Source organism: Leucopleurus acutus (assembly GCF_964270905.1).
Source record: "Leucopleurus acutus genome assembly, chromosome: 10".
Taxonomy (NCBI): domain Eukaryota; kingdom Metazoa; phylum Chordata; class Mammalia; order Artiodactyla; family Delphinidae; genus Leucopleurus; species Leucopleurus acutus.
The window spans coordinates 70,896,434-70,968,037 of NC_139153.1; the positions used below are offsets into that span (position 1 = coordinate 70,896,434).

At 50.7% G+C, this 71,604-nt stretch overlaps 1 protein-coding gene across 1 annotated transcript; it reads right to left on the reverse strand.

The window, feature by feature from the left end:
- Window positions 1-16,195: 16,195 nt before the first annotated feature.
- LRFN2 (leucine rich repeat and fibronectin type III domain containing 2) lies at window positions 16,196-52,571 on the reverse strand (the record flags this gene model as incomplete). The annotated part of the gene is made up of 2 exons (XM_082847621.1): window positions 51,160-52,571; window positions 16,196-17,165 (listed from the first exon to the last, which is right to left on the reverse strand). Exons 1-2 carry the CDS (start codon window positions 52,557-52,559, stop codon window positions 16,196-16,198), a joined length of 2,370 nt encoding a protein of 789 aa, XP_082703747.1. The 5' UTR covers window positions 52,560-52,571.
- Between the last annotated feature and the right edge of the window lie 19,033 nt (window positions 52,572-71,604).

Genomic DNA, 71,604 nt, shown 5'->3' on the forward strand with positions numbered 1-71,604 from the left:
ATGACATCCGCAAAAATTGTGCAGTAGGAACAAACTCCAAAAGTTTGTTCTCCACAAAAGCAATAAATAAACTGGCAAAAACTGTGAGAATCAACTTTTTTCAGAACTCTGGAATCGAATCAAAATTTACCACAAGCAGAGAAATGATTAATTGATTAAGAAAAAAAAAAACAGATGAGTCTAGATAAGAGAGCTTTGTGACATTTTAACTTACCCTGATACCATCTCCCACTTCCCAGCTTGCAGTGGCATGAAGACAACAGCTGGCATTCCTAGTATGTACCTGGAACCAGAGGGAGCAGAACAGACTTTATTCTCAAACAAATGTAGTTTTTTTCTGATCTGTCTGGTGGCTCCTTGAAGAACCCTCTCAAATGGCTTGCTTTACTTCACCTCACTCAGAACATTCCCAGGGTGGAAGCAGCTACCCGGGGAAAATTTGTTCAAAACATTTAAAGGCAAATGTATTAGCTTTTGCTTCCTGAGACCGGGAATAACGGTTGGGGAAAACAATAGACTAACCTAAAAGTTTGGGAGGAAAGGCTGGGAAATGAGATGATTTGGGGAATAAGGATTTTGAAATGCAGTCACATATTTCTGGGAATCTAGAAGGCCATGCACCTATTCAGGGCTGGGCGTATGCTAAGAAAAGACCTGAGAAGGCCCTAGGTTCTTACCTCTGGCTGAATCCAGGCTCTGTAGGAGCAGGGAGTGAAGGCTTAGGGGGAGTTGTAGTCTGCTTAGCTGAGTGCTGGAATGCATGTCCCAACACACACACACATACACACGCACATGCACACACAGAGTCCATCTGCAAAGACTTGAGGAATTTTTTCTTTTAGTTCTAAGAGCATAAGGAAACTTCTCTTGAACCACTAACTGAGCATTAATCTAACAGAACAGACTTTAATGACCACACATAACAAAGGATACAAACTTTCCAAAACTAGTTCAGAAAAGTCAAAGAACAAGGGACACGCAAATCAAAACCACAGTGAGATGCCATTCACACCTACTAAGATGGCTATAATTTTTTTTTAATAAAAGTAAAAAGTGTTGATGAAGGTGTAGAGAAACTGGAACTCTCATATATTGCTGGTAAGAATGCAAAATGGTACATCAATTCCATGTTGGCAGTTCCTCAAAAAGTTAACTATAGACTTATCATATGACCCAGCAGTTCCACTCCTAGATATATATCCGAGAGAGAACTGAAAACAGATACTCAAACAAAAAAACACGTGTACACAAATGTTTATAGCAGAATTATTCATAACCGAAAGGTGGAAACAATCCAAATGTCCACCAACATGAATGGATAAAGAAAATATGGTATATATGTGCAGTGGAATATTATTTAGCCTTAAAAAGAATGAAGTACTGATACGTGCTACAACATCGATAAACCCTGAAAACATTAGGCTATAAGAAGCCAGACACAAAAGGTTATATACTGTGTGATTCCACTTACATAGAACGTCTAGAATAGGCAAGTCATCAAAGCAGAAACCTGATTAGTGGTTGCCAGAGGCAAAGGGGAGGGGAGAATGGGGATTAACTGCTTAATGTGTATGGGACTCCCCGGGTTGTAGGAATGGTGTGTGACAAAATGTTCTGGAATACTGGTAATGGTTGCACAACGTTGTGAAGCCAACTGAATCGTACTTTTAAAAACGGTTAAAGTGATAAACTTTATGTTATGTGAATTCTATTTCAATTTTTTTTTTTAATGGGATCTCAGTTCCCCCACCACGGATTGAACTCCGGCCTCTGCAGTGAAAGCTCCAAATCCTAACCACTAGACCACCAGGGAACTCCCTATTTCCATATTTAAAGAAGTAATATGGGATGCTCAAATACAATGATGGATTTTGAACTTTTCAGGACTGACTCTTTCAAAATAAGTGCCCAGTGAATATTCACACATGGGCCTCCTCCAACTGGCCTCTAAGACATCTTCTTATTCTCATTGGTCAGGGGCATCCTCATCTGCTCAGCAACCCTCTCCCATTGGCTGGATCCTTCAACCCTCTCCCATTGGCTGGATCCTCGATGCCAAGGCTCTGAGTGAGAACCCGGGTCCCCCAGGTTCTGTGGCAGGGACACAAGGAAGCATGGGATAATGGTAAACCGTCCTAGAAGGGTCTGGGTCCCCAAGGGCTGGCTGAGACTGGGTAAAGCTTCCTCTATAGTGAGAGGCCTTTGGTTGGTGGGAAAAGGTCAGAAGGTGTCATTAGGGGGCTCTGAATTGCAGCTCAGCCCCTAACTCCTATGAGGCCTCAAGCTATTCACACCTCTCCTATAGCTCCTATAGCTGGACGGTGCTTTTCTCTGAGGTAAAATGGAAGTGAGGACTCTGGGATCACAGGCATCACATTATCAATGTGGTTTGATGTTCTGCTAAATATAAAGCGAGGGCCACTGCCCTCAGAGGCCAGACTGCAGCCTATCTACATTCTGGACGGTCTACGGGCTCCCATCCCCTCCCACACCCCCAACTCCTACTCACAGTGCTTGGCCCATCCAAGACTCAGAGGTTCCCTAGAAGCCCCCAAACTCCACGGAGTCCAGGCGGCCTCTCCCCCTACTCCTGCCTTGGGACTGCTGGTGTAGGACCAGTCGAAGGCTCTGAAACGTTCTAGAAGGCGCGAGGCCATCCTCCGCTTCCCCCTTACACACCGCAGGGGTGGGCAGAGGGAGGAGGGCCTCTGATTGGAGGAGGCTTGGTGGGAGGGTGGCTTGATGGGCGTGGCCAACGGCTGGAGGAGAGGCAGTTGAGAGCAGTTAATTTCGGGAAGCGCCCTGCGCATTTTTCCTGAGGTGGCGCTGACTTAGTTGAGGAACAGGCTTTTGGGGATTCCCCCCTCCAGGAAGATCAGAACTGCTATAAGGACGCAGGAAAACCCTTGAGGCCCAGGACGTGGAGAACGGGGCACACTCTCCCTCAACCCAGGTTGGTCGCAGAAGTTGCGGCCGGAGGGTCCCCTGGGCCCACAGCCCTGCCGTCCTTGGGGCCTGGTGCTCCTGTCCCGCCAGGAGATGGGCGGTGGTTGGCAGGGCCCCGAAGCCCCTCCCAAGCCCCCTCCCCCTGGCCTCTGGCCTCACCAGAACGTTTCTCTGCTCTTTTCTCCCTTTACCTCTTATTGCCTCTCTCATGGAGGAAGGATTCCAGTCTCCCATCCCAAGGAGGAGAGCCACCTGAATGCCATGAAAGACACTGGGACTCCGGGGACAAGTACGTGCCTGGCAGTGACCTCCCAGCCCATTCCTGTGTGCCCTGCTCTGCCGGCTTCTACCAGGCCTCTCCTTCCGGGTCTGAGGGTATTTTTCCTGGCTTCTTAGTCTCATTCCTCAACTCCCTTTCTGCTGTGATTTGTGAAGGGTTGGGGTGGACAAACTGGAGACCTGGGGGGTCAGGGGTCTCAGTTTCGAGTCCAAAGACGTCCCTCTAAGCTCTGGGTGATCATGGGAAATACGCTAACCCCTTCATGGGTATGTGCTCTCACATGGAAAGTGACAAAATCATAATGCTAATTCCGAGTCTTGGTGAGAATGGGAGTGATTTATGTGAATGTCTTTTGAAAATGGATGTGCCACAAATTACTTATTGTGATTTTAACTCTGTTCTTCCCACTCCCCGCCACCCAGCTGCTGCCTTTCTAGGTACCGAGTTTCTTCTGATTGCCTTTTTACTTCCACAGGATGGGTCAATCAAGCCATAACAAAGAGCATGGAGGCAGCCCTTTTGTCCACCCCGCCATCTTCTAGGAACTGGGAAGCACCCTTCAGGAGTCTCCGCTCCAGTGGACCTTCCCAGGCTCCTTCCTTCCCAGCCTTTGCTGTGGCATTAGCCATCTGGAAAAGGAGCTGCTAGTAGGACCCTGACTTTTGTTCCCGGCGCCACTCCCACCCCTTCCCCTCCTGATATCCAGTACTCTACCTTCAGGGAGGAGACGTGAATTTCAGGCAGCAGGAAAAAAACCGAGCCTTCAGGGTTATGGTTCCCTCTGAGGCCAAGGTTCCCATGACCGTCAGGAGAGAGGGCTGGGCTGGGCCCCTTCCCTTCCTCACTCTTCTTTTCCCTTTTTGTCCAAGAGCTCCGCTCTGACCCCAAGGCTTTTCCATTTACCATCAACATGGAAACTTGACTCTTCACACAAGTATATTCTTCCTCGTTTGTGCATTACGTTGTTCCTCAAAACTGCCCTTCCACGCAGGAGGCCTGTAGGGCTCAAGGGGCCTGGTCAGTCAGCTAGGCCCCCCTTTAGGGCCTCTCAAACCACAGGTCGAGTGGAAAAGTTTAATAAAGGCTGCATGTCCTTCTTGACCACTGGCTTGTGGTCAGTGTGCTGATTTGGAAGTGAAGACTCAGGGATCCTTTCTATCCTTCCCACCCAAACCAGGTGGATGGTGTTTGTGCCGCTGGGAAATGCAAAGAGGGGCAGGTGGGAGGGCTGTTCAAGTGGGCACCCCTGGCCCTCCCACCTCCCTTTTGAGTAAAGCTCGTCACTGTCTCCTCTCGGGACCTGGCCCCAGCTGGTTTACAGACACCTGGCAGAGTGCGCCGAGCATTTGCGTCGTAATAGGGCAGGAACTGAAGGAACAAATTTATCCACCAGAATGTCAGGTCACGGGGAAGGTTGTAGGAGCAGGTAAACAGTGATTCACACTGAGGTCCTGGAATTTGATTAGTTACTATTTTTATAACTTTGTTCTTTTAGTCCTTGATTGAGGATAAAGGGGGAATTGGAACAAATCACAGGTGGGAGGGCATGGAGGGGGTTGCGTCCTCACTAGAGTGGGAACAGGGGAGTGCAGGTATGCGTCATCGGCCTGTGCTGTGTACCTGAGAGGTGTGGGCAACTTTCCTGGATCCCACAGTGGGGAGTGCAAGTCCCAGAACACAAAACATCGGCTTCTTGGGGCCTCAGAGTTTGCCCGGTGCCCCTGCCCCTCTCCCCTACCTGTTTTCCCTGTGTGCCATGGAGACCAGAGCTGATTTGGCAAGAGCACAGACATCCCTAAGACTCCCCAGCTGGGGCCCTGGTTCTGTTCTCTTCTACCCCAGTGGTGACCACAGAATATTCTGGGAGTTGTCTTCTGTTATGACTCTGGGGGCCTTCTAAGGAGCAGTAATGGTGGAGTCTGTACAAACCTGGAGCTCACTGACACACAGGGCACGTGTTCTTCATCTATTCTCTTCCTTGGTGGACTTCGGAATTAAAGGTATAGACCCATTTATAATCATGATACCACCTGGCAGGGATATTGGTGCATGGAGGAGGGCTTATTTGGAGACCTCTGATCTCTCCAGCCCTCAGACTCTGGGCCTGATATGCGTATAATAATCACTAATGTCCTGGAATTTATGACAGTGTTATCATTGATCCGTGTCATTACTCATCATGAATTGGTGATTTCTCGAATCCTATGCGTTATTTGTACTTCATAGAGCTCTGTGATTTACAAACACAAAAATCGTTGGAGGTAGAGAGGTACTATGCTATTTTACAGATGAGGATACTGAAACGGGAAAAAGACCCAACTCCCTTGAGCGAGGGGGTATGCGGTGCACTTGCCTTGTTGTTGCTATATGACTCCTCCCCTGTCTCCAACCCTCACACTTTGGAAAGCGAAAACAAAAAAGAACAGGCATCTGGGGATTATTTAACACTCAGTTTGTCAGGACAAAGTTTAAGGACTCTTAGGAGGCACTGGGACAGGCACAGAGAAGTCACTAGATATTTGCTCAGTCCATTTCTCCATGTCTTCTGCTTTTCAATGTTACATTTGTTCTTAACTCTCATGGCTCACCTTCCAGAGAATTTGCTGAAATTCTAATGTCCTTTGCTGTTCCATAGGTTACTCTGGGGCAACTCCAGTTTTCGAGTGATTACCTAGCCCTCCCCCTAACTAGTTGTATGGCCTGGCAGCAAGTCATTAACACCTGTCTGCGTGTCTGCTTTCTCGGTGAGAAAATGGGTGATGTAACCCATTTATGAGGTGCTTACTACACTGTTTGCTAAATAAGACTAGTTCCCTCTCTCCTGCTTGGACAGTCCTTGGTATTCTGTCAAGAGCTTGCCTATTTATGGTGTATCACAACCAAAAGGAAAGAGTCCCAAGTCCTCCCTCCCGTAGCTGGTTCAAGACCAACCCAGATACCATAAAACTTTCAGAAAGACTTCCATCCTTCTGTGCAACAGCCCCCCCGCCCCCACCCAGAGACTGGGTGTGACAGGTCAGTGCACCTGGAACAATCTGAAAGGCCTGGGGCTCACTGCCTTCCATCATTCTCCACTCATTTAGTCTCCAGCCATCCCCTCGTGGAGACCTGGAAGGGACAAGCGGACTTGATGGTGGGGCCGTGCCCCGAAGCCTACAGTATTCATGGAGAAGCCAGCCCTTCCTTCCTTCACTGGGCCTCAAAATGCAGGTGTAGACATAGCCACGATTTTCCAATGTGCTTCTCTCTTCCTACACGGGGTCAAGAGTCTTTGCCGGACTAGTTCCTTTGAGGAATTAGAGCCTCAGAGCATACAGCACAGTCACTCGAATCCTGAAAACGACCTCAACTCCCGGATAGCCTTCTGGCTTCACTAGGTAGAGGGCCCTCCAGGACACTCCATGTGGAGCCCGAGCCCTGTCCTCTGCTCCTTCCCCCTTTTCTAGATGCAGACGGCACATGGGCTGGATCCACACCTCGGACCTGCACAGCTGTGTCCTCCCAACAGCTCTTCTGGTCCTGCCCCTCATCCCTGCCCTACTCGACCTTGCCTGGACCCGTCTCATGCCCCTTCCTTTTTGCTTAGCCCCCAGTGGACGATGGTGTCTAACCCCTGTCCCAGCTGGACTGGCCCTGGAGGGCTGAGAGAGCCTCATGTCCACAGAGGATCCCTGGCAGAGCTGCCTTCTCAGCCCTATCTCTCAACTTTCCAGGGTCCTATAGCCTTTGTCTGCCTCTCCAAGACCTGCTTGTGGGGCTGCTTTCTTTCCTACCTCTGGCTGCCTTCCTACCTATTGTGGCAGCCAGCACTGTAACGGCTGAGTGTCAGTGGTGTGGCATGAAGAGAACTCCAGTTGTGGGGTCAGAAGATACAAAGTTTGAGACCCACTTCTGCTTTATAAGCTCTATAAGAACTTGGGGGAAAATGGACAACTTTCATCCTCAATTTGGAAAATCTATAAAGTGGGGAAAGCAGTAATGTGTAAATTGGAGTCTTTAGGTAAGGAATGGAAGGAATGATAATCCGTGTGAAGGAATTTATTTGTAATAGTGAGATGCCGTACAGTCTAACTCTGCTGCTGAGTGTATCTTAAATGTCTCCAGTTATGTTTCATCCCTCACGATTCTGCAGACACGTTGGAGGTAGGGAAGGAAACTTGGTTGACCACCCCTGGAACTGGATACTCTTGCCTGGGCCCACTCCGTCTTGTTCTTTACTCCAAACCGAAGATGGAGGGGTTCAGGCAAGAGGATCTTGCTTTTTCACGCCTGGCGCAAAGCCGCGCTTTCCAGAAATCTTAGGGAGGTGGAAGGCCCTAGAGCTCAAGAGAAAAGTCCCAGCCTCTGCTTCCCTAACAAGTCAGGGCTGAACTAAGCTACAGCTGTTTGCAGGATTCCTCAGAAGGTAGAATCTCATCAGAACGCTTAAAAGTGTGAAGATCAAGAATTTGGTCCCTTGAGTGCTGCTGAGGCCCTCCCCACCTCCTCCCAGACCTCTGGGGTGACCCACAGTTGTCTCCATTTACTCTCGACATGGAAGCCAAGCTCTTGGTGTGGGGGGGTCACCTAATCCCCAGCATCGTGTCCTGCTGCCCTTCCTGAAGCACCTGTGCACCATCAGCTCTCCCAAGGGGCCTGTCCAGCTATGCACACTCCAGCCAGCCCCCTCTGACCTCCAGATGGAGTGAAATATTTCTCTAACGTTCTTTCTTCATTCAAGTTGGGACTAATGTGCTGCTTCAGAAGTAAAATCCCAACTGGGAGCCAATCTTAATCTTCCCTCCTCAGGCAGGTGGATGTCGTTTGTGCTACAGGAGACCTGGATGTTAAGGAGAGGCTGCCTGGGGTCATCCCATCACCCCTCGGAAAGTGCTCACCGCCTGACTCAGGTGGGGACCCTCTGGCCCACTCTACATCCTTGAACAGAGCCGGCCTCTCCCTGGATGGCTTACCTGGCACCTGGCAGAGTCTTCCCATGGGTATTTACATTGTAGAAGGGAAAAAGTCTTTTAACCCAAAGGAATAAAGAAAAGCCAATGGGAGATTTTTAGTGGCAGCATTTGTGTCATTCCAGAGCCCTGGCTGTTAGATTTTCGTCACTATGCCAGATGTGAGACAAGGGTGAAGTGTGAGCAGGGATAGGGGAACCGAGGAGTGAGGGAACCCAGGGGAGAGGTCTGGAATCTTCCGGGTCCTTCCAGCTGCTGGGACAGTGGATCTCAGAACACAAAGGAGTATCGGGCTGCAGAGGCTACCATGTGCTTTCTGCCCCTTTCCTCCCTCCCTCCTTTTCTCAATGTCATGACCAGCGTTGACTCAACAGGGGAACAGCCCCTCCGCAGATGTTCCCAGGCAGGGCCCTGGCTCTGTACCTTGTTTCCTACCTACCTGTGGTTTGGCCACAGCAGTCTCTGAAAGCTGCTTTCTCTCTGGGCTCTGGATTTCACGTGAAGGCAGGAATAATGGTTCTGCAAGGGCCCACCAGGAATACGGAAACATAACCATCCGGCACTGATCTGATTGGAGTACAGGGAGCCACAGCCTGCCTGGGTAAATTCTGAAATTCCTCCTGCACGATCTTGCCTGTAGTAAGATTAATAACAGTTTTCATGGATATTGAACAGGGGATTCTAATACCCACTGAGGGAGGCTAGAGTGGATGACCTCTAATAGCTCTGTGAGTCCTGGGATTCGGTGAACTTGAGATACCTATTATCACTGATATGCTGTAATTTATAATAATGTTTTCAATGATGCATACCATTAATAATAATGACTTTTATCACTCCGCCTTTTCCAACCTGATGTGTGATCTATATAACTAAATGGTAACTCCTCAGGCGTACTTACTGAAGTTGATGCTTACCATCGATACTTTACAGGAAAGGAAGCTCAGGCCAAGAAATAGGCTCTGAACCCAGCTCCTCCCACTGGATGGCCCCTCCCCACCAGGAGCAACTGCACCTGCCTTGGGCTACTCAGGACCCTCCAGTTCTTTGCAACTTCCCCTCCTGCCCTCCTCCAGGCCTGCTTTGTTGTCTCATCCCCCCTCCCACCCACCTCAGAAGCTCCTGGGCAGCTAGAATTGTCTCCTTCTGTCCCTGCTTGTCCAGTACAGGATTCCAGTCCTGGCTGGGCCTGTCTGACCCAAAGCCGGTCACTTCGCCATGCTGGTCCCTTTGGAGATTAAAATCTAGTGAATTCTTCCAGCCAGAGGCGCCACATGGGCTTCTGGCCAATCCATCCACCCATCTGTCTCCTCCTGGATAGTGGGTTCTTCAGAGCTATAGGTTATCTTAAAACGAGTGAAAACAGGCCATCTTTGTAAAACCAGAGATCTAGAAACCAGCTAATGTCCCTGCCCCTCGGAAGTGTGTAAGGCCCTCCAGTGCATGCCCAGTGTCCTTCACTTTTTTTTTTTTTTTTTTTTTTTTGCGGTACACGGGCCTCTCACTGTTGTGGCCTCTCCCGTTGCGGAGCACAGGCTCCGGAAGCGCAGCCTCAGCGGCCATGACTCACGGGCCCAGCCGCTCCGCGGCATGTGGGATCCTCCCGGACCAGGGCACGAACCCGTGTCCCGTGCATCGGCAGGCGGACTCCCAACCACTGCGCCACCAGGGAAGCCCTGTCCTTCACTTTTATTTTGATTTCTCTTGATACCGGGCACAGTGCAGGGCACACAGTAGGTCAGCAAATGCATGCTGAAAACATACAGCAATGATTTCTCCAACTCTCTCACTTTCTCTGCTGGACTGTTTTCTCAAATTCAAGGTTTATATACCAGGACTCAGGCCTTTGACCTGAAACCCAGCAAGCTCTGCATTTCTAATGGTCTGTGCAGTTCTGTTAGTAACTTCAGTGTAAATCAATTTATTGAGTGTTTACCCAGCTCTGCCACTCACTAGCTGTGTGACCTTGGGCAAGTTATTTACCCCCTCTCTACCTTAGCTTCCCCAGTGGGGATGATAATATACCCACTTGATTGAATTGTTTTGATGATAAAGTGAAATGATCTATAGCAAGCTCTTAGAATAGTGCATGGCACATAGGAAACTCAATGAACAGCTGTTATCAATTTAATTTTGCAGTTCAACATCCACTCGGAAAATGCCAACCTTGTGTCAACCTAATGAAGGGATAAGAACCTTCTCATAATTAGTCAGGGTAGGTAAGGCAACAAGGCCATCCTTGGTAGACAGACAGAATCATATCCTTGAGAGATTCCCCAAAAGAATGTGTGGGAAAAAGTATGACAGAGAACCCAGGAGGGGAACCTTCAAGATTACTGGATGTAAATGAGGGCTTAATTCTCTTCTTCTTGGTAATATTCCTTCTCAAATGGTGAGCAAGATACTTGCTTGTTACCAGGACATGCCAAGGCAGTGACTGAGGGGACAGGTGTGGGGCTCTGAGGTTTTGTCTCATGAGAAAGTGGGAATGGTCTCAGGAAGGTCAGCTGACAGAGGTAACCACGGTTTGGGGAACAGGGGACATCTGGAGATAGCACTGGCCGTTCAAAGGAAAGAAAACTCACCCTTGCAAAACATATAAATGCTGGAGTCCTTGCTGGGTGTGCCAGGGAGCACCAATGAACACATGTTACAGAGGAGGTGGCAGAAGAAGAGGGGGTATGACAATCAGCACCTAAGCAGATGGGCAGCCCGGACGGAGGGGCCCAGGGCTGCGGGAGGCTGGTCAGTAGGCTGACTGGCTGTGGACCAGATGGGCTTGGGGATCCCATGGAGATGGGTGTAATGCCAGATTCACCCCCTCATCAGTAGGGAACCAAGTGGGTAACTGTGGGAGACACTGACATCTCAGAAAGGGGCTGGATGGTGAGATCTTCCTTGCTGCAGCCCCAGAGAGACTCCAGCACAAAATGGTGGAGAGAATGCTGGCTCTGAGTCACTTGGACTACATTTGACTGTTGGCTAAAGGGATCAGTTATCCCAACAAAAACAAGAAAATAACCAGACAAGAGCCTGCAATCTGGGCCCATTTCCCCGGAGTCAGCGAGCAGAAGAAAGATGCCAAACGTCCCAAATGAGGACATGGCTGTTGCACCTGTGGGACGATGCTAAATGGCCAGGATGGGGACCACAGGATAGCTGCAGAGGCAAAGCTCAGCTCCCCTCCTTGGTCTCTTGGGAAGCATATCAATTTCCCTCTGCCAGAGGCTGCAGGGAAGGGAAGCCTGCGAGCCTTGTAAACATTCACTGGCTGTGAGTTGGGGGACCTGGAATAAGATAATGCAATAAGCTGAGAAAATAAGGTCTTTGGTTTAAAGGCTGAAAGCACAAGTAGATATTTTTAAACGGAGAAGGGGGCAGTGTTCCTCTGAGATGTTTGCAGAGCAACCTGGATGGGTCTGATTCTATTACGCAAAAGTAGAAGCCTCAGGTGTTTACCTGTGAGAAGCTTTCTTGTCACAACGAACTTTTCCTGCTGCCAACTGCATCACACAGAACGTCGCTGGGTTTGGGATCTGGGTGTGCTGTATAAAATTGTGTGTTCAGGTTTTGACTGCTGCCTGCCAACAGTCTTTTTTTTTGAATAAGTGTGTCTAATTTACTAGCAACCGTTTGCAAACCCCCATGGCTGCAAGAACAGAGGAAACCCCACCCAGTTTGCTGAAGCCCTGAGACCTTTACTGCAGACACACTGAGAACAGAGAACAGAAGACACGGAAGTACTCAGGCTGTACTTATGAAAAGTCTATACCCACAGACTCCGGGAGAAAAGTTACTACCCATTTGGGAAGGGGGACATCTGAGACAGTGACCTTCCTCTTACCTGGTTAGAAATGATATCCCTTATAAAAAAAAAAAAAAAGCGAGTCTAAGTTATTTTGGAATTTCAATGCTGTAATCATGGCAAAATGAAAAAAATCTACTTTGAGGGGAATCTGAGGGATGTGTCATCATCAAGAACTTGGGGAGAGGGGGTCGAACACTTGCCAGAAACTCAGTAATTCAGCCAGGCTCAGAGTGTATCAGCTACCTCTCTTCTGTGAGAGATCAGAGAGCTAAAGGCTTCTCTCTGTCAGGAAAGAGGATCTGGGTAGGCAAGCATCTCTCCTGATAGGGACAAAAGTTTTGAATTAGGAAGAGGCGAGAAGATGGGTTTGGGCATTAGAGTGAGCTGGTGTGAGGTTTTCTGTCTTAAGGGTACAAAGTTATAGGTTTTCAGGGCAGAGGGGGCCAGATGAGGCTGGAGGTTGGAAAGCTATTAAACAAGGGACCTCTAGCGGTCACCAGGCCAGGAGAAGGGATGATCAGGGGAATTTTCCTGGGATGGGAATGTGTTACAAGCCAAAAAAAAGGGCCAGAAAGGCTCGTGCAGGGTCAGAAGAAACCACTTAACCAAGGGGCCCTTGCCTGGAGTCAACACTCTGAGAATTTTAGCAGACCTTTGGGCCAAACCCAGGGTTTCCAGATCAGGCTATAAATTTGAGTACTTCAGTCACTGTAAAATATAGTCTGTAACGAATGAGTTGAAGAGAGGAAGAAAGGACAGGGGAGGCCGTGTGATGTCACGTGAAGAGCTAAGGCTTGCAGCCATGTGTGACCTTGGGCAAGTCACTTAACCCCTCCGAGCCTCAGCCCCTTCATTTGTAAAACTGGCATAATAATAGTTACCTTGAGAGGCTGCAGTGAGGATTCAGCGAGACATGCGTGTGAAGCAGCAACACAGGACCTGGAACCATTAGCTTCCTTCCCCGTCCAGAAGCTGTGCTTGCAAGTCAGTGGTTGTGTGTAGAGCTGCACTGTACCAGCCCCATGCAGCTCTCAAGCACTTTAAAGGCAGCTAGTCTGAACTGAGATATGCCATGTGAAACACACATCAGATTCCCAACACTTTGCACAAAAAAAAGAGTAAAATATCTTATTAATCATTTTATAGTGATTATACGTTGAAATGAAAATATTTTTATATATTGGGTTAAATAAACTATATTGTTAAATTAATTTCACCTGTTTCTTTATACTTGATTTAATGGGCTACTAGAAAATTTAAAATTACAGTGAGGTTCACACTTTATTCCTCTTGGACAGTGCTGACCTAGACACTAGAGGAAGATAGGGCCAGGAAGCTGTGTTCCAGAAGCTCATTTGTTTCTCTACCGTGGGTCTGTGCTTTAGTTTGTTGTCCTGGTTCCCCGGTAAAAGAACCTTTTGAAAAAATGCCACCTTGGGCTCAAAGTGGGTGGAAGGTACTCGGGCTCCCCTAGTGGCTACGTGCGGTAGTGGCCATCCAGGGAAAAGGAGGCAGGGCTGGAAGGCGACAGGATGGAGGGATCAGGTTGTAGCCGGGGATGGACTATTCCTTCTCAGCCTGGAGCTTAATTCCAGACCCTCTACTGACCTTTACTCCAGGAGGCCGGCCCCATTCTCTCTTATTTCAGAAGGCTCCCATCTTATACGTGAACTTGGCAGGAAGCAGGCTCTCACTAGGCGGTACCAAACACAGGTGTAAGGGAAGATGCCACCTCAAAGCCACCTTCAGAAAACCACAGCGTTTCCAGAGAAATAAACAACAGACATTCACAGACACAGGAATGTCCTTTTTTCGCTCTCTCCCAAGAAGTGTGATCCGTTGTTGTTTTTAAAACTGTACATTTTACTGTACATTTTTTTTTAGCAAAAGAGAAGATTGGCATTTGTATTCTGCCCACAGGGATGTCACTTTCCAAAACTCCAAGTCAGAAACCTGACAAACACAAGCGTGAGTACATACCATGTCACGACAGAGCTCGTAGCCGCTGATGAGGACAGAGAGTTGATTCCCCCCCTTCCGATGTCCACCACTTTCCCTCTGGGCATCTGAACCCAAAGGCAAAAAGAGAGGTGGTATTTGGGGTCACTTCCTCAATGGCTACATTTAGAAAGGCTTAGTGAGAAGTGCAGAGGGAAAAAAGAGTGGAGGAAAACGGGTCCGAGAAAGAGGGAGGATGGGAGGAAGCATGTGATCTGGCACCAGGGCTGAAGGTCAGCTTGTGGTCTCAGGAAGAGACTGGCCTGGCCTGTTAATGGCCTGGTCTGTTTAATGTCCTGGTCAGGACCAGAAAGGGACTGGGGGAGGCAGAGAGGCACCAGAAGAAAAAGAATGAAGACAGGAGAGTAGAGGGAAGGTGAGGAGAGAAAGGAGGACGGGGAGGAAGGACGAAGGCATGGGATTTGGAGGCTCCTGGGAGGAGCCAGAAGGCAGTCCTGCATAGACAGCTCCCCGCCCTCTCCCTGTGTGTTCTGGGCGGGGTTGGGGGCCACGAGCTCAGCTCCAGGTCTGAGCCCATTAGAACGTTTCAGCCCCCAATGGACTCACCTGTATGCTTCGTAGGCTGTGTAGTGAGCAAGTGGCAGAAGGAGGGAGAACAAGAGACAGAGGCTAGAGATCTATGGCAGATGCTCGGGAGAGGGAAGAATGAGGTGCAGAGAGGTAGTGCGTTGACAACGAGGAGAGACCTGGAACAGACAGGGACCAGGAGAGACAGAGATGCGGGGAAAGACCTTCAGATGCTTCCAAAGCCTCTTCTCCCCCGCCACGTCTCGTCTGCCCCCTCTGGCCACTGTCTGGGAACATAGGGGTCAATTCCTAGATGGAAAGGAGCCCGTGTGTCCCTCCCATCGCCATCCTGACATTTCCATGACGGATCCTCCTCATGGAAGGCATCCCCCGTGTCCCCGTGTCCCACCCTGAGCCACCTTCTTCAGGAACAAACAAGGGACAGACTTTGGACATAGAAACACCCTAGCTACAGTGAAGACAGGGTAATGGATTTCAAGCACCACCCCCGGGAGGTAAGTGGCCTTGGGCCCTGCCCTGACTTGGTCACTAATGCACTATGTGACCTTGGGCAAGTCCTTTAGACCCTTGGGGGACGGGAAGAGAGGGTTAAGGATGAGATGATCGCAAACACCTCTTCAAGCTTCAGAACCCTACAATTCATTTAGTCATGAAGGTCCTTAGTCCTTCGAGCTGGAAGGGAATTGGAGACTTGGTATGATCGCATTCATTTACGAATTAGGAGCCTGAGGTCCAAAGAGAGAAAGGGTCTTGCCCACTGTGTTTAGCTGGTTATTCGGTGGTGGCTCTGGAACCCAAACTCAGAGCTTTGGACCCCGTGTCCAGTGCTCCTCTGCCACCCCACTCTGCTCTCCTTAATTAAGAGAAGCCCTCTTGCCCCCCCCATGTCCATGGGGACTCCCTGTGCCAGCTTCCCCCAAAAGCAGCAAAAATCCCAAAGCAACTCCAAAAGTTAACATCCCTTATGTCCTTGTGTCTCATAAAAACCCTTCTCCCTCTCCCGCACGTAGAGTCCCGGAAGTTACCCTTCTAGTTTAAGCTGATGTGATGGGTGTTTGAGAAGCAAAGGAAGCTGAGCCAGGGATGGGGGAGGTCACTTATCCCTCCCAAGTGTGGGGACTCTTGGGAATAATGAGGCGTCTGGGCAGGGGACTCCAGTCTTCCCCCAAACAAATGTGCAGCCCAAATCATTCCCTGCTCTTCTCAATTGGCAATGATCGCCCACCACCAGGGCTGCTTTCGTGTGTAGAGTAAACTCTCCGTTATCCGTGTCACTGAAGAGAAGGAGTCGGGGAAGTGGAAGAAATAAATTAAGAAATAAAAACAACACCGGAACCATCAGCAATGCAAAGCCGCTTGCTTATAGGCTACATTTGTGATTAGAAAGGCAGGAGCCCCGCCTTTCCAAACACTCAGGGCTTAGTCTGACATTTGAGCCATCGAGTCTGCTTTCCCTGAGCACAGCCTGATGGGCGGTGGGGGACGGGCCTGGGAAGGTGGTGTGTGTGGTGTGGTGGGGAGGGGAGGCCGTTGACAGGGAGACAAAACTGTCCCTGGATGTAAACATCACCATGGAAACGCCACAAAGACTTGTGGGTAAAGATGCTTTCCTCTTCTCTCACCCTGACAGGGTGGGAGGGAGGATGCCCACCCGCCCACCCAGGCCTACACCGTGCTCTCCATCACCCACTCGGAGCTGCCAAAAGTTCCCCGGGCCCCCGCCAGGTCACTCTCCTCAAAGGGCAAGAGCATGCCGTTGACAGAGAGACTGCGTTTTGTCCAGATGTTCGAGACCCTCCGAGGGGGGCTGTAGCCACCAGGGGCGACCCCTCCCGCAGCCGCAGCTGCAAAGTCCCCCATGTCGAAGGAGTGGCTGCGTTTGGCCTTGCCCTCCAGGGGCAAAGGGAGCAGGCTCCTGGCCCGGGCCGCAGGCGGCCCCAGCAGTGGCTCTCGGTCCGAGGGGTGGCCCCTGGCCGATGTCCCAGACCCTCTCCCGCCTGGAGTCCTGGAGTCCAGCAGCTCCTCCTTTCTCTGACTTTTGAGGTCCAAGGAGGCGAAGGCCCCCATCAGGCGATCAAGGTTGGGCTTGGGGCGGGGGGCGGGGGGTGGGAGCCTCCAGGGGCCCCGTCCCAGCCCTGCAGCCTCCCCGAAGCCCAGGGAACTGGAGGAAGAGGAGTCGCTGCCTCGGGCCAGGCCAGCGCTGAAGTCCACGAGCTCGTGGCCCACCACCACCTTGGGTGGCCCGGGTGCAGGGGCCCCGCTGGGTGCGCTGCCCAGCGCGGGGGGCTGGGCCCCATTGGTCTGCGAGTGCATGTTGCTGACGGTGGCCGCCGGCTTCCCGGCGCCCTCCTGGTTGCAGACCTTGTAGCGCACCATGAGGATGACGATGAAGACCAGCAGCGTGGCCACGATGATGCCACCGATGACGAGGATCATGGTGCCGCCCAGGATCTGGCTGTGCATGGACTGGCACTGTGGGTAGTCGGCCTTGGTGAAGAACTGGGCACAGCCCACGATGTTGGTGGCCGTGAGCGTGGTGGCCGTGTCATCCCACATGGCCAGCACGCACAGGTCGTAGCCAGTCCCTGACACCAGGTTGTTGACCACGAAGGCCTTGTTGGAGGCTGGGATCATCCTGTGGGGGGGGGGGGGGTGGGCATAGAGGGGGAGGGATGGTGAGGGACAGTAGGGTGACGGGGGGACAGAGGAGAAGTAGAAAAAAGAGAGAGGGTGACAGAGACAGGAGAGATGGAGAGGGAGAGGGAGCCACAGATGCAAGGACACAGAATGAGGCAGAGCAGAAGAGGGTGACAGGTGGAGAGACAGGAAAAGGGAGAGACGGGGAGACAGAGGGGAGGGGGAGGAGGGGGACCCAGGTGAGAGAACAGAGACAGGTTGGGGTGGAAAGGGAAACGAGAGAGAAAGATTCCGGGGTGGAGGGTGGAAGTGCCAGAAGCAGGTACACAGAGAAAGACACCGGCGATCAGTTGCAGGGAACAACCCAGAAGATGTGGAAATAAAAGAAGGGAATGAGATGGGGGATAGTTGATGGTAGAGACAGTGGAAATTGGTTAGCGATGGAGGTTCAGGGAAGAAAGGGGAGAGATTCAGCAGAGAGGAGAGAGGAAGCACACGGGGAGGGGCAGAGGGAGGGACAGGAGAGGCAGAGAGATTAAAGGTGTGAAGAAGCAAAAACTGAACAAAAGGGACTCCCCACCTCCCCACTTCTGCCTTGTCTGCTGCAAATGGTCCCTGGGTCTCTGGACAGTGGGGTTGAGAGTAAGGTCGGCCCTGGCCCCTCGGCACCCTCCCAGAGGCTGGGTCCACCCCTTGTCTGTCCTGCGAGATTCCTCAGCACTGACAGCCTTGTTCTGAGCCTGGAGCTGTACTGAGTCACAGACAAGGTCCTGCCCTCAGGGACCAACTCCATCCTCATCTCCACATGGCTTTCTCGTGCCTTGGGAGGGAGAACACTCGCTGGTGCAGACTGGGGTCTAAGCAGAAGAAAACTGGAGGTGGAAAGAGGGGGTGTTGCGTGGAGGGGAAGGGCACGGTGCAATGTTGAAGAATGGTGGACAACTGTTTCTCAGAAGGGGGGGGCCGGGTCCTCCATTACTGCCATAGCAGGCCAGGCGCATCCAAAGACACCTGGGAAAGGGTATCACTGGTTGGGGAGGCCTTGACTGGTCTCTCACCTTAAGGGAGGGTCTGAGGGGGCAGCAGTCTCCCCTCACTGGGGCCCATCCACCATAGCCTGGGCCCCTTCTGCCTGGACCTTCAGGAAGCGTGGATGCAAACTGTGACCTCTAAGGCCTTTGTGCAAGTATCATGCCTTCTGGTGGGGGGCCCTAGAAATGACACCTGTCTCACCCCATAAACACTCCTGCAGAAATACCTCGGCCTGAAGGTGCCACATCTCTCTCTGCAGCCTTCCCCATCTCCCTCCACTCTCAAAGAGCCCTCCTTTTCCTGTCCCCTACTAATCCAGGGCTCCATCTATACTTGTCAACCCCTCACACCTAGAGCCAGGCAGCTTAATTGAGATCTCAAATATGAAATACTGGAGCCTGAACACTTCCACCTGGGAACCGCGCACGGAGGCTGGGACTGACAGGCAGGTATTGACAACCCGTCAGTGGGCAACCCTGGAGGCTGCTGCCTCCCTGCTCACTCTTGGCCCACAGAGCTGCTGGGGAAGCCACATGGAAGAAATTGAGTACTCTGCCCCCATCCCCATCCCCAACCCATAGCTACAGTGCATGGGGCAGAAGAGGCGGGTGGAGGAGGTCGGAGCCCAGATCCAGCATGCGTCCTGCAAGCCAGCCCTTTAGGTCTATCTATCTCACCTGGGCATCATGGTAATGCTGTGTCCTCATGTCACAAAGGAGGAATGGCCAAGGCTCAGAGAGGCTGAGTGATTTGCCTCAGGTCACACAGCTGGGACTGCCAAGATGAGGCAGTTGGGGCTTTAACACTAGCTTCTAGATCCACAGTCTGGTCTTATGCTTTTCCACAAACTCAGACGTTTTTCTTCATCTCAGTGAAAACTGCACCCCCCGCCCCGGGCCTGTGGTAGGTCAGCCACCCCCTTCCCTGGAGCAATATTCAGAGCCCACTGAGGCTCAGTTCTGCTGGGCCAACTGCTGTGCAGAGCCCAGGGCTACACGGGCCCACTTCCTCCCCCCTCAGGGAAGTGATGTGAGTTGGAGGGGCAGGAGCTGTGCACACCCAGAACGGTGACAATAGTAGAGCAAACACTTAATGGCAAGTGTGTGCCAGGCTCTGTTTTTGGTGTCCTACTTCTATCAACTCACTTAGCCCTACGGCAACTCTCTGAAGCAGCCACTGTCGTGACCCTTGTTCTGCAGAGGTATTAAGCAGATGTAACATGGCAGAGCCGGCATTCAATCCCAGGCAGTCTGGCTCCCGTCCACTCTGACCCACCTGGTTCCGCCACCTCTCTGGGTCGTGAGCGATGGAAGAGCATATCCATGGAGGAGGGGATGGGCTGGCTGCTTTATTGTACACTTGGTATATGACAAGGGTTTCCACATTCAATATTGCATTTAAACTTCACCACAATTCCAGGACACAGGAGACGGACTCTGAGCCCAGAAATCATCTCAGTGTTTAGCCATCTTATCCTGGGAAGCAGACCCCACTACTACTACTACTAACAGTTTAACACTAGCAAACAAATCTACAGCTGATTTCTACAGCTGATAACAGAGGTTTAAGAAGAAATCACACGGGAGCATACTGGTTATTCTGCTATTGGCTCTCAGGTCTGTCTTCCCTTTCACCTGCCCTCCCACGGACAACAAGGAACTACATTTCCCAGGCGCCCTTGCCTGTTCCCAGGCTCCTTTGCCTCCCAGATAGAGCTGGCCACTGGAGGCCCCAGAGGAAGACTGGAGGGTGGGAGGAGGGGAGAAGCCAGGTATTTGTACCTTTTTCTGCTTTAAGTGGTGTCTCCCTCTCAGCTCCTGAGCCTCCTCTGTGATCCCAGCTCCAGGGGCTCTACCTCCTGCCAGAGAGACCTGGATCTTAGGCTCTGATGAAACCATCTTCTCCATTACCTCCATCCTTGGGCGGGGTGGGTGGTGGCAGTGGCTTCCTGCTGTAGCTGATCTCTGTGATGCTGACCCCTCAACAATCCCATCACCTGTAACCCAACCCCAGTACTGCATTCCCTCTTCTATCCAGCGTGTTCTTTGTTTTATTTTCTCCTTACAGAATCCTAGGTGACACAAGGACATATAATTTACACAAGAAGGAAAAACTTATTTTTTCCTTGCACTTTGGGAAAAAACTATCATTACTTGATGTCAGCAGTAGCACATCTTACCTAGTAGAACCCCAGCTGGAGGAAGCCCTTTGCCAGCTTCTCGGAATCATTCATCACTCCCCAAATCTACCACCTGACGCCTTTGCGTAGCGCAGCCCCTCGTCCTAGAAACCACTTATCTTTCTCCACATGGTGACCTCATCCTTCGAGGCCTGACTCAACGTCACCTCTGACCCAACCTCTGCTCTCTGCTCCCACAGCCCCCCGCCTTCCTCTGCTAGAGGCCCTTCTCAGTGGATGCCTGTGTCTCCCCGGAAGAAATGGGCCGTGTCTTCACCTTTGTATCTCTGTTGCCAGTCATCATATCTGGCCTCGCGTCTCTGCTGAGTAAATATTTACCCTATAGTTGAGCAGTGAATGAAAGACTGCTTTGTTAAGTACTAAGGCCTGTACAAATGTCAGGGATTCTTAGTTAAATATGACAGCTGGTGACCCTTAGACACTGCCTGGTCCTGAGGATGTCTCGGGAGAGGCGTTTTCTACATCTTTGAAGTACACCCCTGATGATCTTGATGGACTTGCATGTAGATATGTGTTGGGGTGTGTGAGTGCAGATGAATGTGTGTGCATGTGTGAGAAACGATGTGTCGGGGGCATGTCTATCATTTGAGAGCCGGCTGCATGGGTATTTGTGAACATGTGTGTGTGTGTGTGTGTGTGTGTGTGTGTGTGTGTAGGTGTTCACTTATATATAGTACACAAAGGTTCTAGTTCCAGACAATGTTGGTCACTGCTTTGTCCCTCTTCCACCCAGCCCCCCGGAGGCTCCACATGTCCCCTAACACTTCTGAGGGGACATCCCATGTAACCTCTCCCAGAGACACTTGCAGACCAGGTTTGCTCTTTCCTAACTGCTGCCATTAAAGCTACTATTTGGGGCATCTGGGAACGGAGATGGGAGAGGTTCTTAGAGTCTCCCCCTGAGCCTCAGGGCAAAGCCTATGAGCTGACCACCAAAGTCTACTGTCCCCCTTTCGTGGGCTCAGTCCAGACCACATTCCCCGGCCAACTGTGCACTTAGTGGGGTCCAGGTGGCGAGTTCTGGCCAATGGAATATGGTGGCAGCAGTGTGTGCACCTCTGCGCCAGGCCTTACAAGAGGGGGAGTACTTGCCCAACTCTCCTTCCCCTCTGCTGGCTGGAGCCTGGGTGCAGTGACCAGCCTTGGCCAGGCAGATGACAACAAGGCCCACCCGAGGGATGCTGGAGACCGGGTGCCTGAGTCTCCACACGAGGAAGGCCTCCTGATGAAGCCGGTAAACCGCCCTGGACTCTCAGGAGAGCGAGAAATCAAATTCTGCCGTGTTTGAGCCTTTATGCATTTGCATCCATTTGCTGTGGTTGTTGGCCTCTCCTAGCTAATCCAGGCCCCTGCAGATACGATGAGGTGAACTTGAGGAGTCTGTTATGTGTAGGCGTGACAGAGAAAAAGAGGGCGTGAGTGTGTGTGTGGGTGACTGAAGAGGTGCGTGTGTCTTTGTGTAAGAGGGAGAAGTCGGTGCTGGTGTCTACACAAGAAATGCGATTCTTGCCTTCCTGGACTTGTCAGCAAACGCCACCTCTTTTACCTCCAGCCTCCATCCCCCTCAGCTCCCAGCATCACCACTTTTAGGTGCTCTCCTCCTCCCCTCCCCCATCGATGAGGCACCGGCTGCCTGCTGAGCCCCAGCACTAATTTGGAGACACCATGTCAAGCTGCCCTCACTCCACTTCCCTGGCTCTGCACCCTCATTACTGGCTCTTCACAGAATCACCAGCCTGCCAACCTCTCTGGCCGGCCATGACATCTCAGGGCACATGAAAGGGACTCATTAAACCAAGGCAAGCACCCTGGCTCCCCAGCCTCTGCCTCTAGCTGCCAGCCCCAAAGGAGCCTGTTTGCTTTCCTGCACAACTGCAAGGGAGCAGAGGAGACATGGCTGGTTCTATCTAGCGTACGATTCATTGAGTAGGTACTATAAGCCTGGCACTTGACAGGCTGGGTCTCTGATTCTGCACACTGACTCTGTGAGGTAGGAATAGTTATCCCCACACTACAGATGAAGAAACTGAGGCTCAGGCAGATTGGTCACCTGCTCAAGGTCACACAGCTGGAAGGCGGCTGAGCCAGCGTTGTTAGCCAGGGCTGCCAGGCCACCAAGCATGGTCTTCCCTGTACTGTGTTACCGTGAACTGAATTGAGCAGAATCAGGTGGTAGCAGGAAGCAAGTCTCAGAGTCAGGGTAACTATCTGACAGCAATTAAAAACCAAAAACAGAAACATATATTACTACAAAGGCAGCTAACATTTATTGAACACACTATATTTCAAGCAGTGTTCTGAGTACTCTACCTGTATTAACTAATTTAATCCTCACAGCAACTCTATGAGGGAGGTACTATTATTATCCCCATTTTACAGAAGAAGAAATCAAGGCTCAGAGAAGTTAAGTGATTTGCCCAAGGTCTCATGAAGAGAATGTTTGTGCCTAGCCAAGATTTGAAGCCAGCACTGTCACATTATTTCAATAAATGCTCTTGATAACCCTGGGAAGTACCTTTCGGAATTATGCTCCCCATTTGAGAGACAGGTATGAACTGAATTACCCCCTATAGCTAATTAGGGGTAGAGATGAGAGTCTCATGAGGGTTGTTTTGCTACTTCTGAATGCTCATGGGAAGTCTGAAGGAAGTGAGGGAGCTATGTGGATGTCTGTGGGCAGTTTTCCCACAGAGGGAGCTGCCAGTGCAATGGCCCTGAGGCAGGAGCCATGAGGAGGCCGGTGTGACAGAAAAAGAGTGAGGGAAAGGGAGAGTGGTAGCAAATGAGGTCACCAAGGTAGTAGCCAGGAGCCAGGTTCTAGAGGCCTTGCAATCACATTGTGTCTTGTGTGCCAGCGCTGAGGATTTGCTGGGTGCCAGTTTTGAGAAGGATTCTGAGGCTGTGCTCAAACTCAGTGGGACACAGTGCTATGGGTCTGGAAGAATCTGTTTTATATTTGTTGCTTCTCGTCTCAGGATCAGAGAGCCATTAGAGAGGAGTACTGGAAATACGGGTACAAGTGGTAGAAGCCCCTCTTCTGGTTTCGGTGCCGGACGCTGGCCTTCCCTGAATGCGCGGCCCTGAGTGATAACAGGGGAAGGCGCAGGGCTGCTCTTTAGAGCAGGATCACCATAGAGCTGGCGTGACTCAGTGAGGGCTCCGAGAATCAGGAGCCTCTCGTTAACTTCTGAGACAGGCCAGGGGCCGGGGGCCAGGCTCTGTCGCTGCCCCACTGCCTGTGCCCCTGCTGAGAACATGGGGCTCCCCTGGCTGCCCTGAGACACTCTGTCTTATTGGCAATGGCTTTGCCCCATCAGCAAGTAAAGGAGGCACATTCAACATGACTGAGATTCTGAGGCAGGGAACCCCAATATCCATTCCCACAGCCCTCAGAACAGCAGGCAGGTGGGGATCAAAACTCTTGGTTGCGTTGGCCTCTGGATGAACTCTCTTGCTCCCCCCACCTCTCCTCTACAAGCAGCCAGAGGGATCCTGTTAAAACCCAGATCAGACCAAGTCCTTCCTCTGCTCAATGCCCCCAGTGAGGCCTGTCCCACGTAGTCAAAGTCCTGACATGGCCCCCAGACCCCTTGTGACCTGCCTCTCACCCCTCCGAGTTCCTCTCCTCCTACTTACCCTGCTCACTCTGCACCAGTCACCTGGCCTCCCTGCTGTTCCTCAGGGTGTTGCCAAGGGTGCTCCTGCCACAGGGCCTTTGCACTGCCTGTTGCCCTTGCCTGGATGCTCTTTCTCCAGATGTCCATATGCTCTCTGCCTCACCTCTTTCAATTCTGCTCCAACGTCACCTCCTCTGACTGTCCCGTTTAACATTGAGGGCTTCCCCCATCTTTACCTTGAGCCCCCAGCCCCTTACTCTGCTCCATCTTTTCCCATTACACTTTTATTGCCTGACAGACACTAACATTTGCTTATTTACTAGGCCTCCTGTTAATTCTCTCTCTCTCTCCTTCCACTCCTAAGAGCAGGCTTTTTTGTCTGCTTTGTTCCCTGATGTTTCCCCAGCCTCTAGAACAACACTCGGCACATAGTAGGCCCTCAAAAACATTCTGTAGGGCAGGTGAATGAAATGAATGTTCCGTACCGGCACTGTCCAATACGGTAGCCATACGTGGCCTTTTAAACTGAACTTCAAACTAATTAAATTTAAATGAAATTAAAAACTCAGTTCCTCAGTCACGTTAGGCACACTTCAAGGGCTCAGTAGTCACATGTGGCCAGCGGCTGCCACACTGGACAGCACAGCTCGGGGGCAGCCCACCGTCTCCGAGTTCTACTAGCCAGGGCTCTTGTTATGCCCTCTGGCAGGTGGTAGGAATCCTGCCATTTCCTATGTGAGTCCTGGCGCCCCAAACAGATGGGCCAGGCCGGGGAGGCTTGTCCAGCTCCAGGACAGCTCCCGCACCAGGACAATTGGTCTTGAAGGCTTCAGTCCGGGCCTCTGCTCTCTCTGTCTCCCCAGGCGTTCTCTCCACGACGCTGGACAGCTTCATCCCTTCTTTTTGGTTCTTCCAGCTTCCCTTGACTCCTGGGACCTCCAAGTTCAGTGGGGTCTCTCTGGGGCTCCCCCAGGCCTGACTCAAGCTCGTCTGCCCCCCAGGAGTGCTCTGACTCTCCACCTCCCCCTCAGCCTGTGGCCCAGCCCCTTCCCAAGACTCTGTCCTGTGGCAGTACCACCTCCCTTTACCCACGGTCCACAGGCTGGGCCAGCCCTGGGCCAAGTGGAGACTTTGGGCCCCTCTGGTCCTCCACTGCTATACCCTGTTCCTGCTTTTCCACTTCGCATCTACTAGTTACCCTTGTACTTCTGTTGTGTAAGTCTCTATTAAGAAAACTCCCTGATAAATCCAGTCACCATGATGAATGTCACCCCTCTCAGGAACAGTGACCATTAGAAAGAGAGGCGGCAGAGGGCAGTGGTGAGGAGCACAGAGTCTCGAGCTAGACTGCTGGGGTCAAACGCTGGTTCTGCCTCTTCCTAGCAGTAATCACTTACTGTGGGCCATTCCTTTACCTGTCTGTGCCGTAGTTTCCTAGAAATATCCTATTTCTGGAAAAAATGGGGCATTTATAATCTCTGCTCTATAGGGTTATTATGAGGTTTGAATGAGTCATGACTCATAAGGAACCCGGGTCAGTGTCTGGCCCACAGTAAACTCCACTGGAGGGTTTGTTATATAAAGGGGGGGTGAAGCTGAACTAAAAGTAATGTATCTCTGATAGTGGAAATCCAGGCCTCGAGGGTTTGTGGCTGGCAAATCTCATGCAAGCTAGACCCTGGGAGATGTGTGCAGCTCCTGGATCCTGGCTGGGCTGATAGGAGACATCGTGGCTTCGACATTCACAGCAGCAGGACATGTTCGCCACTGCGTGTGGCTCCAAAAGTCTTTTTCAGAAGAAATGTGGTGACAATGTTAGTCCAGCCCTGGCTGAGTGAATGAAGGGATTACTGGAAATTCAACCAAAGTGAGCCAAGCCCCAGCAGGCTGCCTCTTCACTCATCTCCCCAGAGTAAGTTCCATCCTGTTCCGTGGTGCTCCTTCACCAATGGGATAAAGCCGAGAGTGAGAGTGCGAGCCTGGGACTGGACCACCAGGGTTCAAAGCCCAGTGCCATCGCTTACCGGCTGTGTGACCTTGGGCAAGCCACCTAACCTCTCTGTAATGGGGGAAAGATGACAGGGCCTCCCTCACAGAGTTGCTCTGAGGACGAAATGAGTCAGTGCCTGTAATTTAAACCATGCCTGGTCCATCGCGAGCTTAGCATATGTAGTGATTCTGACTGAGGGAGTCATCTGGCCCCAACAAGGATGGAGATGAATCCCACAGCATGAGGTTAGATTAAATGTGGGCTAGTGAGGCAGGTACACAGCCCAGCTCAGGGGCCAGCCAGCTGAGCTCTGGCGGTCTGTCTCTTCTGCTGGCCTCAGCCTGCCCTCCAGCCTAGCACTTCTCTGGCTGACCCACCAAGATGATGCCGGCTCTTTCTAGTTCCCCCTGTGCCATCTCCACTCACAGACCACAGGAAAGCCGGGTTGAGGGGGCCCATCGACCCCCTGGCTGTCAGCGCTCCACTCACACACTTCCAGGGACACGCCAGGCAGCCCCCCATCCCCCAGCTTCGCGCATCTCTGAGCTGCTCAGAATCCCTGCTCACGTTGCTATGGTCTGACGGCTGCTGCTTGGTCCCACCGGCCCCAACTCAACCCCACAGAGACACCTGGGACAAGGTGTTTCTTTCTTGAACACATTTCAGCGCTTCCCAAATTGTGCACCAGCTCCCTCACGACCCCCCCCCCCGCCTTGAGTTTCCACTTCTCCAGAGTGAACATTTCCATTCCTTCCCACCATCTTTTCGGGACACGCTCTCCAGCTTGCCTCGCAGCTGCTCCTCACTGATCACACGCCAATCTGTCTTTGGCCCTCCTCTGAGTGTATGGGGGCGGTGGGCAGGGTCTGAACCGGAGAACAGAGTCACGTTCCCCCAACCAGACGTCCTGCTTCTCCTGAGGCCCCCCACCCAAGACAACACGGAACTTTCTGGAAGCTGCATCGCCTCGGTGGCTCACACTGAGCAGGTGGCTGATGGAAACACCCTGTGATTTCCCCAGAGCTGCAGTTAAGCCACGTTGCTCCCATTCTGTCCCCTAAAGTAACGTTTCTACCATCATAGGCTGAGCCGACCCAGGCGAGGTCCCCTCCCCTCATCAGGCCTTTTTCTCTCTCTGTATATCTTTATCTCTCTCTCTGTTTCTCCTCATCCAAGTTTCTATGGATGTGGAACTTTTTCCTGCATCTAATTGTCCTTAGCTCCCAACCGCCAAGGATTGGGTGGGCACATCACAGGAAAAAAAAAAAAAAAAAATGTGGGCTCTGGGATCCGACCGAAATCTCTCTTCGAAGGCTGGTTCTGCCCCTGACCAACGGTGTGACTCGGGGTCAGTTTTTCCTCTCTCTGAACCCAATTTGCTCATGTATGAAATGGGACTAGCGGTCCCAACCTCCTGTGCTGAATGCGAGACATTAAGTGTGCTGGGGAAAACATGACTGCCCTCTCCTCTCCCTTCCCAGGGCCGTTCAGTACTCCTGTGACGACGACGATGGCCACGATCGTTGCCATTTATCTCCTCAAGGATCTGAGAAAACCTTGCTCAATAACAATTCATCACTTACAGAAGAAATGCAGAAGGTGTCAGACCAATTATACCTCGTTGTAAACACGGGAGTGAACAAAATGAAGATTCCCCACCAGCCGCCTCCAAACGCACTAGAACCACCGTCAGACGCCAAATCAGTACCAGCCAGTGATGTACCTGATCAGACAACCCTGCCCGCTTAGCAGATCCATAATTTCCCAGGGGCACCACGCAGGGCAGAGTCACCTGTGGCACCGACTCCTTAAAACTGCTATGATGGTGCTCACTTCAGCTGCACATATACTCAAATTGGAATGATGTGGAAGAGATTAGTATGGTCCTTGCACAAGGATGACATGCAAATGCGTGAAGCATTCCATATTTTTATGAAATTCTGACCCACGTTACAGCTTGGATGAATGTTGAGGACATTATGCTAAGTGAAATAAGCCGGAAGCAAAAGGACAAATATTGTGTGTTTCCCCTTATATGAGGTACCAGGGTGGTCAAATTCATTGACTGAAAGTAGAAGAGTGTTTGCCACGGGGAGGAGGAAATGAGGAGTTAGTATCGGAGAGGTACAGAGTTTCAGTCTGCGATGATGAAAGAGTTGTGAAGATGGACGGTGGTGACGGTTGCACACAAATGTGAATATACTTATGGCCCCTGCACTGTACACTTAAAAATGGTTAAAATGGTAAATTTTATGTTATGTCTATTTTAGCACGGCAACAAAGTGGCCAAAAAGATGCTATCACACAGCAAATGCTGCCAGGTGGGCAGGAAGAGGAGAGTTTGTTGGTGTCATTTGTCACTTCAGTGTGGCTGATACACACTCAGGTGCAGTCACCCCCGGCAGGGACCTTGTGGTTCTGTTGTTGCCAGGCTTGGTTGGCCCAGTCAGGTCTGGGGAGGGCACAGGGTGGGGCAGAGTGGCCCCCTGGCCATCCGCTTGCTCTTTTATATCTGTCCTGTTGTTGGAGAACAAGGCAGCTTCAGAGCAGAACTTGGCACACACCAAACGCACACAAAGAGGTTGCAGAAGATAAAGCATGGTGGTTCCCAGCATCCGCTGTGCTGTCAGCTGGATCTGGGTTCAAGTCTCACTCTGCCACTGACTGACTAGTTGTGTGACCTGAGGCAGATTATCTAGCCCTCTCTGTTTTAGTTACATAGAATGCTAGTACCTACTTTGCAGGAATAGTGTCAGGATTAAATGAGGTAAAGTGTGTCAAACATTTGGCATGACTCCTGGCAATAAATCAGGGAACAGCAAACACAAGGTTTTGTTTGAATGACAATGGTGACGTCAGTGATGACCCTTGATAGAAAAACTCAAGATGAAATGAAGTCCTCAGTCATCTCATGGATGGGTTTTGGGGCCCTGCCTTTTCCCCCAGTTCTAATCCCCTCCCTCTGTCAGATCAGAAGCTCCTTGAAGAAGGCAACTTTATCACCCCCCAGGTAAGTTTGTACTATGGTGTAAAAAGCTTACTGACTGCGCAATGTAGGTAAGTCACTTCATATCTCTGAGCCTCACACAGTTTTCTTGCCTGCAAAATGGGTTAATAGTATTGACCCTATGGCATCTTGTGAAACTTAAATACAGTGATATTTGTTCAGTACTGAGTACAGTGCATAGGCTATATTTGTTCAATAAAAAGCGGCCATCAGTAGAAACGAACACAACATTTTAAGTCGACTATACGCCAATAAAAATTTTTTAAAAATAGCAGTAATCAGTATTACCTTTAGTAACTTGGCAATAAGTGATTCTCTGTGCTGTTTCTTAAATAAACCTCAGAATTTATTGAAAAACAAAAGCAGCCATGATGACACTTGGATTAGGTGTCTGAAGATCAAGTTCAAATCCTAGCCCTGAGAGCTGCTAGCTGAGGGATCTTGAACCAGGAGATTGTTGGGAAAACCTACCAAGCTCCCTGGTTGCACTTAGTAAAGTGCTCACAAAGCTGAGGTGTCATTTTTTATAATGGGGACCCTCAGAACCCCTGCATGAATGAGTGACTGAGAAACTGACAGGCACCTCCCTGAGGGCTTCTCCAAGCTGCAAGCCTGGAGGCTGGACTCCACGACTAAGAGGCCTGCCCGACTTCCAGCTCGCTAAGCTGCAGCTCCGGAGTGCCTGCTGCCTCACCCCGAGGAGAGACGCCCTTTCCAGCTGGTGGTCTGGAGGAGCCCGCTTAGCACTTCTCCAGCCTGTGTTTCTGCTGATCCGGCCCTAGACACCTCCGCCTCTAACAAGCAGGCTGGCTGGGATGGGACGAATCAGGTCAGGAGAGAAACAACCTCTGAAGTGAGACTTCATTGGGCAGTGGGGAGGTCACTGTCCAGTCAAGTGGATGGAGGAGCAGAGCTGTCCCCACCCACCAAATAGTCTCAAGTTCAGCTGGATGGACAAGGCTCTAACCTTGACTCTCTCATGGAATTGCTGTGTGACCTTGGGCAAGTCACTTTCCTCCTCTGTGCTTCAATGTCCAATTCTGACATTCTAGAATTCCACAAGAATATCACCAGGAGAGGGGTGACAGGAGCAAGGGAGAGGCAGGAGGAAGGAAGGCAAGGCACAGTCATCAAAGAGCTGTGGGAGTTCGGGCACCAGGTCCCCAATTCTGAGCACATGTGGGATTTGGCAACAGAGTGACCGGGGTTCTGGGCTTAAATCCTGACTCATAACTTATGGGCTGCATAATCTTTACCCCAGTACTTAACTGCCCAGAACTTCAGTCTTTTTTGTAAAAGCAGTCTGCCAACCTAATTTGCAGAGTCATATGAGGATTAGAAGTAAAGTATGGAAAGCACTGGCATACGATATATACTCAATAGACCATATATGTATCTAGTGAATGCTTACCTACTTTATCATCTATCATCTATCTATCATCTGTCCATATCTATCTATCTATCTATCTATCTATCCATCTATCTATCGTCATAGTTTTTATAGAGAATGCTAACACCATCCAACCCACCCATCTCCCAGAAGGACCTCTGGCAGTGGCGAAGGTGAACTGTCTGGGGGGAATGGTGGGTTGCCTGGGGGTTGGCCCTTTGTGCTGAGTGGGAAGGTAAGCTTCACTGTGGAATTCCTTCATTTGTCATGAGTTTCCAGGTGAGGCTGGCCTGGCCTAGAGGTGCATCACCCTGGTTTTAACTGGGAATAACTCAAAGCAGTATTGTTGCCCTCCCCCTGCCCCTCCCCTCCGCAAGCCTGGGGCAGCAGCTCCTGTGGGGACAATGAGCCCCTAAATGTGCTTCAAGGCCCCTGGAGGATGGCCCTGTGGGTGTGTGATCTTAGTATGGAAGTAATCACGCGAGCAAATCTAATGTGAGTAAATCACAGACTTCCATCTGTAACTTTCTGGTGGTCTCCCCAGCACTGTATATTGGGGTGCATGGGTCTGAGGCTCCAGAAATTGGTTTGCTTTCCTCCCTCTTCTGGTGCAGGCTGGGAGGGGTGTCGCTGGGCTGCAGAGGGGGCAAAAGGCGGGTGAGCGGCCTGCCCCTCTCCCACCCACACAGGCGGGATGGAGGCTGGAGCCCGGCGGGGGAGCTGTGTGTGTGTCCGCTGACTGGTGTGTATGTGTGTAGGTGTGTTGTGTGTGTGTGTGTGTGTGTGTGTGTGTGTCTACTGACCAGACTAGAAGCATCATTGGTGTGTGAGTAGATGAGAGGAGGGTGTTGGCTTGAGGCTGTGAGCCTCTGTGAGCATTTAAAGGAGGTGAGCATTTGAATGAGTCAGAGCCTGGAGAAAACACCCTCCAGGGGCCCGCAAGGCTCCTCGTGGTCTGGCCCCACTACCTCCCTGCCCCGTCTCCTGGACTCTGCCCCTAGCTCTCTCCCGCTGCTGCGGCCACCCTGGCCCCCGTTGCTCCTCAGACATGCTCCAGCCTTGAGGCCTCGCCCTGGCTGGTCCCTCTGCCTGAAATGCCCTTCCCGCAGACCTGTTTGGCTCACCTCCTTCAAGTCTCGGTCCTGACTCACCTTCTCAGTGAGGCCCGCCGGGCCACCCTATTTAATATTGCAATTTGCCCACCCCCTGGGTAAGACAGAGCTCCTTACCCTGCTCTGCAGGTTCCTTTTTGCGTAACACTGATATTCTCCCCTCACCTCTATAATTTGCCCATATATCATGCTTGTTGCCTGTTTCCCGCACGAGGACGAGGATCTCCAGGCGTTCTGTTCACTGATGCGTCCCGAGCACCCAGAACAGTAGCATTTATTTGACGGCATATTTGCCTCTAGTTTCTCATCTGTAACACGGGGACAATAAGAGAAGCTATCCACTTCAGAGAGTTGTTGGGCAGATTAAACGAATGAATACCTAAGAGCACCGAGAACAGTGCTCGGCACACAGCGCAATACATGTTGGCTGTTGCTGTCACACTCCATCACTGCTTGGGAGGTGGGATTGAGTGAGTGATCCGTGTGAGGGATCCAGCACACCAGCCGTCACCCAGGGGTGAAGGTGCTTCCTAAACGCTTCTCGCTGCACTCTCACCCCACCCCTTAAAAATTCCCAGGAAGGAAAATTCCCTGACCTCTTCCAGTCATGGAGCCCATATTTTTGGGCCCTCTTTGGGTTAGGAAGTTAGTTATCAGTAAATTTACTATCTGTTCGGGTTTTGTTGTTGTTGTTTGTTTTTTAACAAAGGAAGAAGCAAGCAAGAACCCAGCCTGCCCCACCCTGGGCTGCATAGCTCCCAGGTCCTATAGGTAGTTAATAGCATGTGACTAACAAGCACATCCTTTGTTGGGTGTGATAGCAGCTTGGACTACGCGGCACCTGAGCCCAGGAGTCGGGTGCCCAGATTCTTCTCCCAGCTCTGCAACGCCCGATAGGCTGGATGACTGGGGCACGTCCCAACCCCAATCTGAGTCTCTGCTCTTCCCTGGTAAGGCGTTGGGATTAGACCATTGCTAAGGTCTTTCCAGACTCATCTGTTCATCCGATTTTTATGGAGCACCTGTTATGTGCCAGCGCTGCTAGAGGGGATACAGCAGTGAGCAGAGGACACAAGTCCTTGTCCCGTGAAGTTGACGTTCTGGGCGGGGGGAGGGTGAACAGTAAACGATTAACACAATTGGTAAATCATGTACTATGTTAGAAAGTGGAGTGTGCTATGGGCAAAAGAAAAAGCATAGCAGATTAAGAGAAGGTGAAAGGGTTTGGGCGTGGGGAGGGCAGACTCAGCTCCATGTGGGCTGGTCAGGGATAATCTCCTTTAGTGGTGACATTTGAGGTGAAGGACATCTTACATTCCAGGAACCTACGAATCTCTGTGATTCTCTACTCCGTTTGGGGTCCCCTGGAGGCCCCATCTCTTATTTTCTCTCCTTCTCTGAGCACACCGAGCCCCAGCTTGCCCAGTGGGTGACGGGGCCAGAAGACAGGTCAGCCCAGTCCCCAGCGGTGGTGAGTGATCTATCACCGTCTTTATTCACATTCCAATATTTCACGGCTCCCGTGGCTCTGATGGAATCAATATGATCTTTTATTCTTCACCTCGCTTAAGGCTCAAGGTCAACGGCCCAGCTGCGATCTATCAGCTGCTCCCTCCACTGGCTGTCTGTGAGCCAGGGAGCCCCATGGCTGCCAGAGATTCATGGTGCCACCTCCGAGCCCCACGCTCCGCCTGCCCCTAGGCACTGGGCCTGGGCCTTGCCTGGCTGAGGGAGCAGCAGCCACGGTGGCTCTGGGGACCATGGCTTATTGAGGGCAGAGACCAAGCCATAATTCTCCCCCCTCTCCCCTGAGCACTGCCCATCACTAAGGTTGAACCCATGACCCGGGTTTCATTTCAGTCCTGGGAGGAGGCAGCCACGGGAAGGCCAAGCAGCCACGGTTCAAAGGGCAAGTCATACATTAAAACGCCAAGGGCACGGCCATCAGTCTTCTCAGCATGGAGAAGGGACGAAAAGGCATCGGCCTGCCTGCCTCAGATGGAACCCTCCAGGCCCTTCCGGCAGCCGAGGCCCCCTGCTTTCAGAGAAGCCTCGTTTTGCTTCAGACACCACCAGCACTCCTGGAAGTTCTTCCACTTGTCTGACGGAAACCCATCCCTGCAGCACCCGCCTCTTTCCTCTCGTTTCCTCCTTATGTGTGGGTGGTGGGTGGGATGGGATGGTCTGGTTCATACTTCCCCTGCTTCCTCATGGTAGTCTGAGTGACATGGGCTGCTGGTCTGGGTTCGCTAATAGATTAGGTGGCTGGGAAGGGGCGGCTAGACAGTCTAGAAAGGAAACGCAGTCACTGGCCTGTATTTTGAACACACCACCTGTGACCCTAAGATACCACCTTGCTCCTCTCCATCCTAACTCATGTCCTGGGAGGAAAAGGAGGGGTCAGGAGCTCTCTGGAGCACACCCAACCTGGGTTTGAATTCTGGCTCTGCCACTTCCAAGCTGGGAGAACTTGGGCAGCTTACTTACCCTCTCTGATCCCAGAGATTCCTACCCTGCAAAGCACCCGTAGTAGTCCCAGCTGTCTCCCAGGGGTGGTGCACATGCTCGATGCAGGGTGGGGGGCTGGGGGGGAAGCACAGAGGAAGCACTCAAATGCTAAATGTGTATTAGCAAGGCCTCGAGGTGCAGACGCTAGAGCCAGCCCACCTGGGTTCAAATCCCAGGTGGGACACCTTGGGTAAGCTTCTTAACCTCTTCGGACCTCCGTTTTCTCATCAGGATAATAACGTCTCATGGGGATGTTGCAAGAATTAAATGGGCCAATAAATGGAAAGCACTTAGAAGAGCACCTGGCACGTAATCACTTCTCAGAAAGGTCGGCTCCTATTATCATCACCATGACTGGAGGAGAAACCATCTGCGATCACTTGGCACTTTTGACCTAAGCCCCATCAACTGGTTTTGGGATTTATAATCCACCAACCTCCAACCAAGCTTATAAAGGGCCTTGCAACATAAAAACATATATAAAACAGACGAGTAAATTTTTAAATGCTTTATGGCAGATCATGAGCCGGCAAGAAGGCTTGAACTAGAGGACCCCAGGATGTTTGCTGTGATGTCCAAACAGTAACCTCACTTACAACCCCCGCATACCCACCAGGTTGCCACACAGTGCTGGGCCATCTTGGAAGAGCCTCGGGAGGAGGGGGCGTGATGGCCTCAGAACATGTGAGGGGAGTGGCTTTGTTAGGGCCACCCTTTCAGTGTGGGACTTGGACCAGAGGAGGCCAGTGGGGCTGAGGCAGCCTTCAGATGAGGGGCACCCCCGGCCCATGAGGAACTGCCCCAGTCCACTTTGCTCTGGTCAGGCCACATCCAGCATACTGCCCACTGCTGGATCCCACACACGCAGAGGGGTGGCACAACCTGGTACACATCTGAGGCAAGAGACCAGGAGATGTGCCACAGGACACACCCCAGGTCCCTTCCTGCTCCAGGGACAGACATGACAGCCCTTTACCTGTAATCCCTCCCACGTCTCTTCACTGATCGCCCTCCTACTTGACCTTCTGGGTCACCTCCAGGAAGCCTTCCCTGACTGCCCCAGGCTCTCACAGGTTCACACAGCTTATCACAGCTGTAGTATCTGAATCAGTGACTACACAAGTACCTAGTCCTTTACTGCCTGTCTCCCCGGGAAATGTGAGCTGCAGGAGGGCAGGGGTGTCCCATTCTCAGCTGTCTTCCCCGTGAGTGGCCCAGACCCAGCATCATAAATACCTCTTGAATGACTAAAAGTAAAAGGCGAAAATGGACGGTGGCAGGGAGGGAAGATGTTGCATCTGAAAAAAATAGCACTAGGTGAACCATGAGAATTATCTGCAAAAATTAAATAGACATATTATGGAAGAAGAATGAGTTTTATTCCTGATGAGAATGAAGACAGAATCTACGGCTAGGGGGTAGAGGGAGATGGAGTTTGGGGCCTGTAAAAAAAACTTCTTAGCTTAAAGGCACCCAGCAGTGTTCTGGCCTCTTGAATAAAAAAGAGGGCAGGTTCCTGGGTCTGGAAGTTATCCCCACGTGGGGCCAGTCAGCATCCCAAGGAGGTGGTAGGCGTGGGGGTGGTCAGTAGGAAGGGTGGTGGGCATCATAAGGATTCATGAACAAAGGAGAGAGCTGGCCTGGATGACTTTGAACTGCCCCCTTTTCACACTGGACTTTTTTCAGTCTATGAGAGTAGCAAGAACTAGGCCCATTTTAAAGATAGAACAACAGAGTCACAAGAGAGTTTCAACAAATGAACAGCTGAATTGGTCCCCAGACCTTGGCTTTTCCTCCCTCTCCCTGAGCTCTCCCAAGCCCTCGGCAATGTGTCCACACAAGGGAACTAGGCTTTGAGGATGCCTGATGACCCCTTCCTGACCCCCTCTCCCTCCTCCTGTTAAAGCCTCCACTGTGCCCTCCATCATGTCTGCATCCTCTGTTGGCCAGTCCCAGAGGAAACCACTTGAGTGTCTCCCATGGCAAATGCAAAGAAACACATCTCTAATGGTGGGATTTCAGATCTTCTGATCTTTTGTGAAGGCAGTATTTTTGGATGGGATTCTATTCCTAGGCCCACTCTAGGCAGGACGAGGGAGACTGGAGTTTGGGTCTGGACCTGGGCAATCCTTTCCCGACCTCAGGGAGGTAGGCTCCACCCACTCACTTCTTCTGCAGGACAGAAGCTTCTTTCCAGCCCCCCTACCTGAGGGCAAGGACTGCTGAACACCAGCCTAGCCAACCTGAGAATTTTCAAAGCCTCCCTGTTCCACGCAGACCTTCTTTAGATCGATAGTCAAAGCTTGGCGGAAAAGCAGCCTTGGGAACCAGCCCTTGGCACTGGCTCATAGACGGTGGCATTCTGACGGGTGGTAAAAATATCTCTCTGGTGTTCAGTGCCAGCTGCTGCCACCATCTCAGCTTTTAAGATCCTGTCTCCATGCCCAGGACCTCAGCAACCTCCGCACCTGTCCACACACACACCCCAGGAGACAGAACACAGGTCACCCAGCCCCTGACCACTGGCCACCCTCACACCCACAAATGCCACCCCAATTGTTGCAGCCAGGCACCAGCAAAAAAGGCCCTTAAGAGCCACCAGAGAGGGAGATGTATTCTCAGAAATACTGCAGCACATTCCTAATGAGCTAATTAAACAAGAACATAAATAATTACTCCCTATCAGAGTGAGAGGACTTGGGGGGAGGGGGGGTGATGACTGAGGAGCTGGGACAGTGATGGGTGAGCTGTGATGCTCTGGAGGGGGAGATGGGAAACTCCTGTCCACTGTGGCTGTGGGTTGGGCCTCAGGGAGGTTCCCGGGCCAGGGAGATGGAGCCCCAAGGAGTCTGCCAGAAACATCATCACAAAATGCTGCTTTGTTCCCTACCTGAGTGTTTCCTGCTCACTCACGTGCCCACGCCCTGACCTCCCTCCACCGTCATAACAAGCCCAAACGGGAGATTTTGGTGGAAGGGGTCGTTCCCCCCATTTTATGGATGTTGACATTAAGGATCAGGAGGGTCTCAAGACATTGCTAAGACCCCTGAAACCATCCTCTACCTGGTCTCCCTGCTTCCACCCCTGCCCCGATAGTCTCTTTTCCACTCAGCTGTCAGAACTTTCTTTCTTATTAGTCACATCATGCCACTCTCCAGTGTTCAACCACCCAATGGCTCCCATCCCATTCCAGATAAAGTCCAAGGCCTTGCCATGGCCTACGAGGCCCTACATGGTGCAGCCCCATCCAGTTCTCTAACCTCATTCACTGTCACCCTTCCTCCAGACTCGCTGGAGTCTTGCTGCGTCTCCAGCGTCCTACCCTAAGGGCCTTCGCACTTGCTGCTTCCCCTGCATGGCTCTTCCTCTCACTCCATTCAGGTCTCTGTTCCAAGTTCACTCTTTAGAGAGGCCACCTCTGACCACCCATGTAAAACAGCGGCTCCCCAGTCTCTGTCTCCTTACACTACTTATTTTTCTTCCTAGTGCACATTTAAATTTTTTCATCCCTCTCCTCCATAAGAATGGAAGCTCCTTGTAGAAAGCACTTTACCTATCTTGTTCTAACCCTATGGTCTTGACGAGATTCTACCCCAAAGCAGACACAAAGTAAGTATTTACTGATTGAATAAATAAAAGTCTGGATACCAAAAGTGTGGATACCAAAAGTCTGGATACCAAAAGTGTGGTTTGTGCCTAGACTATCCAGTTCCAAATCCAGAGTTTCTCCACCACAGGTCATTTCTCCCCTCAGAACTTGACCATGGTTCCCCACTGCCAACAGGAGAAATCTTGAAGTCAGGAACAGAGCACTGGCTACAAACTCCAGCTCTGCCACCTCCAAGCTGGGGGACCTTGTAAGTCATGTCACCTCCCTATGGCTCAAAGTCTTCAACTGTCAAATGGCAATATCATACCTCACAGGGTTAATGTACCAAATAAGAGAATAACTTACACAGCACATCTTTAAAACCATACCTAGAATGTAGTAAGGGCTCAGTAAATATAGCTATTGTGTGTGACACTCAAGGCCACCCTCTGTCTGCCCTCTTCCATCCTCTCTGAACAAACGTCTTATTATTTCCCTAGACCAGAGGGTCTCAAAGAGTGGCCCCCAGATGGACAGCTCAGCATCACTGCGAGAACGCATTAGAACTGCAGATTCTCCGACCCCACTCCAGACCAAATGAGTCAGAAGCTCAGGGGGGCTGGGCCCTGTATCAGCGTGCTAACAAGTCTGCCAGGTGCTTCTGATGCGTGCTCAAGTCTGAGAACCACTGCACTAGAGACAGCCTTTTCACCAGGTAAGCCAGGTGTGGTAGACTGAGCTGTTGGACCTGGTTCTTCACTTCTCTTTAATAAGATAAAACCTCCACAGCCTTGCCGTGGCCTGACAGTGGGTGATATGCAGGCCCTGCTTGGCCTTGTAACTTGCTTTGGCCCATGGGATTTAGCAGATGTAATGCCAGCAGAGACTTGACATTTACTTCTTCACCTGCCCACTTGCATTTCTGCTATCACCATGAGAAGAACATACTCTGGGTGGCCACTACACCCTACCTGGGCTCCAGAACGAGATCACAAAGATCTAAACCAGACCCAGAGCCTGGAGCCCAGCCCAGCTGAGACCAGGTGAACTCCAACTAACCTGCAGACCCACAAGTAAGAAGATTCAATAGGTTGTATGTCACGTAGATTTTGAACTTGTTTGTCACGCAGCACTATTGTGGTGACACTGACTAATATACTGGGGCTCTCAGGGGTCCTTGACCAGGCCTGATCATTCCTGCCTCGGCCCCTTTATTGCTTCCACCTAAAACAGCTAACCCCTCCCCTCTTCCTTCCAAATCCCACCTACTCCCCCGGACACAGCTTATACCTCACTCCACCTGCTCCCAGAAGCTCTGCCCCATCCAGCCACAGAATACACCCCTCCCAACCCAGGCATGTGAATGCACTTCCATTAGCTCATGAAAAAGCTCAAGTGTATCAAGTTCACCAAGCAAATTCATTTACATTTTCACCTTTTGGGTGGCTAATTACTAAGCTGAAATGCCCCTTAACTTAGTATCATCACTAACTAATTACCTGGTTAGAAGGTTAAGGGTCTTATAGTTCTGTGTGATGTTTAATTTCTGAACAAGTACCTTCCTGACGATGCAACAGTAGTTAGTTCCCACCCACAGCATCAGCCCTGCAGCCACAGCACAAGTGGGAGCCCGTCTTTGGAGCCCACCCCAGCTAGAAATAGCTCTCCTTTGTAAATAGTTAATGAGCTTGTTCATGCGTGTTGCATGTCTCCATTGCCCTGCTTTCACCTTGGGCTGGCATATCAGAGTCTGGTTTTGTCTGATTCTGTGGGCTCACCACCCCCCACCACCTCTGAGGCTCTGAAGATGATGGGCATTAATCTGACTTCATGTTTGGAACCCTTCTGTCACCTACGGGGTGCCCACTCTTGTCACACACACACATGCCGGACCACAGGCCTAATTGGCAAGGACTCAGACATCCCTCTTGGCTTCTCTCTCTGTCTCAGTGTCTCTAGAGATGAGCAAAGAGCACTCACAGAGTGGCAGAAAATCAGCCCAGATCACCTTCCTTCCCAGGCTGGCCTCAGCTAAACTACACACTGGCTACTGGCTCCCGGGATTCTGTGGGCAGGTGCCAGGAGATGTGGATGACACAGACGCTTTCACCCGTATGGCTCTGTGGCAGTTGCACTCCTGCCCAACATCCATCCTCTTCTTCTAACTCCCCTGCAGAGCCCTGATTTTATTTGGGAAAGCAACATGCCTGAGCAAATGACCAGCTTTCTCGGGCTCTGACGTGGTCTGAGGAAATACAATGAGATGGAAGCAGGAGTCATCGGGTGGGACTTCTGGGGGACTCTTTAAAGGGGCTGACTCATCCAGAAGGTTGGTACCTGTCTTAGTTGGGCTTTCCCGGGAGCAGACTCTAAGATGAAGATTTGAGTGCCAGTAGTTTATTTGGGAGGTGGGCCCAGGATTCTCTGGAATGGGGAAGAAAGGCCAAACAGGCTGTTTCGCTAAGCAACTTACCCTTGCGAGCAGTCTGGGCTCAGTCCTACTGGGACCCTCTGGGAGACAGCACAGAACATACCTCAGCTGTCCTTCTTCTTTCCCCCTGGGGGAGGAAGCTGGGGTATTGATCCTCCAACTCCCTCTGGCATAGGGTGGGGCTGCTCCTGGGGACGCCAACTCTCCTGCACTTCAGCTGCCCTCCCTGTGGGCTGGGCACACCTGAGGAAGTCCCAGAGGGAAGGGTCAGTGAGCCACATGTTGAAGGCTGCAACTGACCTAAGAAGGAGCTTCAGTCCCTGAGGTCCATGGAACTCCCATACCAGCCCTGAGCTATATCCCTCTGGAATTCCATTACATGACAGAAACAAACCCCCAATTTTGTCAAACCACTACAGTCAGATCTTTGCTACGAGAAGCACTTCACACTATCTGAAGATGCTCTTCACGTCTTACATCTTTTATCATTTCACAACATCCTTGTGAGTTATTATCACCCCATTCCGCAGATGAGAAGCTTGAGGCTCAGAGAAGGAAAGGGAGGGGGATAAGAGACCACGTCTGGAGCCCTGGATTCGATCCTCCTGGTATTAATCACTAAGCCTCAGCTGGGGGGTAAGAAAAATGACTCCAGCAACTAAAATGCACAGGATGCTTTTGTTTCCTAAATGTTTCACATACTTTATCTCTTTGGAGATAACCCCATTTGAAGGGGTTTGTATTTCAATGTTATAGACGAAGCAAAGTCTCAGAGTGGTGAGATGACCAGGGCAAGGTAGAGCTGGATGGGAAGCCAGGTCTCCTGACTTCTTCCCTCACCAGAAGTTCAGAGACCAAACCCCAGCTGTGGGATTTACAGCGGCTCTGCCCACCAGTACGGCCTGTTCCCTAGGTACAACGGCCCAATGCTGAACACACATCAGAGTCACCGGGGGAGCTTTAACAACACGGATGCCTGGGCCCCACCCCAAGCTGACTCAGGATCCCTTGGAGAGAGGATACAGCTCCCCATGGATTCCGGTGCACAGCTAGGCTTGGGGAACACTGGGGTGGTGGGAAACCTCAGGCTCCAGGTCAGAATGCCTGGGTTTCACACTTCCCCCACCCACAGTTCTCCAGGAGCTGTTACGAGGCTGAAAGGAGCTGGCTGCTGTGAACGTGTTTGGGGGAAATTCTAGTTGTCAGATGAGTGTTTGTGTTTGGTGTCATTCTGATGGCTGCCACCACCAGCATGATCCCCAAGTCCCAGACACTCCTCAAGCCTAACCCCTCCCTCTGTAAACCTTCTTTGGTAATTTCCTGGTGAGAAATAAGTAATACCCCCACCCGCACCCCCAAACCAACCAAATGTATATAAAATTAACAAGGAACTGGTTCTCTGGTTCTCACTTACTAGAGGGGGAAAAGCCACATTCCAAAAGAAAAGTAGACTGGATGCGCAATTCTACTCCCTTTACTCCTGCTAATTATTTCTCCCTTCGAAGATGTCTTCCGACAGAACTTTTTGAGAATAAAGAGTGAATGACAAGTAGAGAATCTAGTCACTTCTGAACAGATGCCCTGAAGGTTTTTGAATCTGAGTGGAGTCATCTTCTTGTGCAGAGCAGGAGGGGCAGGATGATAAAATGGTGATATGATTTGAGATGCTCTTGGAAGGCACCCCTGAAAAACGTCTCTCCTATGCACAAACTTGCTGTGGGTTTTGAAATTCCACCATTAGAGATTCACTCCTTTGGGGTTTTCAGAGTTTCCAATTGAACTGCGAAGATTTCTGAAAGGGATGACACCTTATACTTTGATCTCTTAAAACTCTATCAGATTGTTTTCCTAATTTACAGTTCTCTTAGAGTAAAGTTTTGAAGAATGGAGCCACAAGAAGAAGCCTGGAGAACAGGGACAAAAAGAGGGGGCTAAGAAAGGAAAGTGGACAGGCTCCTAATAACAATAAGTAATGACATGTATCCTGTACTTCACAGCTGACTATGAAAGATGCACTTTCAAATAGGTGATCTCATTCAGTTCATGCCACTGTCTATATAACATATGCAGAAAGGAATCTCTGTTCCCATTTTACACACAAGAAAACAGAGACTGACAGTGACGCAGTGTTTTGCCCATGATCCCAAGACTAGTAAATGGTAGAGTTAGGGTGCAAACTCAGGTTCTAGAAGTGCCAGCTGCCTCTTTGTCTTCTGTATATTACTGGCAGTGCATTGTGCCTAGTTTTAAAAAAACTGCATTTCCCAGCCCCCCTTGCAGACATGTGTGGCCATAAGAGATATAAGCAGAAGTTATTGGGTAGAGTTTCAGAGAACCTCTTCCCCTTTGCCCTCTGGCTCTTCTGCTTTTTATCTTTCCTGCTGTATAGAAAGGAGATGTGAAAGCTAGAGTGCCGGCAGCCATTCTGCACCATGAGGGAACCTTCAGGACAGAAACTGTGTGCTGAGGATGGCAGAGCAGAGAGGTAGGAGCTGGGCCCTTGGTGGCCATGCTTCCCAGGAACCCAGGCTAAACTCTCTTCCACTGGACTTCTCTTACACAAGAGACATAAACCCTTATGAACTTAAATCTCATTAGGTTTAGTTTTCTATCCATCCTAATTGCCACGGCTAGGCCTTAGAAATGTGGGGAAAGCAACTAAAGCTGGAAGAGAAAATCTCAGCAGACTCCCAGTGGGTTACCCCATCCTTCTGAGAAAAAGAAGTTATAGTTGGTGCCCCCCAGCCCAAGTCTCCAGCCTTAAGGAAAACTCCTTGAGGTATCAGTGAGATGTGCCCCACAGCATGGTACCTGGCATTGGATGTAGGACACCACATTTCTAGTCTTTGCTTTGTGGAACCTTGGGAAATCCACTCAATTCATTAAAGACTTAGTTTCACCATCTATAAAATGGGTATAATATTTGTCCTGTCCATCTCCACTTGTGGACATCAGATTTCTATTGTCAAGCAATGTAAAAGAAATTTAGAAAAATATAAAACCCAAGGCAGGCTGATCTGGCTCTGACCAGGGAGTTGCCAGGGATCTTTCTATCCCACATGCCCCAATTTCCTCCTTCACACCTTTTTTTCCTCTGCCTGTCAGGGTTCAATCCACTGTTTCAGGAGAAGCTGAGATGTCAAAGCAGCAGCTGAGTCAAAGAAACTTCCCCCCTGCATAGGTGTCAGGTTTTGCATATGGCATGACCCTTCCTTTAGGGAGCACCTGTCCCTAGCAGTTTCTTCCCATATCCACAAGATCGCAGGTTCATCAGTAAATTTCCCTCCACCCCAAGGTGGAGAGGGCTACATTTTCATGGGGTAGGGGGACCAACTGAGGTGTTGATTCATAAGATCCTGATGGGGTAGAAACTGGCTGAATCTGCCATTTTATTTTTTCCCCAGAGGGGAAACAGAGCTACAGTTAAAAAAAAAAAACAAAAAAACAATGCCCTAACCCCAGCCCTGCAAAACTCTGTGGGGTGGTTCAGTCTCCCCCAAGGTGGGGAGTGTGTCTGACAATCATGGAAGAATATGGCATGGAAAGGGGGGTCTGAAGATAATTGGGGGTCGGGGCATGGAATGCTTACTATCTTCTACTACCTTCAGGTCTCTTGCCTCATAATCCCTCACGGTTTCTACACGGAATTGATGACAACAGACTAAGCTGCACGAAGACAAGGCTGCATCCTGGCTAATTCCACACTGTGCTATAGAAGTATGCTGGCTGTTCCCCTGGCCCTCCTGGGGACTGTTCCAACATCATGCCTGGAGGCAAGTGTTTGTGAATGTCATTTGGGCTGCTAATGACATGCAGGGCACTTAACTTACCATGTCACACGGGGGATGAAGCAGAGCTGGGATGGGCTTCTGCTTTCTCATGCACGAGGGGAGGCCCCCTTCTTTCTGACTCCCCTCTCGCCATCCTTCCTCTTCCCCTCAATGACTCCTCCCCACCCCCCTGACACTGCCCCCATTAATGCCAGCCACTTCCTGAAAGGGCAGGCCCTGGGGCAGACAGATGCGGGAGCTGGCCCTCCCCAGTCACACGGGAAACAGGCCAGGCCCCACTTGTGGACTGTACGTGTCCAGCATGACGCAGGGCTGCCGGCAGGGCTCAGCCGTGTGTACTCAGGGAAGGCAAATGGCTTGGGAAGTCAGCAAAAACCATTAGATAATTAGGGAGCTAATTATCTGATTTAAAAAAATAAAAGCGAGACACTATTTCATAGCCAAATTCAAATCCTGAGTTATCCATGGCTTGGAATTAGCCATGTCTCTGCTCCCCCTTCCTGGTATATAGAATGGAACCTGATGTTTCAGACACAGCTCACAACCCCCAGGGCTTCTGTAGGCCCATGGTGTTGGTCAATGGTGACCTGTCAATGACGTATCCAATCTGGCTGGACAACTGAGCCTCCACCAAGGTCCCTGTCTGTGGCCTCAGGCCTCAGGGCTTAAACCCCTATGAGACAGGGCACCCTAACCCTGGGAGGCAAGATGCCATGTGGCCCCAGCTGGCTAAAGCAGGTGGATTTAGCAAGTGTGGTAACCATACTGTCTTGATCATGGGATAATAAGAAAACAGAGCCATAGACCATCAGGGTAGGCTCACTTAAGTCAAATGTTACAGTTAGGCTGACCACTCAGCATCCCTGGCATGGAGTTAGCCGGGTTCTGCTTGAACCCTTCTGGTACGGGCAGCTCACTACTTTATGGCAGCCCTTGCTTATTCTGCTGTTGGGCAGCTCTGATGTTCATTTCCATTCTGTTCAGTTCACCAGGTGTTGACTCAATAGCTGTTGTAGGCCAGGACTTACTAGGAGCTAGGGATCCACAGATGAGTAGGTATGAATAGCACATGCTAGAGAGGAAGAAAGACACAAGCCAAATCATTTTGCAGCCAGATGGAGAGCAATGAGAGAGGTAGGTACAGACGCGGCTATTGGAAATTTTTTATTGTAATGGGTCAGTGCCTGCTTTCGTATGTGTGTGTGTGTGTGTGTGTGTGTGTGTGTGCGTGTGTGTTCCTCTCTCCTACTCATACATTCTTTGAATAAATTAAGGGATATATGACTCCTTTCCCAAATCCTGTCATCTCCAAGGTAACCTCTGCCCATCTCACAAGATTCTAGAATCCCATTCTCATCAACGGATCTCTGGATATATTGCCATTGGTAAAGATAATCTCTTGAGACTCTGTCATCCTGTATTAAATGTGTTACAGCTCTACTCCGACCAGCTTGAATGATTCAGTGATTAAAATCGTAACCTCCCATGATCTGAGCACTTCACCTCTGTTAACACAACCCAAAATTACAGGAGTCTTTTGGCAGCTCCATCACCTTGCGGCCATGATGTCCTTGAGATCAGCTAAAACTCTGAGCCGATGCCACACAAAACTCCAGTCAACCCAGATGTGCCTCACCTTGAACTCATGCAGTTGAGTTTTTGAACCGAAAGAGAATACATATTTTCTGTGTCATCATCCATGTCAATAAGAAAACATACTGAGCAGTACAGCATGGGGGCAGGTATGGGCACAAGGCAGAGGCTTTCTCCCATGCTCACATCAATTTGTTAAGCAACCTGATTACTTGACCAGTTACAAGTCCACTTCACCAGTTCACACATCTCCATTTTGGCCCAAACACAGGGTAAGATTTTTGTCAAGTGGCCTTTACAATTGTGATGTGCTCTGTTTACGGCAGTGAGTCACAGCCATAGAAACTCCTAGGATGTTTTCCAACAGCATCTATCACCCCAGAGGTTCTGGCCCACTTCCCCCTTGGAGATGCATAGGGGTGAGGGTCTCGTGGAGAATCCTGTGTCAGGAGGGATGTCACTGAGGAGGGCTGCCCTCGTGAATGACAAGGAGGCAGATTGAAAGAACTACTGGGTCACAAACTAGTGAATATAACAAAAAAGAAACAGACTCACAGATATAGAGAACAAACTAGTGGTTACCAGTGGGTGGGAGGGGCAAGATTGGGATAGGAGATTAAGAAGTACAAACCATTATGTTTAAAACAAGCTACAATGATATATTGTACAACACAGGGAACATAGCCAGTATTTTGTAGAAACTATAAATGGAATATAACCTTTAAAAATTGTGAATCAGGGCTTCCCCGGTGGCGCAGTGGTTAAGAATCCGCCTGCCAATGCAGGGGACACGGGTTCGAGCCCTGGTCCTGGAAGATCCCACATGCCGCGGAGCAACTGAGCCCATGTGCCACAACTACTGAGCCTGCGCTCTAGAGCCCGTGAGCCACAACTACTGAGCCCATGTGCCACAACTACTGAAGCCCGTGTGCCTAGAGCCCATGCTCCGCAACAAGAGAAGCCACCGCAATGAGAAGCCCGTGCACCGCAACAAAGAGTAGCCCCTGCTCGCCGCAACTAGAGAAAGCCCATGCACAGCAGAGAAGACCCAACGCAGCCAAAAATAAATAAATAAAATAAATTTATTAAAAAGAAAAGTTGTGAATCACTATGTTGTACACCTGTAAATTATGTAATATTGTACATCAACTATACTTCAATTAAGAAAAAAAGAAAGAAATACTGGGTCATAGTGTCCCCTGAAGACAGCTGAATACTTGGGCAGGATTTGTCCCCTGGGAACCCATGCTGGGTCCTGGCAATCAGCATTCTTTGCTAAGGGCTTATAGCCATCTGTTGAGCAATTCTGCCCAGCCTAGCATCCTATGCTCTATGGGGTCTAGTCTTCAAAAGGAGACTATCCACCCTTTTCCCATCTTGGGCACTTCTCTTTCCCTCCATGCTGTCTCAGGCCCACCCCCATGGGCTTGGGAAACTCAGCTAGTGTCCTCTAGTCCTGGGATGTGACCCTTTGGGTACGTGTGATGTGTCTCTGTTGGCCTTGGTTTCCTCCTTGAGTATTGGTCTTGCCTTTCCCATGTTGCCTGGATTCCAGTTCTGTCTCTGCTACTTTCCATGTAACACCTTGGGCGAGTTTCTTATATGGGAAGTGGAATAACAATAGTTCTCACCTCCTGGGGTTTTGAGAAAACTCAATGAGTTAGTACCCATAGGGCCCTCAGAATAGCGCCCAGTTCAAGTAAGCTCTCAGCGCAGATGTGTACCATTATTGCTGGCCCTGTTCTTGCCGGGGAAGGTGGAGGCCAATTGGAAACTGTGCAGCTTTCCCTGTGGCTCTTGTCTAGTCCTCCTGCAGCCTCCTTCCTAACCAGCACATTTGTCCTTCCTGCTGTGAACATGGATTAAGAGCCCTGCCCTCTGTACAGTGTGTGCTCCTCTCTAATATTCATCTTTGGATAGAAGCCTTTCTGCCCCTCTTTTGTACACATCCCTGTTGAAGGGATGTTGAAGGCCCAGCATGTCACAGAGCCACTGTGCAGCCCACTGGTGTCTCTTCTTTCTTATGGGGACAGTTTGCTTTCTAAAAATCCACTGTATCCTTCTTGGAGTCTCCCATTGGTCCTAACAGCCAGCTTCACTGTTAGGGTGAGGGCAGCACAGCCATGGTGGCTAAGTCTAGGCACTGAAACCAGAGGCCTGTGTTCAGATCAGTCCTGCCTTGTTCTGGCTGCACAACCTTGGGAGAGTTTTAATTCTCTTGGTCTTTTATATTTCTTGGTATGTCCAGGAGATTTAAATGAGATATTTACTTCTTGGAAAGCTACATTGAAACCCACAGTAAGCTGGCAATAATGTTGTCTGGTGATTGCTGTTACTATTATCGGGCTACAGACTCACGCTGTCCTTTTTCTCTAAATTTTGGAAATCCAACTTCTTAAAGACTGAATTGCATATCTAACCATACTCTTCCCGTTTCTCGCCCAGGATGGCAGACAAGATAATGGTCTCAACTCTCACCATTACTGTTACTACAACCATCACTATTGCTAATAACAATAATAATAATTTGTATTCCTTGAACACTTACTATTACGTGACTGCACTGTTTGGAGAGCTTTCCATGCGGCTTCTCTTCTAATCTTCAAGACCACAATAAGGGGAAATCTGCATTGTTATCTGCATTTTTTCCCTAAGATTTCTGATGTTTCCATTTACTTCATTTTATTGCACGTTGCTTTATTGCACTTTGCAAATATTGTTTTTTACAAATTGAAGATTTGGGGCAACGCTGCATTTAGGAATTCTATAGGGGATATTTTTCTAACAGCATTTGCTCACTTCATATCTGTGTCACATTTTGGTAATTCTCGCAAAATTTCAAACATTTTCATTATTGTTCTATTTGTTATGGTGTCTGTGATCAGTGATCTTTGACATTACTACTATGACCCACTGAAGGCTCAGATGATGGTTGGCATATTTTAGCAATAAAGTATTTTTTAATTAAAGTTTGTACTTTTTTTAGACATAATGCTGTTATACACAATAGCCTACACTATAGTGTAAGCATAACGTTTATATGCACTGGGAAACCAAAAAAAGTCATGTGACTCGCTTTATTGCAATATTCACTTTCTTGGCGTGGTCTGGAAACCAACCCAAAATATCTCTGAGGTGTGCCTATATTTCTATCTATAAAGCCAGCGTCTCTAGGATCTCAATCACCAAATAAAAGCACTTTGCATTCAGCTTTGAGTGACTTCAGAAGTATACCTCCGATCCCTCCCGTGGCCCTCGGAGGGTTTCTGAGACCCCCAGGGAGGGGTACCATCTTGGCCACCTTGGCTTGCTGCCACCTTGATGCCAGTATCTCCCCCTCACAAACTGCATGTCCCTTCATCCTGCGCCTTTGCAAACCTCAGAGCTGGTAGCTTTTTGCCTTTACACTTTATATCAAAGTCGAAACCATATAATAAATTCACAAGTGAAGAAATATACTTATTTTCAAAAGGTCAACCTCACAAGGTATCAAAGAAATGCAAATTAAAGCAAGGTCCATTTTTCACCTATGAGATTGGCAAAAATGAAAGTAATTATATATTCTATAATTGGCAAAGGTGCGGTCAAAATGGGCACTGTCACCTTCCACCGGTGAGAGGATAAATAAATGTTTATATCCAATGTATAAAGGTTATAATTTACCCGTGAAACCAGTGATTCAACCCTTAAGAAAATATGCTAAGGAAATCACTGAAGTTGCACAAATGTATTTATGTACAAAGATACATCCATTGCTGCATTACTTTTTTTTCTTTGCTGCATTACTTTTAATATTGAAAACTGGAAACAACCTAAATGTCCAACAATAGAAGACTGATTAAATAAATTACGGTGTAGCCAAATGAAAAGTACTTTTAATACCATGGGATCTAAGCAAGCTACAATGTTGAGTGGAAAGAATTAAGAAACACTAGACACACTAGATTGATCATAAGTATTATTTTGAACTGAAATAAAACTTAGAGGCCAAATGCTCCTGGTTAATTTTGAGTGGTGGGATTACAGGTCATTTTTTTCTCTCTCTTTATCATTTTGTCTATGTTCCAAATTTTCTACAGAGACTATTACTTTTATAAGTAGGAAAAATATATATGCAGCTTGTTTAATTTCATATATATATGAATACATAACATATATTGTTTCATTTCATATATATATATATATATATATATATATATACATATGACATGCATATACTTCAGTTAAGTTCTAATGCTGTTTTCTCTACATCCTGAGAATGAAGCTGTTCTCCAGACAAGCTACACATATGACGCCAGGTAAGGGAAGTTCCTTGGCTCCTGCAGCTTCCATGGTGTACCCACCCTCCATATCATGGACTCCATTTGGTGAATAAATGCCTTCCTTTCCCCACAGCTTCCCATCCAGAGACCGATTCATCAACTGAGAAAGTCAGAGTTGGAAGAAACCTCATTGACAGATCAAGGTTCTTGACCTCTCTTGTACCATGGACGCTTCAGCTGTCTGGTGAAGTATATGGGATCCCCTCTCAGAATAATCATTTTAAATGCATACAATAAAACACACAGATTTCAAAAGAAACCATGCATTCCTTGAGCTGTAAGATTCTAGGCCATGTCTGTCATGTTCAACACAAGCTGAGGCTGGCCAAGGAGGAAACACACCTGTGGTCAGCCCCCGACCGTTTGGCCTGGACCCATCATCTGTGGGCACCTCCCTCCCTCCGAAAAACGTAGGCAATTCTGTTGCAGCTTTTCAGTCTTAATCTCCCTTTCTATCAGCCTAGGAAATGGCCCTTTGATTATCACAGAAGGAGATGAACATCAATGTCTCCATTTCCAGATGAGGAGACTGACACCCAGAGTGGTGAGGACAGGTGGGCAGGATGGCCCCACCTCTAGTATTCAGTAGGCTCACATGACCTGCTCTGGTTAATCAGAGCTCATCCAGGGCTTCTGAGGGACCAACTGGGACATGAACGCTCTTCTCCTTCTAGGGCTGCCTAGAGGAAAGATGTTGTCTGAGGATGAAGCCAAACCAGAAGAGAGATGAAACTTAGGGAAGCTAAGAAACTGAGAATGCAGGATGTTTGTGGGGCCTTTGATCTACCCTGAGGCAGGTCCCCAAGTTTTCAATTACATGAGCCAACACATTACCTCTCCCTTTTTCTTTTTTTCAGCCAGTTTGAATTGAGTTCAATTACCTGCTGACCAAGTCAGGTGCAGATTATCCCCATTTTACAGATGAGGACAACTGAGGCAAGGCAAGAGAATTAAATGACTACCAAGTGGCAGAGTGACGATCTGAATTTTACACCTCCTGACCTTAACCGTGACTGCCTACAAGTCCAGGTGAAGGTCAGGTTCATCCCTCCTTGAAGGAGTCAGATTCTTTGGCTCATTGTTATTGTGTGCCCTCCATCTGAGGCTCAAAACAGAAAGATCTGAGGCTCACAGCCACGAGCCCACCTACCACAGTCACGGCCCTGGGAGGCACGGTCCTCCGACATACACATCTCTTTGGGCTGCCCATGTGGGGTCCCGTCTTCTTAAACTTGTAGGTAATGTTCATTCTACTTCCTCTCACCTGCACAAATGGCGCAGTTTGTCCCCAGAATCCCACAGCCACCTCTGGGGAGGTGGGGCATAGGTGGGAACAGCTCAAAACCCTCCCCATCATTTCCTCCTGGCCCAGCCAGACACCTCCCTGTGTTGCCGCAGTCCCGGGCTCACCTGTAAATCAGTACCTCATCGTCGGAGCAGTTGTACTGCAGCTGGTACATCTTCACCCGGGGGGCGGACTTGCTGACCGACCACTTGACCAGGGCCGAGGTGGTGGTCACATCGGACACGAGCACAGCCCGTTCCGGGGGGCTTTTGGGAGGCTCCCCGCCCCCACTACCTCCACCTCCCCGGCTGGTCTTGCTGGAGCCAGTGATGTCCGAGAGGCGGGACTTGGGGGACGCCGTGCGGCTCGTGCTATTGCTGAGGTGTGGCAGCTGGACAATGGAGACCTCCACTGTGGCCGTGGCCTCCCCAGCGGCGTTGGCAGCGATGCAGGTGAAGGCACCGCTGTCCTGAGACGTGGTGATGAGGATGTCCAGGGTGCCATTGTCATACACGGCAGTCCTGGAGGAGTTCCCCACCAGGCGGTCATCGGGGGCCACCCAGTGGATGAGGGGGCTGGGGTCCCCAATGGCCTTGCACTTGAGTGTGGCCGCCTGGCCCTCCAGGACCAGCAGCTTGTGCGTGTGCTGGGTGATGAGAGGCGGTTCGCACACAAACTCCTCCTCACGCACGTGCCAGAAGTAGCGGCCCTTGAGGCCCCCCGGGGAGCCACAAGTCTCCAGGTCATCGTCCCGCTCGAGCCTCCGCAGCCAGAGAAGCTCGCAGTTACAATGCAGTGGGTTTCCCCCAAAACTAAAGGACAGGGGTGGAGCGAAGGGCGTGGCCGTCAGGGCGGAGGCCTGGGAGTGGGCGAAGATGGGGTCCGGGGGCAGCTTCTGCAGCCGGTTGGAGGTGAGGTCCAGGCGGGCCAGTTTCTGCAGGTCGGTGAAGGTGCCCTCGGTGATGTGGTCCAGCAGGTTGTGGTCCAGGCTCAGCTGGTGCAGGTTGACCATGCGCCTCACGGAGCCCCAGGGCAGGCCGTGGAGGTTGTTGTAGGAGAGGTCCAGATCCTCCAGCGTCAGCAGGAAGTCCTCGAAGGCCTCGTCTGCGATGCCTCCCAGCTGGTTGTTGTTCACAATGAGGTGCTGCAGGTTGACCAGGCCCCGCAGCGTGTCCTCCCCGAGGCTGGGCAGCCGGTTGCTGTCGAGGTGCAGGGAGCGCAGGCTCTCGAGGTCCAGGAAGGAGAAGGGCTGGATGTGGCTGATGGTGTTCCTGGACAATGTCAGGTCCACCAGCCCCGTCATGTTGGCGAAGTCCTGGCGGCCGATGTGGATGATAAAGTTGCCGCCCAGACGCAGCTCCACCGTCCGCCGGTCGATGTCAGGGGGTACGAAGAGCAGCCCCTTGGAGGGGCACAGGGTCCCCAGTGACTCAGACAGGTTCTGGCAGACACAGTACTTGGGGCAGGCGTCGACCACGGTAAACGCCATGACAAACGCCAGCAGGCCACCAAGCAGGGTCTCCATGGTCTGGTCACTCAGGCCACGGCGCCTGGAAGGGAGGGACACAAGGTCAGGGTCAGGAGGCGACTTCCTAAAGCCCAGGCCCAGAGCTTCCTCCCTCACATCCACCCCCTGCCTTGGGGAGCAGTAGAGTAGCATCTGCTCACGCAGGTGTAATCTCTTCAACCAGTCCCTCCAATACAATTCCACTTTTTCCTTTCTCCTTAGCTCTTATCACCTTGGAACAGACTATTTAATTACTTATTAATTATGTTTATGGAATAGTTTCTATCTCCCTCACTAGAATGTCAGTTCCATGAGGGCAGGTACTTTTGTCTATTTTGTTAATTGCTATAACCTGCACATCTAGCACAGTGCCTGGAACATAGTAGATGCTCAATAAATATTTGTTGGATGGATGCATGGATGGATAATTCCATACCAGTGGTTCGTCGAATAATCATTGGATTTGAAAAGTGTTTTATGGCTGGATTTTGAAGTGGTTTTGCCTTCTTAATTGGATTAGGCTCAGCATGAAATCAAATTGGACCAGCATTCCCTAAGAACAAGAACATGGACAAGGAGAGAGCTGTCCCTGGGAGATGCCAGTGTTAGTGGGGAACTGGCTTTGGGTAAGTTCTTCACCATGGAGAATCCACATAGTGGGTGAATCTCTGGGAGTTCAGGGAGGTGAAGAAGGGGGTGGGATGGGAAGCCAAGGCATGGACCTCTTCTGAGCACTTAGTATGTGCTGGGTCCCCTGCCCAGACCTTCACATACATCACCTCATCTGGGCTTCAGGAACACCCTTCATGGGGAAGGGCTTATCTGTGTATATAGATGAGGACTTGTCCATGGCCTAAGAGCCTCCTTCAGGTCCTTATGCAAAAGTCACCTTCTCACCAAGGCCCTACCCTCTGTGCACATCCCTCTTCCTTGCTCTGCATTTTCTCCTTGGAATTGATCACTATCTAAGTTACTATATGTTTCACCTAAGTGTCTTGTTATTGTTTGTCTTCTGCACTGGCAAAATGGCCCCAAACGGTTGGGGCTTGTTTTTATTCACCACTGAATAAAAGGCCTACAGCACTGCCTGTTGCATAGTAGCTGCCTTTGTGAGAATGACTATCCAGGGAAGGAAGGAACAGGGCTTTGGATCAGGTCTTTGAATCTCCAAATCCTACAGTTTCATCATTATTCCATGTGGCTCTATTTATGTAGTACTAAGAACATCAACTGAGTTGGACTTTTGGAAAATCATTGCACGCTGGCCGTGTAGCATCACGCAGACCAACAGCTCTCGATTTGCCTTCTAGGAGTGCTAATTAGGGTTCTGCAAGGAAGGCTCCTAAGGCCACTGCATTGGGAAGCACAGCCCACTCTCGCTCACCCTTTCAAAAGCTCTCGCTGCACTAGCAAGTTCGTAGAAGTGTTGAGAAATTCTGTGGCAGTAAAGAAATTTGAATTAATGTTTAATCCTGCACTGCTCCTTTTTTTAAGCTAAATATACTCCTATTTTTTTTTGCATAACAACTATTAATGCCTTGAGGAAGTAGAGCTCTATTGCTCCCAGTTTAAGGAGCACAGATGCAGACAAAACAAGCAGCTGATAAAAAAAAGATACATACTAAATTTAAAAACCTATTCCAATCAGATATGACTTTATTGTGAAGATTTGAGTTCCATCACTGTGTCTCTTTAAGGGTAAATCTCCAACCTGAAACCCCTCAGGGTGAGATTTACTCTGCATTTTATCTGTAGTGAGTGTTATTCCTGAACAGCACTGTCCAATAGAAACATAATACGAGCCACGAATATAATTTTAAATTACATATTAAATTACATTTAAATTACATGGCCATATTAAAAAAGTGAAAAGAAACAAGTGAAATCAATTTTGATCATGTATTTTACTTAACCCACTATATCCAAAATATTATTTCAACATGTAATCAATACAAACAGTTATGAATGAGATGTTCAACATTCTTTTATTTGTACTAAGTCTTCCAAATCCAAGTGTATTTAACACTTAGAGCACACTTCAAATGCTCAATAGCCTTATGTGACTATAGGCTTCCACAATGGACGGCACCGTTAGAGCAGGTGTTAGCCAACTGTAGCCCAAGGGCCAAATCCAGCCTGCCACCTGTATTTGTAAATAAAGCTTTATTAGAACATGGCCATGCTCATGTTTGCACACGGTCTATGTCTTTTTTCATGCTACAATGGTGGAAGTAAGTAGTTGCAGCAGACAGAATATGGCCAGCAAAAGCCTAAAATATTTGCTGTCTTGCCCTTTACAGAAAAAGTTTGCTACCTCTGTTCCAGAGGATTTTCTTTTCTTTACATCTTCTTCATTATGGTCACCCTCATTAAAAGCCTTTGTCAACGTGCCTATTTCCATGCAGCTCTGCTCTGAGCTCCCATGAGCAAAAGCCCACCCTTCCAGTCCCTGCTTTCGCCCATCTCCTCCTTGAGGGGTACCAGCCTGCCCTGACCCAGGTCCCAGCAGGCACGTCCATCCCAGAGGTGTCTACATGTGGAAGCTTTTGTGCCACCTTCTCCATGCCCAAATGCATGGCCTTCTAGGTCCATACTTAGCTGGGTCCTGATAAAGCAAACAGGAATCTTTTCCATCTGCCTTGACCCTCTTATGTTTAGCACAAGGACAAGTCTTTGCAAGAGCTGGTTCTGCCCATTTTTCCACTTTCTTTCTCACGACTCTTTCTTCCTTTGTTCTTCTCGCTTCGACGACACTCAACCTCTCTCACTTATAACTGCCAGGCTTGATCTTCCTCCGGGACTTCCTCCAAGCCCTGCTCTCTTCCCGGCTTCTCCCCCACCTCCACTCCTGCCTGCCCAAGCTCCTAGCCCACCTCCAGGCTCAGCTTAAATGTCACCTGCTCCAGGAAGCCTGTCCAAAACCGAGACCAAAACAGACCTTCCTGCTGTGGACCCCTTAGCAGCCTATACTTGTCCTACGTATTGCTCGCCACACTTATACAATTCCTTAATCACTTACATATCTGTCTCCCTAGGCTGGAAACTCCACAAGGCAGGGAATTTATCTACCCTGTCCACCCAGCACCCAGTACCACACCCGACTTGTAGTAAGTGCCCAATCAGTATCGAATGAGTGAATGAATAAAATGTGGTGCCGGGCCAAGGGAGCTTCTGGCATTGTCACTGAGGTTCTGAGTTCTGTATCAGCTCTGCCCAGGGCTCACTTGGCTCACCAGCTGAGAAAACCATCTCCGTGGAGTGGCCTGGTCACGCAGAAGCTTCAGAAGTATCTTCTGCCAGCCATCCGTGTGCTTTCAAGCGTATGGTTCATCGTGGTCATAGAGTCAGGGAGGTCAGAGGTCTCTGGCCCCTTCGTCTGCTCAAGGAGAGGTGAGTGGTATCTCCTACACCCACTGGGGACACAGGGATAGCCACACCCAAGGAGGTCCCTTGCTAGTTAAGCTGCAGGTGGCTGTGTGCACGCGTGCCTGTGTCCATGTGCATGTGTATGTTTATGGGGTGGGGGTAGGGTTCTGAAAGCCTCTGGCCCCTTGAGAAGGGCATCCTCCTCATGAGCTCTTGTCAGTAGACACCGCAGTTTCTAAGGCTCAGCAGCACTTTCCAACGTCTTCCCATCGCTGCACACACAGGAAACGGTAATAATCATGGTCAAGTGCATCTGAGTCCAGAGCCGAGGCTGTTGGTGGCCTGTGGGGGTATCTTCCACTGTCCCTCCAGATCCTCCTTCTCCTCCCTCTCTGACCCTGCCCTGTGTCCTGGTAGGCTGACCAGCATGGGCGGCATCAGTGAGATATGGACTGACTGCCCTGTCCTACGGCATCCTTGGGCCTTTCCGTCCCTGCCTGTGTTGCCTGCCCTCCGGCAGAGAGCGACGGCAGTGGCAGCAAGCAGGAATGATCCGGACACTTTGGGATGCACTCCCTGCATGGGGCTCATGGTTTCAAACAGTTTTGCCCCTGTAAATTATGCTATGCTAAACAAACCACATTTTAAAAAAGAGTTTGTTGAGGATTAACAAACATCTAATGAATTCAAATCTGTGACATAATAGAGCTGGGTAAATATATTTTAAGTAATCAGCATGGAAGCTTACTGACAGAGAAGTGACTATTGAATTTTAATTAAAATTGTATTCTGAGAACCGTCACTTATTACTCTTACAGCCAACAAAAGGCAGCTTAAACCCCAAGTTGGGAGGGAGGTGAGGGGAACGGGGTAGATAACAGGCAACTAGCGCACACCTGGGAGGGTGGGGAGGATCCCTCTTTTAAGCGGAGATTTGCACAAATGCTAGAAGGAGCAACCCAGGTCCCTCTAAGCATCTTGGAATGGTGTAGGTGGTGGAGGGGACCACGGAGAGGTGGCGGATTAGGAGTAGAGGGCCGGTATCAGGAACAAAGAAGCAGATGAAAGCAGGCAGGAGGGGCCAAAGCTGAGAGAGGTGCGTGGGGATCAGAAGCGAGGCTATGAAATGGATGCTGGTATCAAATGTCAGAATCAGCCTTCATGGGAGGAATCCATCCGCAAAGGAGCAGAAGCTTGTCTGCTCAGAATGTCTATGAGCCAGGACTGGGGAGAGGGGAGGGGCGAGGCAGGGAAGTTGCCAGAGGGACCAGGCGATGAGCTGGAGAGGAAGAGAAACAGTCTCCCCTGGCCCTGCAGTGCCTGAGAGAATCAGCATGTCTCTGGGAGTTTGCCCAGGGTAGGAACAGTTCTCCTCCCGTCCTCCCTAGGTTTCTGGACGCGGTTTTCACAACAACTCTGCAAGGTGAGTGCTGCCACGAGTCCATTAAGATGCTCCGGTGTAATTGCAAAGAGGTGTCCGCACCGGGCGTCCGGAGTCCTCCTTAGCTGAACAGCCTTGTGCAGTGAGCAACCTGATCTACCGTACCTCATGGCCTGAGTATTGCTACCCCTGTTTTAACCACCAGGAAGTGAGCTTCAAAGAGACTTGGACCTGCCCAAACTCTCCCATCTCCCCTGAGAAGAATCATGATTTGAACTCAGGATAGTCTGGCTCCGGGCTGCCCTGAGAGTAGAAGAGGCCCCTCTAGAGGCTTCCCTGGGCCTGGTGTATGTAAAACCGGCTGCCTCTACCATGAGATTGCTTAGTAACCTGCGACAACCCAGCTGTTCAACTAAATTTGGGCACTTGTGTTTCCTGCTTGGGGATGGGCCTGGAAGGAACGCTGCTGGTGTTCTCAGAAGCTGAGGCCTAATTGGCTCAGAAAGACCCACCCGCCAGGCCCGATGGTAGTGAGTCACACACATACACACGCACGCACGCATGCACGCACACAATTAAATATACTGGCAATGAATATAGAGTTGTGGAACTAGGCTGGTGGTTTGTAATCAGAATCTCCAGATGGGATTTTATATTTAAAACCAAAGGAAAAACAGAACGATGAGGACAGAAAGGGGAAAACTAAGGGACACGGCAGACATGGCAGCACAAAAGCAAAGTTCCTGTTCCTTCACTTGATGTGGAGACCACAGACTTTCCTCGCCCTTCCCCCAGCCCCTGGCCCTGCCTTCCTGCCAGAACCACCTCGAGCTGCTCCAGACAGAAGAGGCAGCATTTAGCAGATGGCTGGCACGATATATGTGATATCTCTCCACCCCGATTTCCATTTAAAAGATACCTTAGCAACCAGCCGAGGAGCCACCCGCCCCTGGAGCCTGCAAATCAAGTAAGAGGCCTGTCTCTGCTTCAGGTGAAAAGAGCCCCTCCAGGGTGCTCCAGGCCGACAGGAAAGTGTGAATTAATAAGAGGGGGAGGGGTTCGTATCTGCCGGGAGAGGCAGCCGCCTGCGTCTTCTTTCCAGACTTGCCCTCTCAGAGTACATCGCACCACTCGAGGCGAGACCTGAAGGGACCTGCACGGGAGTCAGGGGACCGGAAAAGGACGCTTGATTTCCAGACATGGGTTTCCTGAAGGGGCTGCTTCTCTGATCTAGGAGTTGTCAGGTGGCGAGCCTGCCTCTAGCGCGGTGCGTGGTTCCGGTTTGAGGCTTCCAGCCCCTGTCCTTGCCCCATCGCCAGCACCTCCACCTCTCAGGCCCTTAGGAAGTAACAGTCTGGGGCTTCTTCTAAGGGTAAGAGAAATGAGTTCGCATCAGAGAACTGTTATTCTCCATCCCCCTCCCTGATGCTGCTTTGCACAGGAATCCTTCTAGAATCTCGAGAAAGAGGGGATGGGGGCAAGTTCAACGACCGTGTTGGAGAGGGAGAGAGCTCCTGGCCTCCGAGAGCTCCCAGTCTGATGGGGGAGGCACAGCTTTTGACCACAGGCAGCTTCTATGTCGATGCTGGAGTCACAGACTCTAGTTTGAAGGGAGAGCGAGAGAAGGAGAGAGAGACTGAGAGGCAGAGACAGAGAAAGCCAGAAAGCTGGCCTTGGAAGCTCTTAGCTCCGTGGCTGCAGAAAGACACCCACACGGGATGGGCAAAAACATTCCCTGTGCTGTCCCCAGGCAAAGCCGGGGAGACAGAGGCCACAACCCAAATCCTGGGACTTCTTCATAAACTAGCTACAAAGCCTGGTCTTAGATAGCAGAGGTAACAGGAAAGAAAAGGGAAACGAAGTCTAGAACCTGCAAGGGCAGAATGAGCCCACTCAGGCTCTGTTTAAACTTCTATTGTGCAAGGTAAGCAGCTCTTCTCATAAGTAAGTTGCTAAGCTCAGAACTGCTTCCCGTCTGCTCTCAGCGACGGCACGATGCCTCCGTGTTAACGCATCCACGATAGCTTTGATGCTGTTGCAGCGTCATTACGTGTTTCCCTGTTTTGCACCCTGTTCACCCGGGAACCCCTTCTTGGTATTTTGTTCAGCTCTGAATCCCCAGTAGCAAGCCCAGTACTCAGCACAGAGCAGGCACCAGGGACACGTTCGATGACAGAATGAATGAGTGAGTGGCCGAATGAATGACCGAGCGCCGCAGCATGAAGAGCCGTACACCTTGGCCCTGCGACCCCGCACACGCCTTCCTACTGCAGGAGCGCGCGCCCCCGTCCGGGGCAGGCCAGGCGGGCCGGCGCGTTCGCGCCCCGGAGAACAGCCCCCCAGCCGAGGCCAGTGAGGGGGGTGGAAGATGAGGACCTCAGCTTCCTCCCGCTTGGGAGGACCGACTCCGAAGCACGTTCTGCACCGTCTCCTACGGGTCCCCAGTGAGACCGGGCCGCAGTGGCCCTTCGCAGTCACCTGCTTCTAACGCACCTGTTACTGGCTGCCTCCCCTCCCGCGTCCCCTCCCATCCCTCTTCCTCCACCTGGGTGGCCTGCGATCACGGGCCAATAAGCCACTTGCGCTCAAACCCGTGTTTCAAGCCCGCTTCTGGGGAATGCAGCCCAGGGCACACTTACAACTCTCACGCTATGAGGTACCCGCCGAGCCTGGGCCGTTGTGCAAACGTCAGATACGTGGGCATCAGAGATGATGGGAAAGCCATGCACGTTCTCGTCGATGACCAACGCCAACAGGCCACTTACGGAAGGAAACAGACCTTCGCTCCCGCACACATGGTAGGTATCGAGAGCTGCATGGAAAACGGCTTCTACCCAGCACGTGCGAGCCGGTGTGGACGCGTGTTCGCGTGTGGATGGCGTGTGTGCGCGGGGGCGGGCGCCCGGCCGAACGTGCCGCAGGCGCCTCCGTGGGTGCGCGAGCGGCGCCCCCGGACGGAGGCGACGACTGAGGGAAGCCGCGGGTCTGGCGAATGGCGGGCTGCGTGGGGGAAGCAGGGCCTGGCTGTGCGTGAGGCGGCCCGTGAGGGGCGGGTGCGTGAGGGAGGGGCGGCCAGCGGATCTGTTCAGCTTTGACGGGAACAAGTGCTGTTTCGTGGCTGCGTTGTCAGCCGCAAGCGCGCGCATCTCCATGGCCGCCTGGGATCGGTCCCCGCTTGGGGGACACAGACAGCCTGCGGGGCCGGCGGCCCTCAGCGTCGCTTCAGGCCTCTGCATCCGGCCCTCAGCTGAGGGCGTGTGAGGGCTCAGCTTTCACACAGAGAGGCTTCGGCTTTGATTCAGTCATGACTCTGGAGACTTTTCTCTGCAGTAACCCCGGGCCCCGTTTCGAGCATCTTTTAGATTCTATCACCTGCGGCCTCAAGCGAGCGAGGCTCCGGCTCTGGGCACCGGGGCGGAGCACCGCCTTCTTACCTCAGAGGTGGAATGCGGGGAACGTGGATACCCAGGGATGCGTCCGCGGTGCACTCGGCCTTTCTGGGCCTTTCTCCCTCTCCCAGGGCCTTCCCCAGCAGATTCACAGCCAGGACCCGTCTTCGCCATTTCAGCCCCTTCATGTTCGCCTGCTCTAAACCAAGGGCACCCGCCACCAAGCACCCCGGCCTCTCTCTGGTCCCCACGCCCAAGGGAGCAGAGTGCGTGGTCCCCGCTAGAACCCTGGTGACGGAGGGAGAAGCGGGGTGGACAACTCAAAGCGGCAGAGCATCCAAAGCCCATTTCCACTCGGCCGGGAATGTTCACTCTGATTTACTCTCCTCATTACGTTTGGCGCAGGCTAAAATGAAAATTGGCTTTTCTTCTTCAAGCCAGCCAGGCTACAGGCTAGGCAATGGCTGGAGAGCACTGAAGTTCAGTCCGGCTAGACAAGGTAATTCTGGGTTAACATCTGACGAGGATATCACACTTGAAGGTCAATAGAGGTAGGGGTTGGAGCTCCCTCAGCAGACTGGGACTCCCTGAGGGCGGGGCCGCGTCTCCCCTCAGACCGGGGCTCCCTGAGGGCGGGGCCGCGTCTCCCCTCGCTGCCTGAGGGCGGGGCCGCGTCTCCCCTCGCTGCCTGAGGGCGGGGCCGCGTCTCCCCTCAGACCGGGGCTCCCTGAGGGCGGGGCCGCGTCACCCCTCGCTGCCTGAGGGCGGGGCCGCGTCTCCCCTCACACCGGGGCTCCCTGAGGGCGGGGCCGCGTCTCCCCTCAGACCGGGGCTCCCTGAGGGCGGGGCCGCGTCTCCCCTCGCTGCCTGAGGGCGGGGCCGCGTCTCCCCTCGCTGCCTGAGGGCGGGGCCGCGTCTCCCCTCAGACCGGGGCTCCCTGAGGGCGGGGCCGCGTCTCCCCTCGCTGCCTGAGGGCGGGGCCGCGTCTCCCCTCACACCGGGGCTCCCTGAGGGCGGGGCCGTGGCTAGCATCTGCCCACAGTTCTTCCTCTGGGATCTGAGGCTAATATTAGCAGTGTCCCGCTCCTCACAGACCCCTCTCCTTACCCCACCCTGGGAATCCCAGGTGAGGGCCAGGCCTCCCTGAAGCAGCCCTTCCCCGCAAGTCCACAGCTGGGCCTCAGCAGGGGCGGCCCCCAGCGCAATATCACTGAAGCTCACAGGCTGCTCTGAGCAGGGTGACGTCTCGTTGCACAGGCCTGTGGTTATTACCCTTCCCTGTTGTTATGCATTTGGCGCCACGTCAAGCGTGGCATATTTAATCTTGGACTCCTAGTAACACCTCTGATTATTAAAAGAAAAAGAATTTAGACAATCAGATTGGCCTGATGGGAGTTCATCTGCCTGTTTGTGGGTGGCGGGGAGGGCGCTCCTGCAGCGGGGGACACAGTTACAGACAAAGATTCCCATGTTGCACCTGCAAGGTCAGGTCTTTCTTTGGCCTTGAAACAGAATCCTCATCACCTGTTGGCCAACCTAGACTTGCAAGGTGACACGAAAGCAAGAAGGCTTTTCAGTCGGGGCTACCTTTGGTGTTTTATAGAGCTCCCACAAATTCCCTCAGTAGACGTAAGTCATGCGAAAACGTCACCCTAGGGAAAAGGCCTATCTGTGGGGTCCTGTGACGCGCTGTCCCGTGTCCCATGCCCCGGCTGAGCAGCACCGAAGGGCCAGGAGGGGTGGTGAGGCAGGGCTGCCCAGCCCCTCGGGGGTGGGGTGCAGGGTGCCAGGCCTGATGCCCGCTCTACGCCCGGGCAAACTCCTCCTCATAGACCAGCTCTAGCTCCAGCGCCCCAGGCTCCCTCCCACTTTGTAAAAAGTATCTTCCTGTGTCCTCCTAATTCTGGACGGAAGGGACAGAGAACCGTCACGAGTCGGGGAGGAACAGATGAAAGAACTGAAGGGATACCTGAAGGGAGTTTAGTGAAGGAAGTTCAGACTATTTACAGAAGTGTGGGCAGGGCTAGGGGAACCCGAGAGGGGTGATGTGGCCGCCAGGGGCTGGCAACAGAGGGGGGCTTTTCAAAGGCTTTCATCCCTAGGCCTGAAGGGTTGAAGGCAGAGGGCAGTTCCCAGGACGCACGCAGTGTTACAGACGCGGGAGCGGGATGGGGTGGTTACAACCCGCTGACCAACTACAGCCTGGGAGGGAGCTGGCCGAGGAAACGGTCCCCTCTCTCTCCTCCCGCCTCTCACCTCCTCCCGGGCCTCCCAGTCGCCAAACCCAGGAAGCTAGAGGACAAAGGAGCCTGCAGGAAGTGGTCCACACAGGCCAGCCTCCCAGGGCACAGGCAGGGCAGATAAAGGTGGAGAGTGCACCTGCAGGAGCAGCTGGACAGTAATCTGCACACAGAGCGAGCAGCCTTCTCTCTTGTCAACTTTCCCGGTGGGTTGCTGGGTAATAAAACCACTTGTAGGGCTTCCCTGGTGGCGCAGCGGTTAAGAGTCCGCCTGTCGATGCAGGGGACACGGGTTCGTGCTCCGGTCCGGGAAGATCCCACATGCCGCGGAGCGGCTGGGCCCGTGAGCCATGGCCGCCGAGCCTGCGCATCCGGAGCCTGTGCTCCGCAACGGGAGAGGCCACAACAGTGAGAGGCCCGCGTACCGAAAAAAAAAAAAAAACCCAAAACAAAAAAACAACCACTTGTAAGTGTAAGAACAGGGAGGAAAAAGGAGGAAGAGGAGAGAGAGGAGAGAGAGATGAATCCACTGGAAACAATAAACCCCACAGAATCAAGGGCAGTAAATATGAATTCAATTTGCTTTTGCCATTTACACAGCCCGGTCTTCAGTAAGCGCTGACAGGCTGATCAGATAAAAGTCTCCATTGCCACCAGGACGGCACATTTAAATTTTTATTACAAACATCAGGCTCCATTACCCTGGGATTTGCTCTCTGCATTCCTAATGTGGTCTTTCTTCACGTTGGAATGGGAGCACCCTGGCTCCCAGGGACTGACTCACACAGCAGGAAGAGCCTGGTGTAGGAGTTCTGTGACCTGGGTCCCATCCTGGCCCTGCCCACGGCCTCAGCAAGCCGCCTCTCCTCTGTGAAGCCTCACCTTCAGTCTCTCTTCTTTTCCCAGACTTGACCAAAGCACTGCCCTAGGCACAGCTGTCCCTGTCTGGTAATGCCTTCTTCCACCTGAACTAACTGGGGACGTGGGATGACAGGGTCTTGAGAAAGTGTGTCCTTAAACCTATATTTTTCTGTGAACGTCTCAGAAGGCCAAAGACTTGAATTTGGCTTCAAGAATTCTTACTCTTCAGCCCTTGAAATGTAGATGACGTCATTATCGTCATCATCATCTATCACCATCTAACGGTGAACATTTGCTGAGTGTTAATTTCATGCCCATCATTTCATGCTCTAACCCTCTCATCCTCCCACCCACCCTATGGGTGTGGTAATTATCCCTATTTTACAGATGAGGCAAGTGAGGCTCAGAAGGGTGTTTAGGTGACTTGCCCAGAGTCCCCCTCCTAGTCAGGGACCGCTGGTCCCTCTGGGCTGTCCGAGTGTTTTGTCAATATTGTCAGTCTCAGGACCCTAGGACTCACCTAGCTCTCCAGGAGAGCCAATCGACAACATGTACAGGGGCTGTAGCCAAACAGTAGGCAGAGTCACTTTATTATCAAACGTTCAACGGAGAGAGAATGGGGAGCTCACCCTAGAATTTCGGGGTGGGGTTCTCTGCCCTGATGTGTCAAAGGTCAGAGTGCTCCCAGAGTTAAAGCACAAGCAGGTGAGAGATCGGGGGCTGGTTGCTCCTGAGTGGTGCCCTTCACACTGGTCCCAGTGGGGGACTGTGAATCGCTTTTCGACTTGCACCATCACTTGGCCTCAGGAGTCAGGGGGGTTGCCGACTTGGAGGAAGGGACTCACACCTTCCTGCTATGAATGGGAAAAGCAAATCAGTGCTTAGTCGAGGCAGTGAGTTTTATGTTTCTCCTGCAACCCCCAGGGTTTAGTCCCAGCAAGCAAGTGCTCCCCTTGAGACCCTAACTCCACCAGCCTCGGGTAGGGTGAAAAAAATCATTCTGATAATCAGGAGATCAGAGTGAAGTTAAAGCTGAGAGGAAGCCGCCCCTGCCACAGTGTGGCCACAGCTGTCTACATCTCTCCTACCACCCTCGGTTGCCTCCAATGTACATGGGAAGGGAGTTTGGGAGCAAGGCGATCTCTGGATCCTCTTCCAGACGTAACCTTTCCTAATCCTATTCTTGCTGCCCCACTTTCAAAGATCAAATAAATGGTTAAAATATTAATCAGTGGTTAAAATATGAATAGCTGATTAGGTTAATTGAGAATTCTGCACTGCTTAACCAAGGAACAGGGTCCCTAATGAAATTTTGGACATTATCTCCTGATTTGTGGGAATGGTGTTAGGAGAGACTGCAAGGCTGGGAGAGTCTAATTGTTTCTCCTAATTCACATCACGTAACTGACTCCTGCCTTTTGACATAAAGCAGAGCCAGAAAGGACGAATGCCTCTGGCTTAAGTTCCCACACAGAGACAAGGAGATTGGATGGAGGCTCACTAGACGAGTGAAGGAGGACTCAGTCTACTTTGCTAAAGGAAGGAAACAGGGCAACTTCCTGCTGTAGTTGAGTGGAGGAGTAGTGGAGAAGTCAGCTTGGAGAGGTAGGTGGGCAGTCAAATCAGCCAGCCCTTCCTTGACGCCCAGCGTTGTGCACTTCCTCCATGGTGTGACAGTATAGAGTCCCCTGGTTGTCCGCTGATATCCATTCTCCCCTTTTCCCCAGTAAGAAGTCCCAAGTGTTATTTGGCCACAAAGCCATGCAGAATAAAGACTACATTTCCCAGCCTCCCTTGTACCTAGGTGTGGTCATATGACTAAGTTTTAGCCAATGGGCTATAAATAAAACACTAGTATGTGATACCTTAGAGGTGTCCTTTAAGAAAGGATGCACCCTTCTTTGCCCCTCCCTCTTTCCTAAGAACTGGAATGTTGATGCATGGACAGAACTTACGCAGACAGCTATCTTGGTCCAGGAACTGGTAGCGATGTGTTTGAGGATACAAAGTGACAAAACAGAAGGAACCTGGGCACCTGGTGATCATAGCACCACCAGATAGTCCTGGAATCCCTGAAGTTTTTGTTTTTGTTTTAATTATAACTTAAAAAAAATAGTTTAAGGCTCATAAGAAGTTTCAAAAATAGTAAGAATTCCCATAGACTCTTCACCCCACTTTCCCCCGTGATAACATCTCATATACCTAAAGTACATTATCAAAGCAGGAACTTGACATTGTTACAATGCTGTTCACTAGAATACGGACCTTATTGCCTGTACTTTCTACATGAGAGAGAAAAAAAGTCTTTCTCATTTAGGTTACTTTGTTTTGTTTTTTAACCCTCACAATGAAATCAATTTCTGATATAATTTCCAAAAAGTATAAGGTGGCATCCAAGCTCCATCCCTGAGAAAGGTACATGGCAGGCAGGAGCTGGCCCAGATGCAGGGAACAACCAGACAACCTTCAGGGCAATGTGGAGAAGTCCTTTTGAACAGTGAGAGGCATAGGACTATCGAGCCGTCTTTCCCTTTGATGGTGCTGGTGAAAGGACTCTCATCCTCGACCTCCTTGCTCTACCACTGGCCCTGGCAGGCATCCCTGCCCTCATGCCTAACTCTGTGCTCACCCTTCTCTTGCTGGACCCACCTCCACACCCACCTCTTACCTACGCAGAGCTCTCCATCCCTTGCTAATTCAGGAAGACCCGAGATGCTCATTAGTGTTGCTGGATCCTGGCCCTTCAAAGTCACATGTTAGTAGGACAGGGGAACGAAGGCGGGTGACATTTGTTGGTATTTTCAACTCGGGTGAAAACAAACAAATTGCACTGGAGTTAAATGTCAAAGAATCCTGAGACTGCTGCATGGGAAGAAGGGAGGAACGTCTCCTCTCGGGGACAGCCTTCTCCGTATCCCTGAGCGGGTGCATGTGGGAGATGCAACCGTGTTTGAAGCCTGCAAGGAAGGCCAAGTGGGCCGTGTTTGTCAATGTCCAGCTTCATCCTGCTGCAGGCAGGCTGGTTACACATGTAGGCAGTCCCCAAGGGAGGACACGCATTCATCAACCATCCATGCATCCAGAAAACATATACTGAGAACTGGCTACATAGAAAAGGCTCTACAATAGGTGCTGAGGGGCAACCAAAGATGAAACAAATATGGCTGGTCCCCACCTCCCGGGAACAGGTCTCCCGTAGAGAGGACAGAAGGCGTATAAACATATAGCGTAAGAAGAAAATGGTCATCATCGTTAAGGGTACAATGTTCTCAGACAAAGAAGAAGGAAGGAGAACCAGGGATGAATTTGAGGCTTTTATGAGGCCTGCAAGATGGACAACATTTAGACGTGCACAGATGTGGGATGAAGTGGCATTCGACTCAAAGAGATCACCGAGGCATCTCCACCCACAGTACTATTAGCTTTACTATCATTGTTCCCCCCCAAACTGGAAGGAAGTACACCTGTGGAGCTGGACACATGTGATGTAACCCAGCAGCACAGGAAGGGTTTCTGGGGTCTATGAACTTATTGGAATCGTGTGCTGAATTTTGTGTGGTCAAGCATTTTTCTGGCAGGAGTGTCCACAGCCTCCATCAGACTCTACAAGGTAGAGGTTATTTGCCCCCAAATTGGACCCCTATTCTAGAAGCTGGCAAGAAGCCCTTGCTGGATGTCAAACCATTACTTGTCTGAATGAATACACTCCATGGAGACAGGCTGGAGATTTCTAGATGCGGCTCTTCCTGCACAAGCTCTAATTCCTGAGACCTGATTTGGAGAGACTAAACCATCCCCAGCCCCAGCTTGAGTGGGTGGGGCAGGAGGTAGAGAAAGGGCGTTGGTGGCGGTCAGTTGGGCAAGCTCTTTCCCAGGGAAGCAGCAACCTCTGCTTATGCCCAGCCCTGCACTGATTGAATTATCAGCCCTTTCACTTAATGAGCATCTCTCTAGGCTGGCCATGAGACCTGTGTTCGGGAGAGCAGGCATTTCATTAGCAGAATTCAGTGGCACTGTGTTGATCCCGGTTTCCTGACAATTATAAGAAGGAACCAGAGTGCCAAGTGGCATCCTCCTGTGAGCCTTGCCTTGTTCAAAACATGCAAGCTCTCTTCCACTCCCCAGTCTCACGTGTAGCTCTGTGTGACCAGAGGAGGCAAGAAGCCCCTTCTAAGAGACCCCAAAGTACAAGAGGAAGGCCTTGTGGGGATGAGCCCTTGGGCCTGGACCACTTTGGCTGCAGAGAGATGATTACAGATTAGGAATGAGGAAGAACGCCACAGGCTGCTGGTGGACAATCTTCCAGGAACCATCACTCCTTCATCTTGCTTCCAAGGATATCTCTTTCAATGAAAATGACATTATGGATACTCCAGGTCACCACTGCGATTACCATTATCTTCCTTTCCACACGAGGAGAAACAGAGGCACAGGAAAGAGGACAGGGGCACTGGTGGAAGACTCTGGGGGGACTTCTAAAGTGTTCAATCTTACCTCCGCAGTGAAAGTCTTCCAGGAACAATGGGTGAGGCACATACCAGATTTGCTGTGTAATGCGACAATGCAGGTGGGAGTTTCTCTAGGTCAGCCCGCTTAACATCCATGGTATCAGCTGGCCTCAAGGCCAGAGTCACGGCTGGTCAACATCACAAGTCCAAGGCCACGCAATCCTGGGTCCACCATGCCATCAGTCTGCTCCTGTGATTCCCTTAGCATCCCAAGCCGGCAATGATCCAGAATTAACCACATGAGCTGTCAAAGCCACAACAGCCAGTGGTGTCACCAGTAAGGATTATAACGTCACTGTCCACATTGGTGAGTTCTGAGCCCAGGTGGACTCTTACCCCAGGGCATGCTGAGTGTGGGAGAGAGGAGTGCCCTTCGGTCTACGGGTCTGTGGTGTGTGAGCACAACCCTTCCTAAATTCTCTACATCAAAACCTAGAAGAACTGAGGGACTAGACCCATCTGACTGTTCCATCAGGTCCAGAAGACCTTACAGATGGTGACAGGGCTCTGAGAGGAGCCACACAGACCGACTAACAGGAGAAAGATGACTGATGACATCAGCAAGTTTCCCTGAAGACAACCGTGTGAACAAATGGAATTTTCCTTCTCCCCCACACCTCCTTATCACATGGGAAGGGAAACACACATAGAGAGAGGGAGGGAGGGAGTGCGAGAGAAAGATGGAGAGAGAGAGGGAAGGAAGAAGGGAGGAAGGAAGGGAAGAGGGAGGGAAGGAGAGCGGAAGAGGGGGCAGAGAGGGAGAGAATATAAATGAATACATGGAACTTTGGAAACAGACACACCAGCCCCCTAGGGCAAGATGCTGGGTTCTAGCGTAAGTTACTTATGCAGAGTAAGAGTGACCTGTTGCCAAGTGTAGGAGATGAAGCAGTAGGTGGTTTCTTCCCCATGGGGGATGTTCTATGGCCCTGCTCCACTCTGATCACCACTGCAGGTGGAGGCCCCAGCTCGCTCCAGTAAGCAATCAGCAGTGCTTCCCTATGTGTGTCCTGTAAGGAACTCTTCCCCTGGGAAAGTCACTGATTGTGTCAAGAGGCTGGAGGGAAAAGGAAGAAGGGAAAAAGGAGAGTTGGAGAGTGAGGATGTGGCAATGCTTTTGTGGAGAAAGGGGGATGTGATTGGCTGGCACTGATATTCTCATCTATACCCCACTATGGAGGATGGATGAAGGAAGTCTCAGCTCTCTCTAGCTTTAAGGATCTAAGAGGGAAGCATCCTCTAAGGAGCATCACCCCAACACCCTGACAGCCACCACCCTTAGCAAAACCACTCCCACCATAACTCCCCCAATGGTGGAAGCCTCCCCCCACCGCTCCCCCCCCAGACATTCACAGACACACACAACTCCCTTTGAGTTGGCTTTGAGGTCCAGATGTTTCTTCCCTCTGGGTTCAAAACTCCTTCCTTTTTCCCCAAAGGCATTTCCCCAAGGGAAGTGTGGTCAGGACTGGAAGGAAGTCCAGGAAGGTTGCAGGAAGTTGCAGGAAGGTTTGGAGTTTTACTCACAGATCCCTCGCAGGGTCTCTGATTTGCTGGGTGCATGCTTTGTGCCCAGGATCAGAAAGTCACTCATACTGACTATCCTTTACAGCAAACGAATTTCAAGGTTCTCACAGATATGCCAAAGCTCAAAGTCAACAGGCATGTAAAAGTCCAGCCCCATCCATCATGCATTGGGTTCAAACATCTACCAGCCTCTCCCTGATTCAGGTTAACCCTCAGTCCCCATGAGCTTTTGTGCTGGACAATCTCTCTGCTCCATCTCATCCTGTTAGAAGTGACCCCATTCAGCTGGGATACTCGAGACCAAGAGGATGGACTGCCACATCCAGTGGGCAGGTAAAAAGTCAGACCTTCATTACGTTAAAACTCCCTCAGGACTTCCCTGGAGGTCCAGTGGTTAAGACTTTGCCTACCAATGCAGGGGGCGCAGGTTCGATCCCTGGTTAGGGAGCTAAGATCCCACATGCCTCGTGGCCAAAATACCAAAACGTAAAACAGAAGCAATATTGTAACAAAATTCAATAAAGACTTTAAAAATGGTCCACATGAAAAAAAAATCTTTAAAACAAAAACTCCCTCAATGTCTAATATACTCAACCTTATTCATAATAAAGGAAATGCAAATGAAAACATCTCAATATTTTTTATTGACAGGGCGGTAAAGACTGTGAATACCCAGTGCTGGGGTATTAGGCAAACAAGTACAACAAAATACTGTTGGGGTAGTGAGGAGAGGGTGTGCAAATTAGGAAGATGCTTTGGCAATACATACAGAAATTCAAATTGCATCCACCAGTCCACATCTAGGAAGTTAATTCTACACAGATACTTGCCCATATGCACAAAGAAGTAGGTACGAGGATTTCATTACAGCATTCTTTACAATAGACAAAGACTGTATATAATTTAAGTATTCACCTGTAGCACATCCATATTTGAAATGCTGAGTTGCCAAAACCTAATGTATCGTCAGATCCTATATGTACCCCCCAAAAGGATACACACTTTATCTATCTATCTATCTCTCATCTATCTTTGATTTATAAGCCAGACAATATTTGGAAGAACACAGAAAAATTGTGGTTTCTCTGGGAACTGTACCTGGAAATCTGGGCCATGAGAAAGACTTTCATTTCACCATTCACACTTTTTTACTGTTTCCATTCTTTATTGAAAGGCACTACGTCTATAATAAAAAAGTAGTTATAAATACCTTAAATAAATGAAAATGTCTTGATCTCCCCTCCTTGTCCCCGTATTCCTACTGTTCCTGCCTTTGAGCCATTTCCCCCACTTGGACCACAGCAGGAGCTCTCTGTTGCCCTTGTTCTCATTCCTCTATGAGTGGTTGCCTCTGCGTCACCGCGGGATTCGTGTGTGTCACCCTGTCAAACACACCGTGATCTCCTGGCCTCCCCTGGCTCCCAGATCATTAGCCACTTGCCTCATCCCAGTGGCCGCCATGGCAGAACACGTCCATGAAGACAAGCGTGTCCTGGAACAAGACGCCACATTCCAAGGCATGGGATCTGGCTTCTACAGCAGCTCCCCAAAGGGGCCAGTGGAAACAGGAGACAGGAGAAAGCCAGGCAGCTAGCTTCCTCTATCGCCTCTTCCCTCCAAAGTATGGATTCTCCACACAACCTGTCCCGAGAATTTTTGCTCAGCTGAGCAGGTTCATCTGATGCCTCCTTGTGGCTTGTTGTGAAGCAGTGGCCATCGCAATGACAGTGACCCGTCACCATGCCGTGCCTCCCATCCTTCCCTGCCTTCCTCCCCTTCTCCCTTACTCTC